This window comes from Xiphias gladius, chromosome 10 (genome assembly GCF_016859285.1).
Source record: "Xiphias gladius isolate SHS-SW01 ecotype Sanya breed wild chromosome 10, ASM1685928v1, whole genome shotgun sequence".
Classification (NCBI taxonomy): Eukaryota; Metazoa; Chordata; class Actinopteri; order Istiophoriformes; family Xiphiidae; genus Xiphias; species Xiphias gladius.
This window is the reverse complement of record NC_053409.1, coordinates 17,369,913-17,441,843: the sequence shown is the minus strand read 5'-3', so window position 1 is coordinate 17,441,843 and position 71,931 is coordinate 17,369,913. Positions and strand designations below refer to the sequence as shown.

The 71,931-nt window shown below is 41.5% G+C and overlaps 2 protein-coding genes across 6 annotated transcripts; both read left to right on the top strand.

Moving 5' to 3' along the window:
- Nucleotides 1-2,865: 2,865 nt before the first annotated feature.
- ddhd1a (DDHD domain containing 1a) lies at nt 2,866-25,938 on the top strand. 2 transcript variants are annotated; one of them, XM_040137734.1, is made up of 14 exons: nt 2,866-4,160; nt 5,798-5,974; nt 10,616-10,717; nt 13,925-14,053; nt 15,475-15,622; nt 18,091-18,200; nt 19,050-19,156; nt 19,244-19,506; nt 20,224-20,299; nt 20,618-20,767; nt 21,008-21,072; nt 21,176-21,348; nt 22,088-22,285; nt 22,430-25,938. In XM_040137734.1, the coding sequence occupies exons 1-14, from the start codon at nt 3,365-3,367 to the stop codon at nt 22,612-22,614; spliced, it is 2,679 nt and encodes an 892-aa protein (XP_039993668.1). In that variant the 5' UTR covers nt 2,866-3,364; the 3' UTR covers nt 22,615-25,938. The 2 variants fall into 2 exon arrangements, with proteins under 2 accessions (XP_039993668.1, XP_039993667.1); XM_040137733.1 differs by lacking the exon at nt 10,616-10,717.
- A 2,658-nt stretch (nt 25,939-28,596) lies between these two features.
- On the top strand, nt 28,597-70,658 carry fermt2 (FERM domain containing kindlin 2). 4 transcript variants are annotated; one of them, XM_040136794.1, is made up of 17 exons: nt 28,597-28,942; nt 31,078-31,235; nt 45,055-45,288; nt 51,531-51,659; nt 54,574-54,606; nt 56,327-56,552; nt 56,745-56,847; nt 57,116-57,223; nt 59,806-59,940; nt 60,575-60,624; nt 61,216-61,340; nt 61,513-61,619; nt 61,707-61,925; nt 64,825-64,845; nt 66,329-66,453; nt 66,619-66,760; nt 68,139-70,658. In XM_040136794.1, exons 2-17 carry the CDS (start codon nt 31,079-31,081, stop codon nt 68,310-68,312), a joined length of 2,088 nt encoding a protein of 695 aa, XP_039992728.1. In that variant the 5' UTR covers nt 28,597-28,942; nt 31,078; the 3' UTR covers nt 68,313-70,658. The 4 variants fall into 4 exon arrangements, with proteins under 4 accessions (XP_039992728.1, XP_039992730.1, XP_039992729.1 ...); XM_040136796.1 differs by lacking the exon at nt 54,574-54,606; XM_040136795.1 differs by lacking the exon at nt 64,825-64,845.
- Nucleotides 70,659-71,931: the final 1,273 nt, after the last annotated feature.

The following is a 71,931-nucleotide window of genomic DNA, read 5'->3' as shown; positions in this document are numbered from 1 at the left end:
TAATCCTCAGAGACTTCCCAGATGTACATGTCCTGAACATAACACCATAATGTTTCCCAGAATACAGAGTAAGCACTTTGAGATTATTTGCTATTAATGAAAACAATTAGGGGCTCAGGCTTTTGGTAGCCTGCCAACTACTGTTTCAACATTTTTTCCTTCCTTGCAAGTGGAATTTGAACTCTCTAAATTGCTTCCCTTTAGTAACAACGCAGTAAACACCCTCCAATCCCCTCTCAACCATCTGCCCATGGTCAACATCACCTCAGTAACTGCTAGTGACATGTGCTGCAGATCGGCCTTGTAGTTTGTCCAACCACCCCACCTTGGCGAGGTTGTGCATCTCAGAGGGACCAAACAGGCCCAGTGAAGTCAATGGGCAGACTGTTACATTAATCATGAGTTTGGGTTTTTTTTTTAGTTTTTTTTTTTTAATTGGGAGATCCTCTGCCCTGACAAAATAGATGGCTGAGAGGAGTTGAAACAGAGGTAAAAAAAAAAAAAAAAAAAAAAAAAAAGAAAGAAATAGGAGGTAAGGAAGGCCATTGCTGTTGGAGCAGCAATGGCCCGCGCAGAGACATCAAGCACATTCCAAGAGTCGGCCCAATTACGGGCAGATGAGGGGCAGTTCTCTTTGTTTAAGAACAAAGCCAGAAGTGACACAACTGGTCTTTAAAGGGAGCTCTCATAGCCGTGGCTGAGGAGAGGGGGGCCCAATGGGTGGGGGAGGTGACCAGCTGGTTATAAATATCTATTTGGTCAGTTACTGGAAGGAAAATTTGCAGTTTGTTTGTCATCCACTCATCCAGGTGGTGGGCTTGGTGGTTGCAAAACATCAGGGCAGAGGGAGAGAGAGAGGGAGAGAGACAGAGAGAGAGAGAGAAAGGCCAACCTGTTTGAGTTTGACTGCCAGAAATGAGGAATTTGACTCATTCTTATATGAAAGCCACATGTCATCCTTTAGCGTAAACCTGCAGTGAGAGAAAGCTCTTGGCAAGATCTCCTTGCATATTTAACCCAGTAATTATTCTGGTCATACACATTAGATATTGCTGCAATGTGAATTGGTCTTGCACTCATAATTACACATTGTTAAAGAAAGTTTTAATGACTATCATCTGGAAAATAACAATATTGGAACGTTCGTGTTGAGTTGACCTGGATTGCAGAATATTCATATTTCACACAGAAATATATCGTTCATAATATTGGTTAAAGAATTAAGTTTAACATCTTGAAAATTCCTAGGTTTTGGCCACAGACTATTTTGTTCCACTATCAAACCTGTGAAATATAATTACAATGTTGTGTGCACTATGGATTCTGAATAACTATTAGGATAACTCAAATTATCCTGCTCTTAGTTTATTTTCTGAGTATCAAACACTCACCCCAATGGGCTACAAAAGTGCCTGTAAAAAGTGTCTTTGTTGATAATGAAAAGCGGCTGTGCACAGCTTGAAATCAGTCAGTCACAATGGTTTCCAAAGGTGACAAGTTTCAGGGTGGGCAAAAACTATCGAAACATCCACAGAAGCATCTCAAACCACTTGTGAAGAATAAATCACTTCTTAGATGTCCAATGTTCCAAACATGCATCATTTTGCCAAAATAGAGCTACATTGCTGCTTGCACATTGTAGTATTTCCCTAAAAAAAAAAAATTCATAGCTCCCTGGAAGCTCTGTCTCTGTGAAAGACAACATTTTTTTTACAACTACCTTTCAAGCCTATGGGGGGTGTGAATTTGATACTAAAATGACAGATTTTTGGTGGAGTAATACTTTAATAACGCACATTGTGCAAGTGGTTGTTGATGGCCAGAAGCATGCGGTATTGGACTACAGAGGGGCGGGACGAGTTTAAAGTTTAATTCCCACTCTGCAGTAAATTAGAACACAGCAGGGTAATGTCTGTTTATTCCAAATACAGCTGCCTGGGCCTCTCTCCTATCCCTCTCTTTCTCTCCCCGCAGACCACACCACGGCCCCAGGATCACCTGGACCAGCAGTACACATACAAATAGCGCTACACAAAACACACATTATGCAAACACATGCACTTGCATAAACAAACAAATGGGCGCATAGGTACATGCACGCATATGCACACAGATAGAAACACAAACTCACACTGTACTCATGCACTCACACACAAAGATGTAAACACACTGGTTAGCACTAGAACAGATACATTACAAATAGATTTTGGAGTTCAATGACACAGATGACTTGAGAGCTGAACTTAAACAGGGAGGCAAGTACTTTGTGGCTACTTGCTTCATTAGATTTTCATTATAGGGGGATGACTGTATCTATCTAGACTGTATGTCATTCTACTATCTGACTCTGTTAGTCTCAATTTATCAAGAATATTCTTATGGAAAACAGTCTATATGAAGACATTTTTTATTGAGACTGCCATGAAGGTGTTTGTTTTGCGCTAATTAAAACTTTGTGGCTGTGGCAAAGTTTGCAGTGATGTTGTACTGGACTGTCCCTGTTATTTTGTCCACCCGTGTGTCTAGAGACTTTGCAGTGGCCTGCAATAGGGTTTTTTTTTTAGAGAGTAAACTTCCTCTAGCCCTACCGAGCGTAGCAGGCCAGCTGGGATGCAGGCATTGGCTTTGAAGTGAGCAGGTCTTTGCTGCGCTCTAGCGGCAGGTCAAGTCCTTGCACGTTGGAGAGCCTTCAAACAAGGCGAATAGCCATTAATAGGCGTCTGTCTCCATCTAGGGCACAATAAGAAGAACGCATTTTAATGAACACGGGGGCTGGAGGTGTGGGTATGGAGGGACGCGTCGTCGCGTTCGCGTAATTTCTACGTGCGCGTTCACGAGCGGATCCTGTGATCTGAGCGTCAGCTGTCAAGCCATACACACGCACAGTACAGCATTGTCTCCATGCAAGGTTTGTTTGGACAACGGATGAATCCGAAATTCCACCGAGACTCGGAACAGTCAAAGTACGGTGACCGCAACATGACTCCTGTCAGGTCGGTCTGAGGCGACACGGCGAAGGGAAAGTGGTTCGACCAAAGGTTTATGTTAGTTAAAGGAGGAGAAGGGAGGTTGGACATGTTTTCCGGTTGTAACGTTTCAGCCTCGCTAGTAATACGCTAGGCACCCGAGTTCTCCGACCAGCTTCATTAGCTTAGCCGGCTAGCAAGCTAACGAGCTGATGTAGCAGCGGTACACTCAAGGAAATGCGGTGGGAGCTTGTCCGGGGGGCTTTGATTTTGTTGAAATTTTCATTTTAGCACTGGTTACTGTGAAATGCCGCGAGAGCTGTTGCGAAGTACTCAGAGCTTTGACAAGTTGAAGTGACAGACGAGGAGGTAACAGTGAGGTTGGATTGCTCAGAGTTATGAGCAGTTTCAACACTACAACCAAAACCTCCACTCTGAGCTCCTCTTTGAGCGCCGACAGTAAAGGCTCGCCGGTCAGCGTTAGCGCCACCAACAACAACAAGGAGTGGGATTTGGGAAGCGATGTGTTTTCGTGCTGTCACGAAATGAGACCCAAGGGCGACACGATGCAGGCAGGGATGTCCTCAGTCCAGTCGGGGCTGGGGGGACACCTGCCGCTCCTGCACGCCAGACACCACAGCGCCCAGGGCGGGTTGCTGTTGGACCTGAGTTCCCCGGGAACCTACCTCGACAGCAGCTCTCTGGAGTACAGCGACAACGACGGGAACAACGCCGGTCCGTTGTTCGAGAGGAGGAAGAGGTCGAGGTCCAACAGCTCCAGACACCGCTTCAACGAGGTGGTCACGGAGCTCGGACCTGAGGAGGTGCGGTGGTTCTACAAAGAGGACAAGAAAACTTGGAAACCCTTTGTCGGGCATGACTCGCTTAACATTGAGCTTATGTTTCGGAAATACTACGAGTTTAACCACGGAGCAGGAGGCTCCCGGGTCAGCGGCGGGGAGGAAGAGAGCAGTAATAGCTGTGTGGAGAGCAGAGGGCTGAACGGTGCAGTGCCGGTGGAGACGAGGACCAGCAGTGTGCACGGAGGCCGGGGGTCCCTGGACACATCCACCGTGTCCTCAGATGAGAGGGACCCTGACAACATTGAAATCATTGTTGAGCCTGTGTGTGTCCGGGGAGGGCTCTATGAGGTGGATATTAAAGAGAGGGAATGCTATCCTGTCTACTGGAAGCGTGAGTATCATTGAAATCATCTCCGATCAAAGTCTAGAAAATCATATTTTTGCTCTGCATCAGTCACAATTTCTGCAGCTCCTGCTGGCAGGTCCCAGCAGCATCACTAATTGAGTGCATGTCCATAGGCATTAACATCCGTTGTGTACATATACATCATTTATATATTACATATTCTTCAGTATAATGGCTGACAGAATTAATGACCCACAGCCACTCATAAGTCTGGTACTTACTCAGAGACTCATTGCAAGCGACATCCATCCCTACTCCCATAAAAGACACAGCAGACAATACAAGACAATAGCAGATTATTATTCATTCAGCATTGCTGAGTCCTGCGTAGTTGTATTGTATCTGTATTTATACTGGCAAAATAATTACTTAGCCTGGTCTTTTGGGAATGTCTAAACAACCCAGGAAGTCAGTCTATTGGGTTCAGCTGATCTTTACTAACTAATTCATGGATATTTCCAGGAAAAGGCACAGAAAAAACGAAGGCTGTCACTATAGAGCCTCACAAAACCTAAATTCGATGAAAGGGTTCATGGGTAGCTGGTTCCTTTTGAAGGTTAATGCCAAGGGACATTTAGAGAAGCAGTTATTTTCCTGAATGTTCACACTGTGGACGTAAATCCATTATATTATGTCAGTTCAGACCCTTGCTGTGCTGTTTCAGCTTTAGCCTGTAACTCTGTTAACACAGTGTCATGTTAGCATTTAAGACCCCAATGCACTGCATTTGAGATGGAAACAAATACATGAGATTATTTAAAAAGTAATCAAAAGTATGGTAGTTATGGTGAGAGAGGCCAGTTAATGCGAGATGAGCAGGGGAAGTGTTGTTTACGTTCTGTAATCCAAGAACTAAAACATCCAGACATGGTATTGTATTGGGAATAGCTTTCTTTTCTGATATGTAAATGTAGCAAACAAGGTAAAAAGGTCACTTTTCTTTTCATGGGAACATGAAACATCACGTTGTCCGAAGTTTACAGACTCAATTTCTCTAATCAGTTATGGACCACCTTAACGAATGAGTGACTAGAATCTACCATGAGCCTCTATCAGTGTGTCTTTCTTGAGTCTCTATCTTAGCCTTAGCATTGAGGTGGTCTTCTCTGTCTGTAAATAAAAGTATGCTGATGTATTTTTATATTTGTGCAGATGGGCCCTCTCACTCTGTTCAGAAAGGTCCCTGTATTTCTGCAAAGTATGCCAACATTCAGTTCGGCTTTTACACTCATATTCACCACCAGAGAATCAGTTAATAATGTCACTCAAGACTGTAATCAAAGCTGGCCTCGCTTCATAAACCACTGAGACTTGGCCTTTCTGGAATTACCAGACCTGTTGAGTACAATGGAGATAAGCTGACATCAACCAAAACACATACCAGAGAGGAGTCACTTCCTAGAAAGTGACTGTGGTAACACGGTTACTTTGGAGGATGTCCACGTAAAATGTACAGAGCAATTCAATATGAAAATGTACCTTATTTATCATTGCATTTCACCCCAACCAAAAAAAGTCAAGGTTCCTGGATTCAGAAGACTGGCCCAAAAATGTCTGTCCTTACAATTAAGTTATTGTTTTGTAAATGAGACTAAATCTCTGCTATTTTTACTATCTTGCAGAACAAGACCATATATCTGTGATGAGAGGCCAGTGGTTTATTGACGGTACCTGGCTCCCGTTAGAGGAAGAGGAGAGTGACCTCATCGAGCAGGAGCACCTGAACCATTTCCGGGGGCAACAGATGCAGGACACGTTAGAGACGGATTTGGTGGTCAGGACCGTCGATAGCAAAGATGGTGAGAGAGTGGCAAGGGCATGGGTAGAAGAATAAAGATAAAATATTATAATTTAAGTGCAGCAGAATATTCTAAATCTAGAAAGCTACAAACTATATCAGAGCTTTTAAACAACACGGCACTGAAGCATCCATTCTAGTAACTAAGGTTTGAATTAGTAAAAGCAGCTGTCATTGTCATAGAGTCAGTGTGGTTTGGGGTTGAAACGAATGGCCAAAACATTTCATTGCAAACCAGTAACATAAAAATTGTACACTTCTTTACTGTTGGATTCACTGACTGTGCCGAATTTTTATTCCAAGCAGGCAGCATCTTGTAAAATAAGACGTACATCGTAGGTAAACTCCATTAAAAAGAAAAGTCATCATCTTCGCAGTAAAGCCAAGAGAAAAGTATTGTGAGTCATAAATGGTGAAATATGTGACAGCCCTGACATTAATGGAGCAGGTGCCTCCATGTGTGTAGATTTTGTCATGTCATCCTCCCAACGTAAAGCAGGTGCAGCTCATTCTGGCCTTCTTCATGCTGGCAAGTCCCTCTTGCAGGGCTGGCTCAGGCGAAATGGAGCAGGCCTTAGCTGTGAAAAGTAATAAGAAAGAGGTTCTTTGTATCAGCAGTCTCCTTAAGGCAGCCAGATCTACACTACCTTCTATGGTGATGAAAGTGTGGGTGTTCGAATGTGGCAGATAAATAGAGAGAAGCAGAGAAAATGATGCAGCAACTGTTAAAAAGCGCGAGTAAATGTTTAGTCGAAGAGGGACTGAGCAAATATGTGAGAAACAGAAAGATGCATCAAAACATCACCAAAGTAATCTGAAACACAAATACTAAATCGATAAATGGCAGCTTAATTATAATATATAATTATATCAAATTAACCTTAGTTCCTGTAATACTGATTGGTTGTATTTAATTAATAAAAATTTCTTAATGACTAACTTAAACAAAGACTCAGTCAGACCGTGAACATGTTATTAATGTATACTGCAAATCTAGCTAGCTTGTGCACCGTTTTTTTTTTTTTTTTTTTTTGCTTGCCTCGTGTCTTTAGTACACAGCACTATAGCGGACATGTCAGGACACTGACACTGCCCCCTTCTCAGAATAAATGAAGCCCTGGAAATAAAACGATCAACATAGCAGAGGAAAGTCACTTGCATCATCAACCTTTGGGTCATGTATTCACTTGCTACTACCTCTTCCCTCAAACTGCTTCACAGAAGTGTTGAGAGAAAACTGGAAAGTCACTCCTGTTCGAACAAGCAGTAGTGTACATGTACACATGGACACTAAAACATTTGTAAATGCACACGGGCATATAAACAGTCACAGAGGCCAGAGGGATCATAGTCAGATAATGTGCAAGGTGTGTGAAATATTGTGGAGGGGCACACAGATTGGTTTTGATACACTTGGAGACCCCTCCAATGAACACCACATAGATCATATCAATTTAGCTGATCTACGGTAAATGTTGCAGTTTATTTCTATCACTATATTATGCAGCAACTGTACCATTTAATGTAACTCACAGAAGTGAGAACACTCAGAATGTTTTTAGATCCTTCCTGCTGCCTTTGTTTTCCACTCCTATATTTAGCAGAATGGTGAAATAAAGTGAGTGATAGATCCTGTTAATTCACCTTGATTGGGCCATTGTTACAGGGAGCCTTTAGTAGAGTATTTTTTTCTTGGAATTAATAAACCTGAAGCCCTCGAAGCAATAAGAAGGCCACCTTGAACCGCATTACAATTGATAAATGGATCATGAAGTGAGCCAGCCAGGCTCTGACATTACTGCCGCACATACATTTTCTCTGCTATCTCTTACTCTCTCCTTCGCCTTATCTCCTCTCTCTTTTTTTTACCCTTCTCCTTGTGCCTCAGTAGCTAGCTGAGACTTAAGGTTAGTGAAGCAGAAGACATACAATCAGCATACCAGTGTGCTATGCAGGCGTTACATCACAATGTGGGCAGGACTACTGCTAGGTACAAAAAGTGCATGAATGTCCTCTTCTCTCTTGATACAAATGTACTTTTCTGCTTATTCTTCATGCATCGCAAGTCAGTCAGTCACGTAGGAAAGTTGACAGTGGTCATAGATGCTGAGCATCTGGCATCAGGGGGGAAGCCAGGGCTCTTATTTCAGCTATTGAAGCCATAAATGGCCACGAGGGCATAACAGTTAATGGATTTCATTAATTGTCTTTTAATGTATTGAATGCCCAAGTATGATCAGTGGAATTTTTTTCCTGGTGTAATGGTGCCAGTGTTATTTTCAGTCTGGCTGAGGAAAATGTTATTTCTAATTTTTCAAAGGTCTGAATATGAAATAGAAGAAAAAAAAAGAGAGAATCAGAAAAAAAGATTTAATTGGGAGAGGATCCTATCCATTCACTTGAAGCTTTTCCAATTTGTGTCTATGTGGGTACTGAAGAGTAATCCTATGGTGGAAACTATAGGGTGTATCTCAGTCTGTTAGGCTTCTCAGATGTCAAGGAAAGATAAAGCCAGAACGCAGTATGCTGGGCACGGGTTCATCTGTCAGCAGAGCACTTTTGTATTTTTGAGATAGGCAAGACTCAAAAGTTTGTCTACACTTCGTATTCAGCTAAATATTTATTTAACCAGCAAATGAGACCGGGAACACACTGTATAACTAATGAAAGATGACATATGCTTAAAAGAACCAGACTTTAATTTCACAACTAATAACTAGCTCTTGGGATTTTAAATGCTTTAATTATTTATCCATTGTCTTGCTTGGTAGAGGTGCCCATGTTTAGCTGTCAGTTAGATTTGGACAGTACTTGTGCTCAAGATATCAAATATGTTTGAAATCGTCACGTGGCAAGAGGAAAAAAGTCTATGAGATGGTCTAAGCCTACTGCTAATTGTAACAACAGTAGATAATCTTGTTTGGTCTGATCTGGAAATGATTGTTGGTTGTTAGGTTGTGCCTTCAGGTGAAAAGTCACGTGTGTCCTCAACCCTAAGGACTATCATACACTATAATCTACTACACAAATAAAGGTTATTTGTTCCTTATGATGAGGATTCTGTGCATAGTGAATATGCACAGTTATTTGTTAACACCTATTTATGGATGGATCCATCAGTGCTGTAATGCCAAAATGGACATCACTGATGGCTTTTACAGGAAATAAACATCCTATGCACTCAGCAGGTCTCTCCTCCTCAGCCTTTCACCTCTGCTGAGGGAGACACTGCTGACATTTGCCAGTCTGACTCACATAATGAACGATGTTGTCAGATCTGAGACTCGAGGACTTCGCTGATTTGATATACAAATTCTGAGGAGACCATTTTAAATATCAGACCAAGCTACCCACTTGACTGATTCAACCACATATCACATTAAAAATCCTGTTTTCACCACTCATGTCACTAAAGGCTTTTTTTATAACTCAAAGAAAATGTTATTCAGTCATACTAGGCAATTGGTATATGGTTAATTCAGTCTTTATATAAAAGTAATTTGTGTCCGTGGAAAAAGTCTTTACCAGGCATTGTTTCACTTTTAGACCAATACTAACAGTTCTGACTCCAACTGCAATAACATTAAAGCACAACTACAGGAACATCGTTAGCACTTGCGTTATCTATTTTTATGAGAAATAGTAAAAAAATAACAATAAAACACTGCCGGGTACATCGTAACTTGGCTCAGGTAACAATTTGCAGTATTCTTTTTACTTATTTCCACAAAATTCTACAATGCAGCCATTGTTCTCGCTATAGACATGTGATACGCCGTGTGATGAGGCACACGGCGTATCATTTTCTCATTTGTGCAGCTCCAACTGAAAGAAGTATTATGGAATAATTTCACAGATGCTCATACAGATGCTCTCTGTATGATTGTAGTCAGTATGTTTCCTTCTCTGAGCAGGATTCAGAATCAGTTCCCTAAAACGATTCTAATATGCAAAGTAAAAAGTATTCATTAACCCAAATCGAAGCATAAATGCTGCTAGATGCTGTAAGAGGTGTGTAAAGTCAGTTTTTTTTTTCTTACAAAATGTCTTGAAATGTTCAATAACTTTGTACTCCTTACAATACAGTTCTACTTTTTTAATATTTTCTTCATAATTTAGTCATGTATTGTTTGGAAAACCGTTGTTGTCCCCCAAAGGATATTTGTTCACCCTATCATATTTAAGTATTGACAAACAACATGTTCTCCAACAATGCTGTCTTACAAGAAACTTAAAGGAGTATAACACATACACAAAGGTTAAAGATTTTAAAGAAATAATGGTTAATTTTATGACATGTTTAGTTTTCACAGTAGACAGTAGATTTCTGTAATAAATGCAATGCAGGGTCTACCTCAGTCATCTTGGGCGTATGTCAAGAAGCGCTGCATTTTGGGCTGTAGACTTACTAATCCCCAAGCCTATTGCTATTTAGGCATTGTTTCAGTTTGTTTTCATGATATCTACCTGCAGCCACCGGGCCCTGTCAGTAACCAGTACAGGTTCTGTATCCAGGGCCTTGAAGTGGTAACCTGATAGCAGCGCTACTTGATAGATTGGCCTGTTCAAGAGTGATGACAGTGGTAGCTTGTGTGACTGATGCCAGGGTAATGGCCATTACTCACTCTCTGTTGGTTGTTAGTTCTCTCCCACCTGCCCCCTTTCTACCTCCCTTTTCTGTTCAAATGGAGTGGATATCAGACGAGTGCTAAAACCACATGTCACAAGCGCAAACGCTGTCAAGGTACTGTAAAATACTAAGTTTTTGTTCTTTGTTTTTTTTTTTCTTATTTATTTATTTGATTTATGCTGTATTAGATCTGCTAGCCTGTACCCTCTCCTTGTAGAATCTAGGTCTCTTTGGAGCTAGATTTTCCTTTTTTTTTTTTAAATCTCCTTTGAAATCTAATACTTAGAGCTAGATCTAGGCTCAGTTAGAAATTGTTGTGTTAAAATGGATTTAGGCTGCTCTCCCAGTTCTCAATTGCAGCCCTAACTGGGCCTAGTTGCTAGAACTTCTCCCTTTGTGCTGTGACCCAGAGTTTGGTACTACTGCTGTAGCTGTTTTGGCTTTTTTAGGAAACCTGTCAATCTGTCTCTCATCTCCTTGCTTGGACAGTGAGTAGACAACATAGTTCAGTCAAATACTAGGACAAGGCCTATTAAACCAGTGGATCTGGAATGAAAAAGCTGGTCCTCAAAAAAGCCACCCTTTCTATCTCTCCAACCCTGTCTCCCGCTTCCTCTCTCAATGCTTTCTTTCTCTCATCCCTTCTGGCAGTATGACCATCATTAATGAACCACCAACACTAGCTCCCGCACTAAGGGCAATGAAAAAGCACGCTCTGTTGAGTGCCAAGCACAAGTGATGAGCTGAACAGAGGAGCCATTGTGGCCATGTACTATAGTACCCAAACACGTTGTCTAGAGTCAGCCTCTTAGAGGTCTATCACTGTCCTAGTTCTGGGTGCATTGACCCTCATCAAAAATGCTGAACGGAGAGGTCCTGGGGTCTGTGTCCTCATCTCATAGTAAATCCAAGTCGCCATTGACCTAAAGCATTGATGACCAAGGTAGACTTCAACAGAGAACTTTGATTTTCCTGCATAACATACCCCCTGGGTTGAGAGTATTACAGTACTGCAAGTAGTACACATTTTACTAACATTACATTAACATTGCACTAGTATTTTGTCTTGTCCTTCCCTACAATAGATGGGAAATTCTTTGGAGGGGAATCTAGCTGATATGTTGCTGTATCATAGAATGCCATAGCCAAGAAAATAGCTGTAACTGGTATCTTTCCTAAAAAGAAAAATTGTCATAGCCCCAGACCATTATCATAGCACTTGTGATTAATTTTAGGAGTCCTTCCTTTACATCTCTTTCACTTGTCCTTTCTCTGTTCCGTGCTTCCTGCATCTTTCCCAAACTCTCCTACACACAATTTCCCTGTTTCTCTTGTACTTCAACACCTTACCCAGCCCTTTCCCACTCTTCGTCATATTCTGTGCCCCTCATCACTTACTGTTTAACCCTCTCTCTCAGCCCATGTCCATCACTAGTTCTCCATGGCTGTTAAAGAGCTAGCTCCGTAAACTCTATCCTTTCCTGGTTGACTGCCAGCTCCGCCGTACACTTTGATCCCCTCCTCCTTCCCTTCCTTTCACAATGCGTTGCCCTTCATTGTACAACAGGAATTGTCCTCGTACAACCCCTAACCACCATTCCACCTTACTGGCTACATTTTCCCTTTGAAGTTCTCAAACTAACATTCGATATTAATAAAGCCAGCTAACTGGAGAAGTTCAACATACTCTAGCTGGTCTCTAAAACCTCCTGTTCTACAGTGGACCTGGCTACCAGTAAAACTCAACAGTCTGAAGTGGCCTTCCTCGTATAGTAGTTGTAGGGTTCATCTCATACGCCAGCCTACTTTTCTTCTGTGTCTTCACCTGTGAGTGCATGAGGTAGATGAGAACAGGAGGCCACTTTAAACTGTTTAAGATGAAGCCAAACTGGATGGTGAAAGGTGCTCTTAGAAGGGTTGAATGTTCTCCTTCACTGCTGCTGTCATAGAATGGTTTAGTGATATTCTGTGTGGTGGTAGCATATGTTTCCTTTGCTGCTGAGTGGTTTCATTTGAGGATCTGCAAAGATAAATAGAAACATTTGAGAGAAGAAAATATTAATGCTACCGAATCTCTCACCTCGGGTTTCTCAGGACATGAGCTCTATTCTTTTATCTGGCTGGGAAAAACAAGGTTATGCCCTTTGTTATTCCAAATTTGACTTCTGTCTTTGAGTCCAACACTTCTGTACCTTTTCTTCTTTTTCCAGGCCCTGCTTGTCCTTCTCCTTGTAGAGGCAGTCATTCATTCTAGCACTGTTTGCACTCAGAGTGAGCAAGTCTCAGTAAAGGTGCAATAATTGCTTGGCCTCATATTACCCACCTGTCATGCTTGTCCAATGAAGAAATTAGCTACCATGCTACATAGGTCCAGCTTAACTTCATCATGTGACACACAAACATAGGCTCTTAGGCTCTCAGTGTTCTTCTTGAAACGCCATAGTGATAACAAAAATAATTCTCTTTCTATATACCCGTACCATTTCAATTTAATTTTTTGTAGGGCAATATTGTTTCAAGCTAGCAAAAAAGTCATTTGCGTTTCTCCAAGTGCTTTACCACGTTCTTAAGGGCTTTAATCCCCAGATTGGTTCAGAGCAGTACGAAGAGCCATGATTGTGCACTGGACCTATGCCAAAGTCTTCTCCCAATCTCCTTCAGATGAACTTGACTGCGCAGGACATCTAAAGGACACGCAGCAGGGACATAAATAACTCTCTCAAGTCACACAGTTTCATTTATCATGCATTGCAAGTCATCCAGTTTCATTTATCATGCAATACACTTTGACAACCTAGAGAAAAACTTAACCAGAAGCGACATTGTACATGTTATTTACATGTTATTACGTCGCAAACACATAAATATATTAAAAATAAATGTATATCTCCAGTCTACTCAGGAGGATGATACACAGGCAAGACGGACAAGCAAGAGCTGAGATATGCGGTCATGGTGTGTGATAGTTTGATGTGTTTTTCTTTTCACCTGCAGATCAATGCTCCAGTCTGCATTTGATTGAGCTGTTCAAATAGATTGATCCTAGAGTTCTACTTTTTGTAGACTTCTGCTTTTTTTGTACTGCATTTAAGATGATCATAACTTGGTGTAATTCTTGTGATGTATAAAAAATCTTTCTCCCTCTTTACTCTCCATAAAAATTGTAATCACAACACTTTGTATTGGTGAACCTTTTTCCTTCACCCGTTTCCCTGATTTTCCTTTCTCTTTGCCCAATACCCCACACCATCTGCCAATGCCCTCCTATTTTTCCTCTGTCCATTCATTCACTCACTCCTCTCTCCCTGACCCCTCTTACAGCCATCCACAGTCTAAAGCTGAGTCGGACCCATGTGGATTGGCACAGCGTGGATGAGGTCTACCTCTACAGCGATGCCACCACTTCCAAAATTGCGCGCACCGTCACTCAGAAACTGGGCTTCTCCAAAGGTTTGTAATCACCTGCTGTCATCATCTTTCCAGATGATAAGGTGGAAAAACAGTTTCCCAATCATACTGTACATGTGTATGTTTGTATTTTTGTCAACACAGAACAGTATATGGCTTAAATGATCTGCTATATTTTAATTTATATCAAACTGTTTTATTCTCACTACTGCATCACTCTAACTATAACTACAGGCATAGGGGCTGTGAAACTAGCGATTGTACGATTAATATACTAAATTGATGTCCATAAACCACAAAAGAAGATTTTTTTTTTTTTTACACCATGGTTACGTCACACGCTTTAGCCATGCTAACGACAGGACTATAGGGATGACAGTGTTGTTCACGTGGTCCACCTCTTTGGCCCAAATTGGAAAACTTCGACAACTATTGGATTGATCGCCATAACAATTTGTATAGACATTCATGGTTCCCAGACATTGTATCCTAATGACTTTAATGGCCCCCTAACTTTTCCCTGGGATTGACATTAGAATTTGTCTCAAGCCCCACTTCAGACTCTCAAATATAGACAGTTTATCACGTTTGCTAAAGCTCTGGTTATCAATTGTGTGAAAAACATTTATACAAAAAATTGAATTGCTTCCCTTTCACTAGGTCGACGCCTCTACCAAATTCTCTGTCCACCACACATAAATGACATCCTTATTACTGCACTTGCAGTGCACAATCATTTGCTAATATTAACAGCCATTTGCTAACAGTTATTTAAATGTGGCTGGGTACAGTTCAGTCTCTTAAATGGATTAGCCAACAGTGTCCATCTGGTTTTTTCAGAGGCTAGGTTTGATCAAATGGCGTAACTGAAAAGATGGCAACTGCAGCTTAACACAGTGTCTGATGTTTGATCTATATGGATGACTCTAATCTGATCTAAGAGTCTCCCAGCTCTACTGTACATTTTCATCTCCTGCTCGCAGATTATAAGAGGAGGAGCTGGCATTGATTATCTCAATCTCTGACACACAAATTCTTAGGGTTGGGAAATCTCCTTAGTGCTATCCAGACAGCAGCAAATTCCACTGGCTCCTGTCACCTTGCTGCACAGCACATGACTGGACTAGACTATAGATTCTAAATAAGGACACACACTGAGCCCTCTGGGCACATTACAAATGCTGCCAAATTGTCTCGGGCCACAGTCACAGTAGGACACTGTGTCTCACCTACTGGCCTCCTTAGACTCAGAAGTGCATGTTACTTAAGAACAACAACATCACTTACGTATTTGTAGCCTTCGAGTGAACAGACTGGCATGTGTTGATGTAGCAGTGCTGTACAGAAAATATTTTAAAAATGTTTTGTTTTGTTTTGTTTTCTTTTTTTACTATACAAAAATGACAAGTAAACAGCTAGCTACAATAAATAATGATCCAACCATGTCCTCTCTCCTCTTTCAGCCTCCAGCAGTGGTACACGGCTCCACAGGGGTTATGTTGAGGAGGCCTCACCTGAGGACAGACCCCCTCAGACTACACACATTGTCTTTGTGGTCCATGGAATTGGACAGAAGATGGACCAGGGACGCATAATTAAAAACACTGGAATGTGAGTTGCAGAATTTATAAGATGATTTAATTGAGGAATTGCACGTTGTCTTTTTGTCAGTAAGACCACAGCATTTTCACTGTTATTTCATTAGAATCTGTCATGACTGAAAAGGCCATCTGACACCTTTCTACCTTTTTTTTTATTTGCACATCATCTATAAACAATCTAACTTAATTCAAGTACATGGTGAGAAAAAATCTTTCTGAGATGGGATGTTTGAATTGCCATGAATATTATTTGCTCTCTGTACCTTTTTTCTTCTTTTTCAGACACCATCTGTCTCTCACACTTCTCATTATGTCATTCTGTTTCTTCCCTCTTTTTACTTTCTCTATCTGTTACAACAAAGGCACAAAAGCGAGATAATATCTTGTTCCTTTGAATGGCTATGAATTGTATTATAGCATTTTCTGTGTGTTCAGTTCAACTGGTGAGAGATTTGTCTATTTATGGAATGCACAACTAAAAGAAAAATGTAGGCACTGCTCATTACTGTACATACTTACTATTACATATAGCTGTTTTTTAAGCATTTGTATACAATGCTGAACACAGTGTATATAAGTCACATTTTACTGCATTACTAAACTAAATCAGGAATGTCACTCTGTTTTTCCCTCTGATTTGTTCATCTAAAGCCACCCATAGTTACAGCAATAGAAGTTATTTCAAGCACTTCTACTGATAACTCTGCACCTGAAGCCTTTGTATTTTGTTCTCCTCCCCTCGTCTCTCCATCTTTCTCAGTCACCGTCTTCTCTTGCTGTTCTCTTCCTTTTTTCAACAACAAGGAAATGCACTGTAACACAAGCAAATACAGAAACTGTACAATATGCATGCAATGCAGCAAACTCAGCTGCAACATAACAAAAATACAGCAGGAAACATCAGAGACTAAACACACCCTAATACTGGGTAAAAATCTAGATGAAAAGTCTATCGCCACACAGCTTGGATCCATGCTATCCCAGTGTTAAAAATTAAATAAACTAACAAGTTATACCAACATCATCAATCCACATTTCAAGCTTGCATTTCCAGCTGTGCCAAATGCAACAATTGGATTCTTAGAGCAATCTAAACAAAATCCCATTTACTTCCATTTTATTTGGGTGGTGGCTCAACTTTCAGAGATGGATATCTCTGAACTTTGGCACATAAAACTAAAACTACTACTGTGTTCTGATACTGCCAGCCAACACTTTAATCAGTGTGCTTCTACTTCTTTTTGTCTTTCAAAGGCTCAAGGTTTTAATGAGGAACTCTGTCAATAGTAGATATCCATGTACAGTTCACAGATTTTGAGGAAGTTAGAATGAAACCACACCAGTGGCAACACTGTATCGGCCTTGGTCCATGACCCTTACAGTAACTACTGCAAGCAGTAGTACAGAATGTGCGAACCAGTGCCATGTGTGTCTCTGTGTCACAAAGTTAGCGTCGGGCCACTGCCTGCGGCTTAGGCCAGCTAAGCAGGTAAAGTAGACCAAGTCAAGCTGCAGAGCACTTTAAGCCTCACTCCCAGCTCCCTGTGGATTACAGCATACACATTTTCCTCAGCCAAGAGGAAAGATCAGTCTGACATGTCTAGCCAGTTTCTTGTTTTGTTTTTTATTATGAACCTTAAATATTTTCAGCTTTGTTCGTTTTTTTTTTCATCATCAGCAGTGAAAGAGGAAATAGTGCGGGTTGGGGTATTTTTACGCTCTAAAACAAAATCAGGGAGAGTTTCTTTAAAATGTATTTAGCTAAACCTAGAAATGTCAAAGATCACTTCCCAGTTAATGCCAATCTAAAAGCTAGGCGAGCCCTGTGGCTGCAGCACAGAACGCTCTACAATGCAGCGCTCAACCCTCTGACCATTTAAGTTCCCCTGCAGACACACTAGATAGTCCTGTAAAAACCTACGTTAGATGCCCCTTTCAGAGACCAGTCATCTAAAAGCCTCTTTGAGCCTCCATTTACCCATGTCAACACCCTACCTCACCCTCTCTCTTTGTGTATATAGTGTATCCTGCGAGCTAATGCTGCCCCATAAAGGACAAGCAGCAGTGCAGCCTGTATGTGTGAGTGTCTGTGTGTGCGTGTGCACGCGCGTGTGTGCGCGCGCATGCTGCATGAGGGAAGCTGATGCATCAGTGAGCAGAAAAATGGACGTCATTCTTCTCTTCCCGCGAGTCATTGAAGTCCGTGAGAGAACACGTGTAAACACAGACTCCCTAGTCAGTCTGTAGCAGGGCCAGATTAACGTAGAGACTGTTACTCATCCACTTAGAACCTCTCATTATAATACACTGCTGCCTAAACATGACGACATTGTTTCTAAATAACACACTTTTACTTCATTTTCTGTCTGAATGTTTTGGCATATGAGCAAACATATACCCAAATACACTCCAAAATAATAAAATATTCAACGTCGTCCTAATCTGCTGTATATTCTTTGTTGTCATGCTGCTTTTCAGGCTGAGGGAGGGTGTAAGGAAGATGGAGGAGAAGCACTTTTCAGAGAACAATGAGGAGCATGTGGAGTTCCTGCCTGTCGAGTGGCGCTCCAAACTCGCACTGGATGGAGGTTAGCGTGTGTTTTACAGAGTGAGCGTGCATGTGACCACATGCATGTGCTCTTTCCTCTTTGTTTGTTTGGCTGGCTCTTTTTAGTGTGAACAGTTAAGACAGTTTCAGGTGTTTTGTTGTTCTTGTTTCAGTCTTTCTGTCCTAGTGAGGAACGCTAATGAAGCAGAGCTGTTGTCATCCATTAATCTGCTGTTAACATATCTAGCCTTGAGCTGAAATGATTCGTCGTTGAATCAGTTAGTTGATCAACAGAAAATTGTCAACAGTTTTGATAACTGATTAATTATTTCAGTCATCTGTTTAAGAGAAAACACCAAACTTTCTCTGGTTCCTGCTTCTTAGAAGTCTGTTTTTTTTTGGCTTTTTTCTTTTTTTATATCAGTTTAAATTAATAATATTTAAATTTCAACTCTGGGTGTGACAAGCAACTAAAATATGTCACCTTCGGCTCCTTGGGCTCTGGGAACTTGTGATGGTTATTTTTCTCTTTTTCTGACGTTATGGAAATGTATAATTGATTAATCTGAAAATATCAGACAAATTCATCAAAAATGGAAATAACGATTTTAACAGTGGGTGTCAGTAACCTTGTGACCATTTCCAACCATGGTTACAGTGCAGCTAGACGTAGGCCAAGATGTGTAAGTAACTGAACAAGTACATTTCAGTTACAGGGGCTGTGGCATCGTTGAAGCACATTAGCTCACCAACTCTACACTGACTAGATAAAAAGGATTTTTAAAAAGTTTGAGAAAAGTTGACTATAATATGAATACAGGCACCACCATATGGCATTAAATCTCTCTAATATATTTGGAACTGTGATATCGGTTGTATGTTTCTGTAGATACAGTAGACTCAATCACACCAGACAAAGTGAGAGGACTGAGAGATCTCCTCAACAGCAGTGCTATGGACATCATGTACTACAACAGCCCCCTTTACAGGGACGAGGTGAGAGTCACACACTTTCAGAAACTCTTAGATGTCTCCGTCGCACACTGCTCCTCCATTAAACTTCTCCGCCTCCGGTCTCTCCAGATTACCAAGGGCCTAACACAGGAGCTAAACAGACTGTACACACTTTTCTGCTCCCGCAATCCTGAGTTTGAGGAGAGGGGAGGAAAAGTGTCCATAGTCTCTCACTCCCTGGGCTGCGTCATCACCTATGACATCATGACAGGGTGGGATCCTGTGCGCTTCTGCCTTCAGGAGCATCAAGCTGTGGAAGAGGAGCTGGACCTGCGCTGGATGTCCTATGAAGAGAGGCACCTTTTAGACCAGCTACGGCTCACGAGGAATAGGTAGGACTTGCTAATGTAGGTCTCAGGGACTGTATGTATAATTGTATGTCCCTACGTAGGATCTGCAAGACATTTTTTGGGAAAGCCTAGGAGAGTCTCCTCAAAAATCTCAGGGAGGCTTGAGAAATAACTTTTGTTATCTTTTGATAATGTAGGTTCGCTTAGCAGCAGGCAACAAAACAATGAACTAGCTGAAAGTTTAAACTGGACTTAATTATGTCAGTTTTTCTAATTAACCCGAAGCTCTCTCGATAGGAACAAACAGCCCATGCTGCTCATATGTTTTCAATTATTCTTTCCTATAAATTCAACATCAAACTTAACATTTGTCCGTTTTTTGGCGCATGTAATAGACCGTGTACAGACAGCAGTGTATTGTGATGACCCATGATCAAATGGAAGAAAAAAGGCTTTTAATATACATCCTCTGCACCACCCATCTCCCTGGGAGTGCAATATCATAAAGTGTGTGCATCTTTACCTTAGTGTAACAAGAAGCCACTTGAAAAAAGGTTTTTGATCTGAGAGGTACTTAGATTGAAAAACTGGCTTAAGGTGATAAGTGAGAGTGTGTGTGTTTTTAGATAACGGGAGGTAATAAAAATGCATATGGAATATTTAAGGGGGAGAATATTACAATCAATTGTCAACCTAGGGTTTTAGAGAAGTTAATTTCTTTTTGTGCTTAATGGGTACTGTGCTTTTTGCTTTTAACAGGTTAAAAGAACTGGAGAATCAACTCCTCACACTGGAGGCCTCTAAACCCTCAGCACCCCCAGCTCTCAAATTTAAGGTAAGATGCTCAGTTATGCAAACGTACCGTACGTCTACCATTACATTATGACATTACTCTAAATAGATAAATAATAGTGATTTCAGCGCTTTTGTTGCAAGGATATCTTAAAAAAAGACTACACAACTCAGATCAATGGCCCTCCACCAAATGCCATGACTTAACTTTCTGTAAACTTTGCCTTCCTCATGTGAATATTTATCAAAGTATGTAATTATTTAGTGGTGTATGTTGTTTTCATGTGTTCAGGATAGACATGATTACACCCCTTATTTTGGACATTTGGGAACTATCAATTTTGCACCTTTTGTCTTAAAGGTGGAGAACTTTTTCTGCATGGGTTCTCCTCTGTCTGTGTTCTTGGCCCTGAGAGGCATCCGCCCCGGTACCAGCTGCCACCAGGACCACATCCTGCCCACCTCCATCTGCAGCAGGCTCTTTAATGTCTTCCATCCCACAGACCCTGTGGTCAGTCTCCCTGTTGCCCCAGCCTATACATATGCTCTCTCACCCAGGGTTATGACAGCATGTGGAGATTTCCTTTTCTTATTTTAGTCTCTTTAGTTTTTCTTAATTCTTTTTGACTTAGCCCGCGCACAGTTAGGGTATTTATTAGAAGGAATTTGTTATAAGTATTTTGACTTAATTGAAAATAGTTAAGTAATTTTCTCAACTATAAGCTAACTGAGGTTATGTTGCGCCCTGCAGGCCTACAGACTGGAGCCCCTCATCCTCAAACATTACAGCAATATCACACCTGTTCAGATACATTGGTAAGAGCTTAAATCTTACATCTTATAACACTTCATGTTACGCACAAAGAATGTTTTTAGAGTATGGATGTTCTGAATAGTTAGGGTTTGTTTTCTTGATCAGGTGTAGCGCCACGAACCCCACACCCTACAATGAGATCCGGCCAACCTTCCTCAACCCAGTCAAAGACCCAGCATCTGACACTGAGAGCATCCCCAGTCCGAGCACTTCTCCTGTTCTCCCCCGCAGGCACTATGGAGAGTCCATAACCAGTCTGGGCAAGGCCAGCATACTGGGTACAACACAACTATCACTTTTCTAATTCTGGTCCTAACTTAGCTGTAACGATGTACATGACTGGAGCAGTCTTTTACACTCTTTGAAAAGATTTTAAAGCTACCTCATGGTGAAGAGTACAGTACCGAATGCTGTTTAGCTCTCTAAATCTGTTTTCTGTAAATGATTGATATGATGATTACTGATATTATATACCAGCCTAGAAAAGCTGCAAAATTGTTGGATAAAACCAAACTAAGTTATATTTAACTGCTTGCAATTGTGTGACAATAGAATACTATAGTGAAAAGTGTCTGGGGTGGAGAAGAAAGGTATAAATATTCTCGTTTTAATACATACAGTTTTTCTACATTTTCTTTTAAAACTGGCACAGGGGAATGATATGCACTCTGAACGCAACAAGAGGCCCAGAGAAAGAGCAGAGCAAATCAGATTTGACTCTGGAGATACTCATTATCCCATAGGTAAAATCCATTCTCTCCTGTTAGGTTCATATTTGAAGTAATGTGAGATGCTCAATTTGATTATTGTTCCATGTCAACAGTGCCATCATGTGGAGAGATGGGGAATGGGCTCATACACTTTGCTTCCCTTATACTTTGAAATAAAGTGATTTAAGGATAATGAAAAACAGAAAGAAAAAGCATTACTACCATTTTTTTGTCTTGCTCTGAACCACATCCCACCCAGCATGTCTTTTTTTTCTCTCTCTCCCCCTTCCACAATGCCTTAATCTAGGAGCGGCGAGCATAGGCAAAGGTATCGGAGGCATCCTCTTCTCGCGTTTCTCCCGCTCCAACAGCCAACCTTCAGTGTCTTTAGGACTTGAGGGGGCAGCAAATGCTGAGGAAGAGGAGCAGAAGCGGGCGGAAAGCCAGTCAGCATACGGCCTCTCCACCATGACTCAGCCCACCTCACCCACTACTGACACATCATGTAAGTTCACTTACCCCTCCACCCTAAATGATCATGAATAAAGTCTCCTTAGAGAAGTTAGGTCTTAATTTTTACATTTAAAGTGCATTGGGTGGGTAGTTATAAACTGACGTGTGTATGTTCTACTCTGTTTCTGTCTAACAGTGGAGCTGGAGCGGCGCATTGACTTCGAACTCCGAGAGGGTCTGGTGGAGAGTCGCTATTGGTCAGCAGTTACCTCACACACGGGCTACTGGTGCTCACATGACATAGCACTCTTCCTGTTGACCTTCATATACAAGCAGAAGACACCCTCTGACCCGGCAGAAGACACTCCGGAGCCAGACTGAGACAGCGCACTCATTACGACACACGCACTTGAATGATGTCTTATAACCCTGAAAGGGTGTGTCATCTTCTTGACAAGACACAAAAGTAGACATCATTCATTTATTTCTCATGCACACGAACTGATTAAATACACTAACGCTCTTTCCGTAATATCCCTGTGATCCAGCTTTTTTAACACTTGAAAATCATTACTGACAGACTGACATCAATCCAAGATGTGTATTTTTCTCTCTTTTTGTTTAGTTTGTACATGGTTGTGCACCCTAAGGGTGACAGTGTTGGACCAGGAACCCCTAAGGAGGTGCACCCTTTGCCAGTATGACAAAAAGTTACTTAAAAACTTGGAATAAGAGTCTAATAAGTTTGATGCATAGGAGTTTGTTTTACCCAGTGGAAGAGAGTTCTAACTTTGTCTCAGAGTCTTTGACCTTAAGCAGCAGCTGCAGCCTCTTGGTAAAGTGTCCATATGTTTGCTGTTAATTCACACGTCTATCCAGGCTCCCTCCCAGTGACTCAGTCTGGAGCCTTGTGACACACTTGCCTGACTCTCCTTTACTGAGGCTTTCGGTTCTGTGATCTTTCTAAGTTCGTCTCTGACATGAAGGAGAGAGAGATATAATTGTCAAAAGCAGTATTATTATCTTTAATATAAAACCTTTAGCTACTGCATCTCAAAAACTTAATGTTAACCCTCTAAATGCAATGCCTTTCAAAATTAGCCAAACAATGTTATACCTGAAAAATATTTCTATTTAGTTTTTGTGAACAAAAACTGAGGGCATTATTCCTTTAACAATGTTTTTGGAAGTATCTGTGTATACTACAACAGAATTTGCTTTGATGTTTAGTTTTCAGTAACTAAACAGCAACAATTTCGTAAAGTTTAAGTATTACGGATAAAATGTCTGTTACAGCAGTTACAACTTCCCTACAGGACATCATTAGTTTCCATGTGACATAAATGCACAGAGGTTTACAGACACATATGTCTTTTATCATGTTACTCATATCTACATTCTTAAACAAGGCGCGGGCATGTAAAGTTATTTTCGTACGGATTAAGAATGCAGATCGCAGTCTGAAAAATTTCTTGACGATGTCATTTACTAAACAAGAGGCCTCACTCAAAACAATCACACTCATTCAAACTCATTTCCCTCCTCCTCTATTAAGGATGAGGTATAGAGAGAATTTTCTGTGCTCATAACTTTATATTGTTATCCAGATGAAATAAGTGGTACTGGATGTATTTTTTTCTTTGAAAAAAAAAAAAAAGGAAGAAAGAGAGAAATATTTTTCATGGTGATTTTCAGGCTTTTGTGGGTATAAACCTGGATCTCATCTTGGGAAAATGGGATTCAAACTTGTGGCCAAATAACAGTTGCGCGTCTAGCTTGTTAGCTGCTCGGCTTTCGTAATAGTATGGTTAACTTACATTCCATGAAAATGTAATTGGCCTAGTCTGCTTTTTTTATTTTGTGGTTTTTGTGATACAATGCACACAAAAGTTAATTGCATGTTGTTCGCCTTTTATGTGAATTGGTAAAAGTAATTCACACTTTCCCCTTTTGAGCAATGGATATGTCAGGCACTCTTTTTATTTGTCTAAAAGATGGGCTTCTTTAGGCTTGAAAACCTGTGTGTTTTCCAGTCACTACACATGCGATTGCTTAATTGACACTACTTGCAAATTTACTCCCAAAAAGAAAAAATATGGACAACTAGAGACAGCAAATCATGTTTTTCGTTTTCCAAAAATGACTTTTGCTGGTTATCATGACTTATATTCTTTCTACTGTGGTCCTTTTAAAAACACACCCAGTAGTAATTATGCAGAAATTAGAAATCTTACTCACTTTGCATGGTGTCATATTAATAGTAAATGGATGTTGGAACAAGAAGACATTGCAGACAGTGCCAACACACATCTAAGAAACTGCTTTGTGGTCTTTCTTGAATAGAAAACCACTTATGATTGATTGTCTATGGATGTCTTACGAAATCATTTATCAGATGAGTGCAATGGATGAAAAAATGGAACTACCCTCAGATTATTGTTAATGGAGTTACAAAGTACATATTTGATTACTGTCAGTGTCAAATTTCCTTCGGGTTCTACTTGTTATAGTGTCATAGTTATCGAAAAGCTCATTTGAATTTGCTATGGTGCAAGCTGCTGATTTTCTGTTCCACACAATCAAGGGCTGCTATTGACTGGTCCATCGCTGAACTGAATCAATTAATGGGTGTTAAATGTCTGTGTTATGTGTGCGAAGGCCTACTGACTGAAACCAGGCTGCCTTTCAGATAACCAGATAGGTGACTGGGAAGTAATACGGAAGCAGGCACAAATAAGGGAGAGTGATATGTAAGTATTTCTACATTTGACCTAGTGGATCTTGGAACATTCACCGGCTATGAATTGCACAGAAATGATTTAGAAAACAGCCCATTGTTGATTTTTATTTATTCATTTTTTCATTTGTTACATTACAGCAATAGAAGGCATGTGTAACATGTTACGTGGACAGCGGGAATGCTAGTTACCCTGGAAACCTTAGACACGTATTCCAAAATACAAAAACAGTTCCGACGTTGCCTCACACTGTGTGGATTCAGACACAGCAAACACATCTTGTAGGAGTGTGGACAGACGCATGTAACAATAACAACAATGTTCCTGGCAGAGTTTGTGATCTGGCAGAGAGTTCCCAAATTGTATGTGAAATTTGCATATTTTCCATTAGAGCAATTCTTGATTCATGGACAGATTTTCAACTGTTATCACTCATGCATGCTAAAAAAAAAAAAAAAAAACAAAACAAAAAAAAAACATCTAAACTGGAGAGCATTTAAGAGATTTTTTTTCAAGCTATATTGTACTTTTGACTGCACGAGCATCTAACGCACAGCATTTTGAATGATGACAGGTTTTTTTCTTGTTTTTTGTTAAAGGCACCACGACTCATCAGGGAAATGTCTATACTGTACATTTTATGTAGGTTCAACACTCTTGTTGACACCAATTTGAAGCCATTATTAAGTCAGAGGATCAAGTGCTGTCACAGGTGTGTCGCCAGTCTTTAAAATGTTCAGATGTTAATAAAGAAGGGCCTGCAGCCATATATAATCAGACATTGGGTGAGAAAGCAAAATGCACATTGAAACTTATTGTGGGAGTTTTGACTGAAAAATGTGTTAAACTTGTGTCAGGTACCACTGTTGCTCTAACTTTGAATGGATGTCTGGCAAAAGTGTTTTTTTGTCTGTCCCTAGAGCTGTGCAATAACCCATGCCTGTAATGGATTCTAACTGCCATCCAAAGCACTGTATTTATTTCCTTTTATTAAAGCTTTTTCTTTTTTGGATACAGTGACTGCTTCTTCTAACTCTGTTATATCTCAGAGATAATAGGAGGGGAAAAATATTGAATATTGTTGTGTAGGAGGAGGTTGAAATCATCAGTGGAAGGTGGTCCCATCGCTCATTTCCCGACTGATTTTTGGAGGACAACAGAACTATTTGTTCCCGCAAAACTCAGATCAGATTCTTTCCGAGGCACCCCCGCATGTGAATAACAAAGCGGACTTACAGATCGTAAATAGGCCTCATTGTGATCCACAAGCAGTCATGGCTTCCACATGAGTTACCAAGGTTTTTTAATGCAGTTTAACAACATCTGCGAAGGCAAGGCTCACAGATGGGACCGGTTAGCACAGAGGTTTTTCTCATAAATAATGGATTAGTAGCTGCTGTTCTGTGTTTGGCCAGAAGAGGTCAGTCATCTATTGGTAAAACTGGAACAAAGACTCCTATTGACCATCTGTTGTCCAGTGCCCTCTCTCTTATCCTATTTCAAATTATTGCCCTCAACTAACTGAGCTATTTTGACAGTTGTTAAATGCTCTCATTTGTAGCTGTGTGGCTCGGTCAATTATGTTTTATAGGTTGATAAGATACGATGTTAAATTGGCATAAGACGCGTGAGAAGTTGTGGCTGAGTACCAATATCGCACAAACCAACAAACCGAATGCTGAGAAAGTGAAACTGCAGACAGTGTAAACCTCTTAAAGACCTCACCTCACATCCTCGGCCTCTCTGCCTCCTCGCTCTCCCCTTCACCTCCTCCCTCCTCATCCACATCACCAGCTGCCAAGCCAGCTCTGCATCTGACTCTCCTTGCTCTGCATCTGATCGACTCAAATGTTTACTCTGCAATTAAAAACACAGCCTATAAAAGGCAATGGGTCGGCTGCCAGACACTGACAAGGGGGTCAGAGCTGTAGGGAGAGGGGTTATAAATCGCTTTGATGCCGACCGTAGTCTAAGGGCCCAGATTCCTGAGCTGGAAGATTGGAGCTGAGCGAGTTCACCGGGGGACCGAGCCAGAAACGCTGATGATTCATGTGTCTTTATTGCAGACCAGTTGGAGAGTGTGTGTCGGAGTATGCATTGTGCTGCTGCTTTGGAACGAAAGAAAACACCATCCTTTCTCTCTCCTTTATTCCCCCCCAAACATGTTATTTGTGTCAACATTTGATTGAATGTACGTATAAAATGCTATCTTTCATGTAAAGCAGCGAAGATGTGAGCAACAACTTGCAGACACTATTGTCTTCAGTTTTTTTCTGTGATCCCCATGCGTGCAGTCCTCACAGAAACTGATGATCTGTCAGCATAGACTTTTTCTTTTTCCTTACAGGGTTATACTGGGAAACTTCTGCAGTTAGTTCTAGATGTCTGAAGTCTATCAGTAAGTCAAAGTAAACTGTTCTGTAATTTAATGAGTTTCTGATACAGTGTAATGACTGAGCTTGTGTGGGAGTTAAATATAGTTTGTACATGCAGGAGAAAATTAAAATGTGAGTTTCATATTAAGTTTCCACAAAAGTGAAGTAACAAAATATTTTAATTATATATAGAGAGACTTCACGTTGTCTTTCACATTCTATCTTGTGAGAAGTTGTATTTTTATTCCATCATATGTGAGGGGTACGTACTTGTGCTCCAGATTATGATTTTGTATCAGATAAAATTGGGAAATGTAATTGATTTCTCCGCCTGAAAACCCCAAAGAGTGTGTGAAGTAGTCTGACGTACCTCCAACTGGACCAGCAACAACACTGCAGTAAAATTCTGTTTGAATATATGTGCTGTGTCAGGGAGAAAAGTAAGCCCCGGTCTTCCACTGGGGCATTACAGGGGGATTTGGGAGAAACTTTTCCTGTAAAAGTGACAAAACCAAAGCCTTGTTATTTTGTGCTGCTACTCACGGGACTAAAGACCCAAAGGTCCCTGAATGCTGCTGCAAGGCTCGGCAGTATTATTGCCATAAAAGGAGGCTTGAGATTTTAACTGCATGTCTGTTACGCCTGTCACAAACTGCCGGGTTTTGTACCATGCAGGGTTGCAGTTTAACAAAACCTGTACCCATTTATAATCTGTGTTATTATTTTCATTGTTATTTTACTAAGCCTAAAGTCATTTTGACACTAAACATCACATGGATACCTACATGAATTGCTCTTCTCGAGTTAGATAGCCAGATAGTTTTTAAAATTACGTCAGAGGGAAATATTGTAGTTTGTATTACCTGTCTGCAGCTGTTTTCACTAGTTATGCTCCGGAATAAGTTATAATATTAGATCAAATGATAAAATATTATGTGTTTGTGTTGTTTAATCCTCTAAACAGTTCATGAGGCAGTTAGAAGAATGAATATAAAGTAGAAATAAATAGAAACAAAATAAAATCACACAAACACCTAATTATTCTTTTTGTCTTTAATGAATTACAGATGTGGAATATTTGTGGCCCACAGTTTCAAAACGTGCTAAAGCTGAATATGAGATCAGATCACTTGTCTAACAGTGATGAAAATCTCGATTTTGTATTCCTGCAAATGTCCCCTATGATGCACGTAACAGGTCAAAAGGGAGAAGTCGCCCACAAATGACAGACTCAGATATCCTGCGAAATCCCCGTCCGTGTGCGTGTGTGTGCGTGTGTGTGTGATGACAGGGGGGCCAGTGGGCGACCAAAGAGGCTCCCAGTATGAAAGGAAAAGTAGGATTGGAGAAGTGACGTTATCTGCTGCTGGAAAGAGGGAGGGAGAAAGAGGGACAGAGGGCTGGACTCCATTAAGCCGAAGCCTGCAGGAAAACTGTTTGGGATACTTCACTTCTTCGGCGAGTTCTTCGGGGATTTCTCTCTGTTTTTAATCATCCCAAAGGACTTTATACATGATTTAAAGAGGGGGGGACTTGTTCCGTACCGTGTAGTCGACTGTTTTAGTGGGGTGTTTTTTTTTTTCCGTCTTTGTGAAGGTGAGTACACAGATTTAAATGTTCGTCCCTCAAAGCTTTGCTCGCTTCGCCGCTATGAAATATGAAAACGTTTATCTCCTTGGAGCTGTTTTTTTCTTTTTTTTCTTTGTTGTTGTTGTTGTTGTTGTCGTCGTCGCTGTCGCCGTCGTCGTCGTCGTCCCGCTCCCGCTCCATGTAACACCCGCTAGCAACGGTTCGCGATTTCCAGGGGCTCGTTTCCCCTTCAGACACACACTTTTCGGCGAGGTTACTCCGTCAATAACCGACCGAGTGTGTGCAATGCAGCCGGTGAGCTGTACGGGGCCCCGCTTACATAAGTAACCCCCCCTCCCCACTTCAGTCTATTTGTAAGAGTGGCCCTTACCGTTACTTTTTAACAGGTGAACCGGCGCGTTTGCGGGGAGACGGGCTCCCGGAGGTCCTGCCCCGAACTTGTCGCCGCGGGCCTAGAGCCTTTGTTCCGCCGCGTTTATTGGTCGGGCGGCTGTTTCTGATCGCCGGGCTACCGGACGCCCTCGGATCGACAGGGGTGACCGATAAGCCGTGGGGTAACTTTCTGCCGGAGACCTCACACGACAAGAGCGCGTCCAAAATTGGTGGGCAAACGGTGGTGTGTTTTCGTTCCCCGTCGTCCCTTCCCGAACCATTCTCGAAGGTCAGATGTTCAGTAACGAGCTGCGTTACCTTATCTCTCGCCTCTTCGGTATTGCCGCAACAGTCTGCCAGTGTTGGAACAAGTACCTCTTACTTTTGCTACCTCAGCAGGATGAGAAGTAGCGAATTCAGAGGGGAAAAAATACGCCATTATAAACACTTGGTTCTTCATTTCAGATTGTACTGAAGTATATTTAAAAAATATATAAGTAAACAGAAGGAAAAGTACTCACAATGAAGGATGAACCTTCTCAGGATTGGAAAGTATCAATAACATACTCAGTCATGATATATGCAATATTGTTATACAACGATATATCAATTGGAAATCAAATGAAAATGGTTTGTGGATACAACAACCAGTTGGACATGTCTGGTGTTGTCCATCCTGTGTACTGAATCCCTGACAAATCAAGAAACTCCCATCACATTGGTGCAAAAATCCCACTAAGTTTCCAATATTGCCTACAATGACTTGCAACCTTTCCTGCAGTGACCCGCTGCACCTGGTAATCTTAAAGGGCCGCTCCAGAGACATAATGTCGTGGTTCCATAAAGGACTTGCGAGAGACAGATTAAAAAAAATTTGAAGAAGAGTTCAGAAAAGTTGGGATCCTTCATTTTGTGCCTCGTAAATGCCCATGTCTTTCAAACTCCACACCTTCGGCGTGTGACGCAGGCTTTCTAACATAAATATGTAGTCCAAGCCGAGATAACCCTTACAGGATCACGATAACACCATCAGGGTTACTTTTTCAGACTTTGGGAAGTTCTTCCAGAGCAGAGGAAGATATTATACAACTTATCTCCAGCTGAGTAGATTCCACCATGATTACTCAACTGTCTTTGATGTATGAAATTGCTCTAGTGCCCCTTTTTAAATGGGATAGCTTCCACAGTATAGCATAAAGGTATGGGAAATCTCTGACGGTAGTCAAATATATTTCTGTTGTCATATAGTTCACCTCTAGACCCTGTCATGGTGTTTGGGAGCATTGATGCTTCTACGTATAAGCACTATTTTAATGACATTGCACATCAAGATGGTGCCCAGAGCAATTCCAGTTTATACCACCGGTTTGTTTAATCTAAAGCAGTGCATCAATTTATGAACCAGTCTTTGAATGTAAACTCTCAATCTGCAAAGTAACTAACAACTACAGCTCTCAGATACTGTAAAGGCAGTGGATCGTAAAAAGTACAATTGCTGGGGTAGAGGGATACATTTAGAAATTAAGAACAGCATTTAAGTACATGTACTGAGTTACTCTCCACCCGTGCAAAGTGCACATGCCTAGAGATATTCAGCCTAGTATCTGTTTGAAATATCTACAGTACAGTTCTTTTTGAAGAAGGCCTTGCACGCATGGGCTTTGCACAACATTTATTCCTTTCCAGAGGGTCAGAAGGTTTCTTTTCACCCCAGTGTGAAAGAAGCTTAACTGGACATTTTCCCTCCTGACTCTGGGTCTGTTTGGCAGGATGGCGCTGGATGGGATCCGGATGCCCGATGGCTGCTACGCCGACGGGACGTGGGAACTGAAGATGCATGTCACTGACCTCCACAGGGACGTGTCTCTGAGGGTCACTGGGGAAATCCACATCGGCGGAGTCATGCTCAAGCTCGTGGAGAAACTAGGTATGCATGCATGCATGCTGCTGTCACACAGGGGCCAGAGCAGTTTATGGCAGCTTTTCAGAGCTGCTTATCTAAAGTGTAGTATGCAGGTTTGAACATAGATGATCATGAGTCTGCAGATATAATGTGCATTTCATTTGTGATAGAGTGATAATGGTTCTGGTTGGCAGTCACGATAGGTCTTTCCTTTGACCTCTGACCCTGCAACCATCCTACAATAGCAGAATTTTTGTGCGTGTCAATGGCTGACTTGTGTAATCTGTTCATATTTCTTGTGCAATAAATACCTCTCTTTTTTTCAAAATAGTAGCCATTCTGAGAAGTGAGATTCCACTAAGAAAACAGCACTCTTCTATGCAAAAGTACAAACTGTTTCTGAATTCTGGCCAAAGTTAAGAAGAGACATTTTCCAGTTTTGTCATGGCTGGGAACTCAAAAGCATGCATTTTGCCAGAGACACAGAGAGAAAATGTATGAAACCAGAGGTGGGGGATCTGTTTAATGACAAGTGATGTTATTCTCCTAGGAGAAGCAAGGGAAACTCTTTGTTTGCCACTTTTGTAACTGTGCAGAATATTTAACGAGATTAAATGTTGAATGTTGTTACCCCCGCCAAGGAGGTTATATTTTCACCCATGTGTGTTTGTTGGTTTTTCTGACAGCAAGATTGCACAAACCGTACTGAACCAATTTGCACCGAACTGGGTGGAGGGATGGGGCATGGTCCAGGGAAAAACCCATTAAATTTTGGGGCAGATCCGGATCAGTTGTTACGTTGTTTGACATTGGCCTTGGCTGAGGTACGCGCTCTACTGACCACCATTCTAGTTGTTCTTGATATTTGTCGCTTGGAACCAGCTCAAACAGAGGTAAATGCTCCTCTTTGTTACCCTGCAGTGTACATGGGCCAGTAACCCAAGGTATAAAGAAACCATAGACAGTGCCCCCCCCCCCCGCACTGTATCGTGCACTGTTCTGAAACTGCACTTATGCACTTGACAAGTTTGGGTGCAACTAAGCATAAGAGTCCTCTGTTCCAGTCACTTGAACACTGTCCTGTTTCATGCAGGCTGGAGAAAGGTCATTGGTGGTGGCAGTGCGATTTGGGAGTGACAGTGTGTTGTGTGTCGATGGTGCTTGAATGCTCAGCATTCCTGCAGCGCTCCAAGGTTTTATTCCGTGCCCATGGTCCCGTTTTTAGCTCTCCTGTTAGAGCTCCACATAATTGAGGTCTTTGTTCTCTGTAGTCGTCTGTGCTGAGCAGCATCTATGCTAGGCCAGGGCAGTGTGGCTGCAGTGAGTGGGACGACGTGAATTCATTGGTCCTCCCACCCCAACTCCACTCAAGGCCTGGCCTTAATCCATTGTTTGAGTGGTGTTTGTGCTTTTGGTTAAGGTCTGGTTGAAGGGTATGACTTTACTTAACATGCACAAGCAGTGAGGGGACACTATTTGTTACGTTGGTTGGCTTGTCATCACAATCAGATACATAATGGATAACCGTGTAGTAACTTTATAAGAGCTTTTTATCGTTAAAGAAATCAAAATCGGCCACAAGTTACTGAAATTGTATAAATTGTATTACAGTTACATCAATTCCTGTTGGGGACGTGCAGCCCTCATTTATGTGTGATGGGAGTTGACTGTTTCCTTTGTTTTCAGCATTTTCTGGTTTTCCTTTTCTTACGGATGCAGCCATTTTGCTGATGACTTTCCCTTTTTCAACTTCTCAGGATTCTGGTGGTTTCAGTTCTACACATCGAGAGTTGGGAAAAATTTTGATTTGTTGGCCATGGGTTGTTGTGGGCTGTTTTTGCGCCTGAGTAGAATAATAGGACGGTGTGCACGGTTGTTTGTGCCGCTGTCTTATCAAACAATTTATGTAATTCCAGCCTTGATTACTACTTTTAAACATATTTAAGTCTGCATTATCATACTCCTACCACCATTACTGCAGTTAATTTGGCATTACGAAGTAGGATTGAAGGTAATAGACCCGCTTGCTGGGAAGCAGAACTCTTGCAGTGACATTAAACTGCTCTGTGAATGTTTGAGAATGTATTTGTGCCTCTTGACTGGTTTCATAAAGTGAGTGTGGGGATATTTAATTTGACTGCCATCTCCCTCCTGCCCTGAGTCAACAGGTTGTTTTTGCCTTGTAATCATTAACAAACCCACAGCGTGGGTTTTCCACATGGCCACGTACTGCAGGAGACTGTATACTTTTCGAGTGCTTGAAACAGGCAGTCTGGATGTGCTTTCGACGGTCCAAAAGAAATAACTTCCAAAAGAAAAAACATGGTTTTTCAATGGAAACCTTAAAAAAAACAAAACAAAAAAAACCCCCACCACACTATGTATTAATGTGTTAGTGTATAATCTTTGCTTTGAGAGAAAACAAGTTACATTATGGGATAAATGTGACATCCTAATATGGGAACAACCTTTGGGACTTTCTTTTGTCGGTAACCTGCTTCTGTACCTCCCAGCTCTCACTGGTGACAGTGCGGCACAGTCCTCACTGAACACCTCTTAAGTGCTGTCACACAACCACTGTTGGATTGGCTAATTGCTCGGATGTGGTGGTTATACATAGATACCGTACATGTGCAAATGCACACACACACACACACACACACACACATATTCATGGTGCTGTGGGCAGGGACACATAGATACCACTGAGTTTTGGCAAGCAGTGTGCAACGCTCGCAACGAGAGGACATCCTTGTGTAATGACAGATCTCTCTCTTTCCTTCCCCCCTCTCTTTCTGTCTCTGTAGCTTACTCTTCAAAATGAAGGACCTCTTGTGTTCAGTAATTGCTTTCCACAAGGCTGACAGTGCCATTTTTTTCTATCATAAACATTTGTTGCTGCACACTGTTTTTTGTTTTTTTTTCCATGAAAATTTGTCTCTGTATATAGTAGCTATCAGAGGCAGTATGTGTTTGTTTGAAAATGTGTTGACGTCAGCTGTCCTCCGCACGATGGCCAGGGTTCTCATTAGTAGTATTTGTGCATGTGTCTCCACACGTGATCATGGTTGTGTGGGTCGGTGGGCGTGTCTCGTCCACATGTATCCTGCTTCCATCAGTCAACTCTTCCTGTGTGCTGCAGGTCTTCCGCCCACACTGCAGGCTCAGATGGCCTTCGATAATGGATTAAATAGACAAATGCCAGGAAGGCACTTAGCTATTGATCACAGCAGCAAATGATGCTTTCATTTTCCCTGCAACCCTCCAGGAGAGTAGTTATTTAAAGCCAGGTGATTGACCACCCTTCGGTCCCCCACTCCTGTAATCCTTTCATCCCTCTGTTGCTTTCTATCATTGCTGCTTTCTCTGACTTTGTTGATCTTTTCCAGAAGTGCTGCTCCCCTCTCTAAAAGCAAACATTCTTCCATTTAGGGGGGGACAGCAAATATATCACAAACAACATTAGCTGGCGGGAGTTTTATTGGATTTTAAAGGGATTGTTCCCAAGTTACTTAGCTTTTAGGACTATGGCTTACAGTAAGTGCTTGGTCTATCTATGTTTCACACAAATACATTGCTACTTTGCACGTGCTAATGGCGGAAAAAAGTGTTTTTAGCGTAGTCTGGGCTATATGTCAAGGGCTCAGACCGTTAAACCTATGGATAAGAATGATGAAATTTAGCTAATTGTGAAAACCGCAGAAGAGACAAGTCTTGGAATGAATAGCGTATGTTAGCAAATGTAAATGATCGGTGAGAATGATGTTGCACTTACACTCCTGGAGGTACCCTGGTATTAATGTCTCTGCTTAGCCTCACGAAGACAGCTGAGGGTAAAGGGAGTAGATGGAGAAGGAAAATGGGAGGGAAACTGCGAGGGGGGAGGGAGGTGTGTGGAGCCTGAGCTTTTTCCTCTTCTTCTCTGTGTCCCTCTTTTCGCTGTGACGTTAGCCACGCTGCTAGAATTCCATAAAAGTCTTCGATGAAGCAGGAAATGACTTCCAGGGTTTGGCATGTTATTCTCTGGTCACTGCCGTCATTGCTGGATTCTCTCCTGCCTGCTTCATCCACCTCGCCCATCTCTCTTTGTCAAACCTCCCCTTTTCCTTTCTGCCTCGTTCTCTCTCTTTTCACCCCATTTTCTTACTCATCCTCATCTAAATATATTTTGTGGAAACTATTTTTATGATTTTTTTTTTTTTTCTCACTTCTTTGAGGTATTGGCAGCCACGTCTTGGTATTTGAAACCATCCACTACTCCAGCCACGTAGCAAGGCCTTACAATCAATAGGAAGCATTAAAGTACACCTTGTTCACTTCTCATGGTTTCTGACCCAGATTCGTGCACGCTGACTCTTCATTGTTCCATAAATAGAACTTGAGAAAACTAATTGGTCTAGTGTGACTTTGATAGTTCATGTGGTTGTTTCCAGTGAGGGGCCTGCAGTTTTTGGCTACAGTACCACCAGCCAGCCACAGAGAACTTTCCCTGCATGTCAGAGAAAATGTGTGTTTTGTATTTGAGATGACCTACATATTCACTTGCCAAGTAATCTGGTGAATGTCATCATCCCATATTCGTTTCAATTTTGTAACAAGTCATGTAGGAAATGTATTTGTAGTTAACCTTAACTTTTATCTTTTATTCCCCCCCCTTCGGAAGCACCTCTAACAAAACTCTTTGAACAAAACATTAGCAGGCAAACGCTACTTATTGTTATAATGTTGAATTGGAATTGACTTAGAAGTGACTTCAATGTTTCCTGTGAGCAACTTCGGTTTTCCAGATAGTGCTCCACTTTGCCAACCGTTTGAATTCTGTGTCCTTTTTGAGATGCCAAGATGCTGTCTGCTGGAGGTTGTGGTGACCAGAGGGAGATGGCTTCGTTTTGACAATGGAGTGCAGATTTCTTTAGGAAACAGACGCGACTTAACACAGGATGCCGAACTTCCTCTGGGCTTTTTTTATGCGCCTTCTCCCTTCTGCCTTCCTTTCATTCCTGCCTTCCTGCTCTCAGTGTTTATGGCATTTTTTGAGTATGATTCTGGTGGGCTGAGGGGAAATATCGGTTATCAGACCCTGCAGAGAAGGAGATGAAGAGCTGAGATGTCATATCTTTCCTTATGATGTGAGAGACGTGAACAGCTCTCTCGCATCTTTAACTTCAATATCACACATCAGGAGAGTGGTACATTTCTTTGATAGGTGGCTGTGACCACTTTCCCTCTACTCATATCATCTTGCCATGATACACAGTTGAGATACATAACCAAGTGTAATGAGACTCATTGATTGGGACTTTGGAGCCATCCTAAAGGCCTGGCATTATGAAGTGTGAAATGGCCTGTGGGATCATCCTGCTCTCTAATCTCTCTGAGAGGAAGTAGTTAGCCTAAGTAGCGGTCCTGCCCAGGCCAGAGCTTTCCTGTTTCACTAGCAAGATGCTGCAGTGATTGTGCTGTTCTGTGCTCAGATCTGAGCAATGTGATCATACATTGACCCCTAGCTTATATATTTACAGACATACTCATTGTTTCCCACATACAGAGTGAGTTAATTTTGGCATCCAACCCAAGTAGATCTGTTGTAGATCTTTTTTTTTTTTTTTTTCCCTTTTCAATATTGTAATTGGCAAAACTGTGGATTGGATAAAAAAGAGTGGGACTCTTAGTTGAATAATTGAATAGCTGAATGAAAGAAAACAAGTTATTGGAAGGCATGAACATAGATTTGCAAAATTGTAATGTATATATTTTTTACCACTTTTGGACATTTTATAGCCTAAACAGTCAATCAAGAAAATAATCAGCAGTTAATCTAATGAAAATAATTATTAGCTGCAGCCCTATCTAGCATATAGATGAGATAAAGTACCATATGTCCAGACGTTGACATATGGGTTATCCCTATTTTTGTTTAGGTTTTTTTTCTGATCATGAAGCTCTATTAGAGCATGTAAAGGAGAAGGTGTGAGGTAAAGAAACTACCTGTGGTAGTGAATTGTTTGCAGTGCTACTGAGTTAATTACTTACACATTATACAAGGAAGAGTTTCTGTTTAAACTGAACTAAACTTGACTTTGACAGCTGTTGGTTTTCATACACTCCTTTGATGAAGGGTCATGTGGGAACAGTATCAGCTGCTTAATGCTTCAAATATCAAGTTACATTATTCTGAACAGGGTAGTTGACTCTAGAAATTTCTTCCCCTTTACAAATTTATATTTGAAAAGCATGATCAAATTTTCAAATATGAAATATTTTTGTTTTACAAGGTTTCATTCTTTGTCTACTGTCATGGAAGATCACTGTGCTTGTTAAGGACAATTTAATTACCTATGTTTGGCATTTTAAACATGCAGTGGAACCAACTTTTATTGCTCCTTTGGGAATCTGAAGCTTGTTGCTTTCAGTCCCTCTTGTCTTCCTGTAGTGGCAGGCAGTGCAGTGGATCCAGAGGAAGGAAAAGTTAGACACCACACACCTGTGTGTCAATGGAGTAAACTGATCTGGAGTTTTTGTTTAGGTTTTCAGCCCACATTTCATTCATTTAAACCTGTCCCCGCCTCGCAGCCCCCCATCCTCTGTACTCCCCCTTTTTACAGAGCAAAGCCGCAAGAGAGGTGTTTGTTCTTATAGGGGCTTTATTAGGGTCTTCTTTTCATTTTCTCATTTGCACCTTTGCGGGTTCATTTGTCTGAAAAATGTCTCAATAAAAAAAATAATGAAAATTTCAGCAGTTCTGTAGATTGTCCAAAAATTTAACCTGGAAGCAATCACGCTTAGCAGCCTCAAGTATTCGGAAGTGTCGGTTTAACATGCTAGTTCTGCTAATGGAAAGTTCTGCTAGAGAAATGCAGCTAGGCACTGTGGAGCAACTGAGCTTCCTATTGAACTCTAGGATGCATCACTGGGATTGCTTATCACAGTCCCAGGGGGATGTCTGACAGGATAGATAGAAGGACAGATGAATATTGTCTATCTGCTCCATTGATCTTAGACCCATAGAGTTTGTAATGTCATTATTCCACCGGGGTCCCTTAACACTTAATTGTATAGAGCTGTGTCAGGGTAGAGTGGGAGTATCCCCACTGTTTTGCTGTGTTTGGATTATGACATAAATGGATACAAACTATGTGTCTCTAAGGAGCTTTCCTCTAATAGCCCCCCTGGCCTCTCCTAATGCATCGAAGCAGCACTGTTGCACTCTCTTCTTGCTCTAACAGGCTGGATGCTCCTAAATTTCCTTTTAAGATTTCTGATTCACTACACTCAGTGGAAAAGTGTCCATTTTCCTTCACTGATGCAGAGTCTGTCCGCCTCCACAACTTCACCTGTAGTCCTCTATATAATGACCCAACTCTCCTGTCTACCTCAGCCCTACCAAAACAGTTTCATCTCATCCTCTGGAGCTCTCAGCTGAGCTAAGATGTGAACCTTGATGCACCAAAGATTTGGCCTGAAGCCTGAGTCTTACCAGCGCTTGACAGGGCTTATCCTGAATCATACCCCAAGCAAATCCTGTATTCTTTAGGCTATAGATGAATGAGCATGTTTTAGGGGTGGGTTCTCTCTGACTTTCTCTCTCTCTCTCTTTCTTTTTCTCTTTCTGTGTGTGTGTGTGTGTGTGTGTGTGTGTGTGTGTGTGTGTGTGTGTGTGTGTGTGTGTGTGTGTGTGTGTTGTGTAATCAGACAGGATCTCACTGTCTGAAAAATTAAAACTATAAATGATCTGGTTTTAGGCTGTCTAGAATGTCTGTGTGTGGGGAAACAATGGAAGTACAATCAATAAAATCAATAACACATCACAAGGTCCCCTGACTCCTTCCACTTACATGAACCGCAACCGTGATGAACCTTTGTTTCCTATTTCTGCAGCCTAAAAGGCTTTAATGGCAGCATGGTTCTGTTTGTCTAAAGGCTTTGTCATGTGAAGTTTGACTGCTTGAAATGTTCTGGGTTTTGCCTGTTAGTAGAATCTGAGTCTAAAGGCAATGTGTCTTGCATATGTAATGCATGTGGTAAATGGCCGGTTTCAATTTGATTGACTGTTGGCAGGAAGCGGAGCTGTTGTTTTAATAACAGACTGAAATAAGATCAGCCCACCTTGTTCAACTCAGCCAGTAAATAGAAAGCTCTTAAGTTTAAATGGTGTTGGTTAGTGAATCCCCGAGGGACTCAGCTGGAATAGATCAACACATTAGTCAATGATTTCACCTTTTGATGGTGTTGGAGTCAGGCCACATGAAGTGTTGTCAGTATCACACACTCTTAGTTTTATATTGATAGATGTAACAGATGCATTGCAAGTATGACTTCTGGGTTAGGTTATTATCTGTTGATCATTTGGCACAAGTTCAGAGAACACGTTTGTCTTCTCTTCAGATGCCTCTTCTGTCCCCGACGTGTATGAATGTTTTGACCACAAGCCAAGAGTTGTTCAATGTATTGTACGTAGTAATTCACTGTATCACTTCAATCTTCCACTGTAAACCTGGTGTGACACTCTATCTCATGTCTGCTACACAGATATCATCATCACCTGTCTCCACGAACCATGTTGGGTATCTGATGTTGATACTATCTAGCATGACTGCACGAGCAAGTGAGTGCGTAAAGGCCATTTGCAGTTACAGATCTAATTTAAGGACAGTGCAGAACACTTGGTTCCTGTATCTTTGCTTGTCAATACCGACCTTCACCCTGCATCAGACGTGGAATATATTTAGAAAGAGAAGGGCTTTCATGTTGTAGAGGGGGATAAACTGTGTGTGTTTGTGTGTGTGTGAGAGAGAGAGAGGGAGAGAATAAGAATGGCAAATCTGCTCTGTGTCTTTGTTGTGTATGAAAACAAGTTGTCACCTTGCACCACTGCCCCTGTGGCGTCAGTCAGCAGTCACCAAGGAAACAGCAAGGCCAGCCTCACCCAGCTGTAATGTTTTTATCAGCTGATGGTGGAAAATGACAAAGCCTTGCACTGCATGGCCATGGTTATCACTGACAGCAACAGATGGCTCTGACGCCTTATGAAAAACATTGTTAGAAAAAAGGGCTCACTGTGCAAACATGGTGAAATACAGTCATAACCTATGTGTCCTCTCTTAAATCACTTCCATCAGTGATGCTAGAGATGAGCCTGGATTGTGCTTTAGGCATCAGCTGACTGTCACAGCTTTGCTGGTTAAATCCTAGTAAGGAAATAATATCAGTAACTGAGAGCACATGGAAAAGCAAATATTTTTTCCTTCTATTGCAAAAGCTCCGTGTCACATTTTGGCATGACTGCTGCATTTCCAGTTCTCTGAATTTTGCTAGGTATGAACTTTTTTTTTTTTTCAGTCAGCATCAATAATTGGCATTTTAAATGATCAGCAAATCAACACGCAAATCATTGCAACTTGTATTATAACTTATCTTTCCACTTTCCATCTCTCTATTCCATTTCTCTATTTGTCATTAAACTCAAATCTGTTTTGATTTTTATTGATATGACTAAATCTAAGTATAATATTGTTCAGCGACAGATCAAAAAATAAAATTCAAAATAGAAGAAATAGCTTTTTGATGGAAAAATAGCCAGGTAATACTTACAAAACGATAAACCTAAAATGATGATAGGTGGGAGTGTCACAACAGGTACCAAATCTGTGTGTGCGTGTGTTTGTGTTCAAACGTGTGTTAGTAGCAGGTAGATGCATACTCAGATGCTGAAATCTCTACTTCTTGTATCTGTTCACCTAGGAATAAGTAGGAATAAGTTTTTCATTTTTATGGAGGAGATAAAAATTAGTAGATGCTAGTTAAACATCTAGTACTTTGTGCATGTAGACTTTTTTTTGATTCCCTCCTCTGGCTTGCTCTGGCTCACTCTCATATTATCGTTTCCCCAGTTAGAGCTCCTCCTTGTCCTCCTCTTCCCTCCTTTTCGTGTCCTTTCCCTCATTCCTTCTTTCTCATCCTCTCCTCCGTCATCCCAAATCCTCCCCCTCCCAGACAGGCCTCCATAAACATAGCTGTCACCTAATGTAAACACCACAGATACTCTGACTAGAAAGACAGGGATGGAAAGAGTAAATAAGAGTGACGGGGAGGAGAGGGAAGGAGGGACAGTTCAGTTCCCTTTATTATTCCAATTAAAGCCCTGCAAACTGGGTATTTTGGTGCCAACAATAAAACATTTTTAGTCCAGCTTTAATGTTTGGCCTTAGCTTTTTTCTTTAATTGCTTCTTAGAATATTGCCGTATTAATCCATGTGTTTTGTAAGCAGTATTTCTATTTGTGGTATCTGGTGCACAAAGCAGAGGAAGTGGTCTTGGTCGAGAGCTGTGGCGGTGATGGTGGTGAATGAAAAGAACTCAGTTTGACAGAATTTATGGATTAATTTAGCTTGTTAAAGCACACACACGCACAAACACACAGAACTAAAGTAGTTAATGGATGGAAAGAACACCCTGCCTCTGACAAATCCCCAAACCTGCACACACAACACACACAACACACACAATCTCCGTATCATCTTTCACCTCCTGCAGAGGTCATAAAACATGGTTTTCCCATTCTGTTTCCCCTGTCCTTGTCTTTTAGCCCCTCCTTGCACCCCCCCCACACACACACACACACACACACGCACACATCACTCCACTAAGGGCCGTGGGTCCATATTTAATGCAACCAATTACTTAGGCCCCCACTCCTCTGGCTGCTGCATTACGTCAGCCTTGGCAAGCTGTATTTTTAGCTGGGAGATGCCATTGGCCCCCTGTCCACCCTTCTCTGTGGATTGAGTTACCACCTTGTCGCTGAAAGAACCCAGTGGACGTCTACCCGAGCTGCCTTCGTCCAATCACAACACACAGAACCACTGTCTAATGACACAAGCAAGCAGAAGGAAAGACTATGTCCAGTAAGGTTTTGGTGGTGGGCAATGACAAGGAAACAGTGGCGCAGAGGCCACTGACTGAGACAAGCCAAGACGTGCATTCATGCCTTGCCACAGACTGTATGGTGGCCATGCATGCTGAGTATGATGACGGCGCTATAGATCGTGGTCTGTGGTGAAGGCTTGAGTGCCAAACGTTAATGCTAGCTGTTTAGCATTGCTCCCAGACACCAGAAATTACAAGTTTGGAAGAGGAAAAACTGTGAGCAGAGTTATGAAAATATATTCAGGTCTATTTTCAATTTTTCCTCTCGGTACTCCCTCTCATTATTTCAGCCTTTAATAGCTGCCGTACACTTAAGGGAGCAGTTCCTCTGATGGTAATAATGAAGTTGTGTTCTGCACAGCTGAGGCATGAGAACAGAGCGATGACAGCTAGACCCCATGCTGCTAAAGTAACTCACACGGGGTCTCAGAAAGAAAGCTTGGAATGCTTTCACTCAAGTACCAAGTGTTTGCCTGTCGGAGTAAACAGTATAAACCCCAACAGCTTGACAAACAACCTCTCCCCAATTCAATTCACATAGTCCTAGGCCTTCATAGTCACATCTGCATTGAAATGCTGGCTGGCCACTCTTATTCTCAAACTTTCCTCCCCATCTTAATCACCAATGTAATCTCTTCCCTATCCCAGTGTGCTCTACAGCAGTCTTGTTTCCTGGTTCAAAAACAGCCAATCGGTTGTTTCACTTACTCACCCTCTAATCCCATTCATTGAGCTTTTAGACGGGATCAGCAGGAGAGTGTCAACAATGCATATGAATGCCCCTATGTAAAGTTAAGGTCAGGGAAAACAATACCAGTGCATAGAAACAAAAGGCCACTCAAGGTTTAGGTTACCATGGCACCAAGCGGTTTGATTGACAGAGAGAGGAGATCACCATAGGGTAACATTCAAGGTCACTCCCCTGTTTTTTAACATTGTTACCATCCTCCTTTCGGAGTGAGCAGAAGCAATGTGCATCGGTCAGTGTTGGATTGTGATGTAAAAACAAAACCACTGCTGTAACTGCTGTTTACTCACTATGTATCAGAAAGTAATTGTAGTCCATTTTGGCCTCTGTTTGTCTATTAATAGCGGTGTCCTTCCTCATGTGGTGAGTCTAAATAATGTGTTGATGGCACATTTGGCTAATGTGCTACCAGCCTTGAATACAAAGTAGATGTGTTTCCTTAATGGGGGTCAGAAGGCAGCTCTTGCCTTTTTTTTAACCACAGGAATGATCAGCATAATTTGCAATAAATACAGTTATTCCTGGGCCTAAAGCTTATCTATTTGACTTTTTATTTACCCATCAGTATGGTACTGCTGAAATTAATATGTCAGTCGATCGAAAGAAACTTAGGCATCAACAAGTCTGATAATCGAGTGATTATTATTTATATGGTTTACTCGTAAGTAAAAATACCAAAGATTTGCTGGTTTCAGCATCTCAAATGTGAGGTTTTACTGCTGTTCTGTCGTTCAAAGGATTGTAAATGAAATATTTTCAGATTGTGGACTGTCAGTCTGACAAAATAAGAAATTTCATAAGGTCCCCCTGAGCTCTCAACTCTTGTGCTGGGCCCAGCACGAGTATGCCCACAACAGTATGTACACTTGAATTCTTGTCATCTGGCTGACAAGCTTTTGGGGATATATAACATTGGGCTATGACAATACATGGCAACATTTTCAGGGTATTTCAGGGTATATGCCTTTAATCGAACCAATTTTACAGTTGAATCAGTTCAGATCGAATGCTTTGATTTAAGGATGACTGGGCAGACTCAACGTCTGTGTTTGGACACTGACTCAGTGAGAGAGAGAGAGACAGAGCCAGAGTGAGAAAGACGATAGGCTGGAGAAGTAATGAAGGGGTATGTGGGTGGAGGAAATGAGACACTGCTCTGGGAAGTGCCTTCCTGGACTATTGCTAGAGTAATGACATCACTATTCATGGGGGACTTCTGGAAGTATGATAAGCTAAAAACAATAGGCCTGGTCACTCCATCTCAACTATCATACTCTGCTAAATATATTTTCTATTTAAACGTGAGGCAACTTATGCACGAAATCGGGTACATGTGCACAGCCAAGAACTCTGTTCTTGAGCCAGCTGGCCTGCCGTTCATCTTGACTTGTAGCTTAACATACTTGGCTATTTTCTGAATGTATGCTATAAGAGGGATAAAGAACGACGACTGGATGCAGAGATACTCTCGCGCTTTGAAGTGACTCGCAGCTCAAACACAACGTCAGCCCACCACAATGCTGTTCATACAGAAACCAGAGCTAGATGATCTGCAAAACAGCTGCTTTGAGTTCCCTTAAATCCCTGCGGTTTTCACCTTCTCCTTGAAGTCAGACACACACACCATGAGACCACAGGTCCGTCCCCATTGTGCCGAGCCCCTGCAGAGTGAAAGCCTGGGAGCTATTTGGGGTTTTGGGTGGCTTGTGTCTGCATTAGAGGGATCACAGTGTGACTTTGGAACAAAGAGGAAGGAATGAACCAGATATCCCCACAGTGTCATACAAACAGCCACGTCTTTCACGCACTCAGTTGTCTCCTCCCTCTCACTTTGACTTCACCGCCCCTGTGCAAACCTTTTCTGGACTCCCCCTTCACCCTAAATGTGACCCCCTGCCCTGGAGGGACAAATTTGGTGAGCTTAGGCCAGTACAGTGAGAAGGATACAGACTGAGCACACTGGTTACACTTTTCCTTTGCCAACAAAATCTTCAACTTGTAGATACAAGTGATACAGATGGTCACTAATAAGGTTGTGCAATTTATCAAAGAGAATGACTGTACAAAAGAAAAAAAAAAGACTATGTAATGTTTTGATGTGTTTGCATTTGCCATGTCTGCAGTTCTTACTAAAAGTCATCCACGCTACTCTATTCTTTCCCTCCATAGATGTGAAGAAAGACTGGTCAGACCATGCTTTGTGGTGGGAGAAGAAGAAGACATGGCTGTTGAAAACCCACTGGACGTTGGACAAGTACGGCATCCAAGCTGACGCCAGGCTGCTCTTCACGCCACAGCACAAGCTGCTGCGCCTCCAGCTGCCCAACATGAAGCACATGAAGGTCAAGGTCAACTTCTCGGACCGCGTCTTCAAGGCTGTGTCCGACATCTGCAAAACTTTCAGTAAGTGGTGCGGAGGACTCGTTTACAGGACAGCAGGCAGAGCAGCGTTCACATTTCTAGTGGTGATGTGGAAAACAGTCATGAAGCAAATGTGAGATGAGATGTGACTGATTGGCAGTGAGTTATAGGAATAGAACTCCTTTTGAGTTTAGATGGTGATACCAGGCCTACTGAAGGTGCCCACCCTGCTAAACCAAAAACTTCCCCAGGTAATACTATTTTGGGAAAGGTACTGGAAAAGTTCTGAATCAAACTTAGCTAATCATCTCCTTCCTCTCACTTTGTCTTTATTCCCAGCAATTTGTTGTGTTTATTAAACGCACTCTGGCCTTTGCGTACCGTAGTCACATCTCCTGAGTAGTAGCTTGGGACTCGTGTCCTTGGGGCCTGGGCTCCATCGGTCTTAGAGTAATGTTTAGTAAACAGAGATTATCAATCTGTCCCAGGCTTGTAGCAAAGGCACACACTAAAGGACAAATTCATGTACACGTAAAGAACTCATAGTCTTGCTAACTGTCTGGCTCACCTACCATCTCTTCTACTAATATCAGTTCCAAATTTAACTGTGTCCTATGGTGTAAGTAATACCCAAGGGTCACAGACAGACACTATCGACATCTTCCATCATTGGCACCACACTGTCCCGTTAGAGACGCGTCAGGGGTCACACACTAGACCCCGGTGACCCTGACCTGCTAACACCCACTTTTCCTAGGCTCAGAGCTCGCCACTTGCTCCTGACTCATAGTCCCTGTCTGCAGTGGGGTTGGCAGGTTTGAAGAACCCCCACCCATGCAAATCCTTCCATCAGGCAGGGTCATAGCACACCTGTTGTTACTTTGTCACTGGACTGTGTACAGCAGGCAGGATGAGGGGCTGCAGTGGCAGCTCTCCTGTTTTTATTGGCTTCTACAGGTAGCACTCGACCTTGTTTTTAATTTGGCAGGAATGGAGCATTTTATTTTTTATTTTTTAAGACTAAGGGGTTCCTCGTGAATGAACAAGAACAAATAGCACATTTAGCGTGTTGAGTGTAAATATACAAAGAGGCTTTTTTTTGAAAGCAGAGGCAGGGAGACGGTGGAGAAACAGGCCGGTAGCCTCTCTCTCAGCCAGGCCCGGTTTGGAATATGTCTGCTGCTTCTGCAATAAATCTATTTCGGCCGTGCAGAAATTCAGGATGTATTGCTTTTGCAAGATGTTGTACGGTGGCTGTAAAGGGCCCCTCAGTGTGAATTGCTTCTACTGTTGTATTTGAATCACTCTGTATTATAGCTTGTAAAAAGCAGAATTTACGGTAATGGACAGTGGGGAAGCTCTAAACTATAACTAAGGGCATGACAGCTGATTTATCAGACTTACAGCTGGTCTGGCCTGGAAGCATTTCATTTTTTGTTATCTGGGCAACTTTGAGGTTTACAATTTCCTGTGCATATTTTCTGCTAACTGCCTGTGAGCTCCACAGCATAGAGAATCAGATGGGACAGGAAGAGACAAGGTCTGTCCAACTGTCCTTCACTCTAGACAGCAGAAAGGGAGGGGCAGAGATACAGGAAAGACAGTGGAGATTTTTTCAATGATGAGCAGCTCACCATTGGCTCCAGTTCTTGATATCATACTAATTTATTTTGAGGGCGTCTTTTGCTTTGGCATGTCCAGTCAGTTGGTCACACAGAAGCTATTTCCTGTTCCAAAACAAGTTCAGAGTTGAGTCTACCAGTTTAGTATTTGGCTGTTTTTATTCCCACCCATTCCATAGTTTATTTTTCCTATTATGCTCTACAGTCTTAGAATGATATTATGTTGTCTCTACTGTTATTTTGTAATATTAACATACAGCATGTTTTTACCGCAAATTTTCTATTTTGTCTGCTTTTCAGCCTCTTTTGCACAACTCAAATTCTGACAGTGAGCGTCCCATACTGGAGCAAAGCATAGAAAACATAACACTCCAAAGCTAAAAGTATAAAACCAATTATCACCGCTGTACTTCTCCCACATCCATGGCAGCTGCGTCCTGACACAGACAAAGTCCATCTGGGCTGGCTGGGAAAGAAGAGGACTCAGCAAAAGGTCGATGTACTGTAATAGATGAAAATCACTCAGTTTCACTCCTGTTTTGACCTCTACTTCCATTTGGCAGCTCCTATTTCCTGTGCTGCATTGCTTACTTGATAGTGAAGTACAGGAATTGGGGATTTTCCATTTTTAGTTGCAAGATAACATTTTTGAACTCTGTCAACAATTCAGAGAATCCTCTGAACCCACATTTGTGAGCTTTTTGAAGTCTGAAGATCATCTCAAATATACATATTTGTTGTGTTATGGTGCCAGTTTACACTCAGTGGAAATTCTGTACGGTTTGAAACCAACAGTTATTTTGATTACTTATTAATCTTTTTTTTTTTTTTTTTTTTTGATGATAGTGGAATTAGTGAAAAATGTCTGTGACAATTATTGGGTACTGAAGCTGACATATTCAAATGGCGTGTTTTGTATGACCAACAGGTATAAACCCACAAAATTTCAGTTTACAGTGATATAACAGAGAACAGTAGCGGATACTCACATTTTGGAAGCCAGAATGTACAAATATTTGTCTTTTTTGCTTGATAAATTATTTAAATCATTCATAGATAATGAAAATTCTTTTTATCAAAAAACCAATTAATTACCTATTTTATCAGCGATAAAATGCCGTGTGAAATGCATAAAGTCAGGTCTGTAGTTGAGACAAAAATGAATGGTACTGAACTGGTTACTCTGGCTTTTGTGAAGAGTAATTTGCCCAGCGAAGACAGTGAAGACAAGACATGAGCTTGTCCCGCCTAGACAACATGGACTCACTTCCAGCCAAGGAGGGAGGCTGTTTTACTCTTCCTGTGAGCCACCACACAAAATGTACTTTTCACAACTGACTAACACATGACTGTGGTCCGGGGAGCCCGAGGTGGCGCAACCAGCCCGCTGCTCTCAGAAAAGCATCACTTCAGGATAACAAATGTCAGGCTGCTCCGCTTAAGCGCTGTGTGGGGTTTTTTTCCTGTTGTTGTTTTTTTTTTTTTTTCAGAGAAGTCGTCACTTCTCTGAAACATTACAATGAGTCAAATAAATGACCGGATGTAGATTACCTTCAGGACATAAATTGATTACCAGGCAGGAAAGGAAGGTGACTGATGTCAATATGGCGGGACATAGAGAACACAGGAGGATGAGTCTGAAGTAGGACGTTGAAAGCTGAGAAGCCATATTGCAGTGAAGTGATTGGTCGGGGCGCTTTGTCACCCAGAAACCTTTCTGAAATTGTGTGGGACTGTTGCCTCATCGTTTTGGTCCAGCAGATTTATGGCCCATCAGTGTGTGGTCTTCTTGACCGGCCTGAGTGTGCTGGCCACTGTTGTCATAACACAGGAGGAGTGCGGTGTGACCTCAGGTCCAACTCCTAAATTAAAGTGCATTATTATCCTTTATGAGCCTTTTTAGCTCCTTTTTTTGCCTCCTGTCTGATAAATCAAGAAAAAACCTCTTAACATTATTCCCAGGCCATTTTACATAAATTGGTATTGTTTGTACTTAAAGTTAGAGTGAAAAATAGTAAAAGTGATCTATCTGTGTGCCTCATGTTATTGTATTGAGTATTAGCATCATTTGACTCACTTCAGATGCCAAAAAACTAACTTCACTGCAATTCATTAGCTAAATTCTTAAAACATAATATGTCCACATTATGTACATCCTCATTATCCGTTTCCCAATGGACTTGCCCCTCGTTTCATTTGGTCTCCCCTGCTTGATTCATTGTTCGCCATCAGTCCAATGAGTACCTCTTCATAACAGTGAGAAATATACAAGGGGACAACAGAAGGTGAAATCACTCCTCTTTAATTTTTTTGTCCATGTAGGGTCTCCATCTGTTTGTACTGTAAACTTTAGTGCTGTAAAATTAGACTGTGACGGTGTTTGTGATTCTTCTGCGGCTGGCCTTACTCACGGCAGTGAATCATGTGTTCCAAGGAGGAGGTCTTGCGCGCCCAGCTGGCTCTCAGTCAACCCCTCTCCTCTGGCCCCAGGCCTGGTTACTGCCACACGTCTGCAGGATGGAAGATTGGGGTCTTATTGTCTAAAGTCTCATTCCTGCTAATGGAAATCATCCAAGGTTTTGTAAGCCCTCTGACCATCACTCACTCTTCCTCATCATCCTGAAAAGTATGCAGTGAGTGTAGGAGCAGTCTTCCCCACCAGGTCATGAGTCTTAAATTATCTCTATAAACATACAATTCAGCACTCAACTGAGTATGTCAGCAGAAATGGATTGTAATACTTGCCTGTCTGAAAAATACTAGTGGAGCGCTTTTTGTATTTTCCTCTTAGTCTGCTTTCATCCTCTTTATCGTTATATTTTTGATGGTATTTATAATTAAACAGACCTCATATGTGCTACACTTCCACACCCACCCATTTCCCACATGCTCAGACACATTAATACAGTAAAGGGGGCTAAGATATGGTGTTTACGGGAACATTTGTATTTTCGTTTTCTCCACTGATTATTGGACCCTAAACCTGTCACCGAAAATAGATTTTTACTACATTGAGTAACGGTTTAAAAAAGATTCTATGACCAAAATCTGTTGTTTGAGCCACACATTTGATCCTTAGAGGGTTATAATATTCGTCTATGTTACGAAGCAACAGTGCCACATTTATTATTTTGTACCAGAATGGTCTTGCTCAGTAGATGGCTAATATTCTCCCTATGGATAAGTTTCCATTGTTTACAATGAGGTCATAAGGATGAACAGTTAAAGAACCTTTGTAGTAAAATGCCGAATTCTTCTGCAATGCCTCCCCAGGAGTTCTACGTATGTACACAGTTTGACACACACTTTACTGTGTGTATTGGCCCTCTTGCACAGCTCAATGGGGCTAAAGCTCGGCAGCACGCCTGCAACTCACATGGCTGTATAAGGGCACAGGGATTGTGCTCCACCACTGCAGCAGAGTGAGAATGAGGGAGGAGGGAGACTGCGAGAGAGAGAGAGAGAGGGTGAGCTCCCATCTGGTAGTTCTTAAAACTCCTGGAATGCTTTTGCTTTAGTTACACAAAACCAAACAAGCCAAGACGTTCTCTCTTCCCTTATTCTCGTGCTTTCCCCAGTGCCCTCAGCAACCTCTTTAATCAGTCTGCAACACCTTTCCAATCCTTCATCTCTTCAAAATGAAGAGAGATTTATTTCAACAGATATGTAAAAATGAACAATTTTGCAATAGTTCTGAGCGAAAACCAAGAGAAAATAATGAAATGAGGCTCTCAAATATCAGCTCAGTTCTTAATTTATAAGGAATCCTTGGCAAAACCAAATCCAGCTGAGGATCCAGATGTGGTTGCTTCTAAACTAGCTCCATCTATTCTAGTCCTGACACATTCTGGCCATCTCACGCGCTAGATTAGAACCATCCCAAGCCCATCTTAAAACATCATGGCTGCTGCTGAGTGATGGTTCCCTGGCCTCTAAGCGCAAGGGAAGGAGGGAAAATAGGGGAGAGAAGCCGGGGGAGAGAGGCTGCTCTGTTTTAGACATTATATCCAGTGCGGTGTCTTACTGTCTGATGGGGATCTTGCACACAGCTCTTCTATTTACACACACACACAAACACAGGGTTAGGATGTGGTTGTTTATTTAATTTAAAATATCTGAGTATCTTTAGGGATTAGGTTTTTTTTTTTTTTTTTGTGGAAGTTGTGCTGTCCTACTACTAACAGCAACTGAATTCTGGTTTCATATATGTGAGAGGAGTAGTCGGAGGAAGGAGGGTAAGAGGGAGATAGAGGTTGTGTCTGCCCTGTTTGAGTTGGGGATTGGATACATTTAAAGCAAGATTTGTTGGGTCCCTGAGAAAAAGGATTTGTAGTTTTCCACCCCTCTTGTGTACAGCTGTTTACAATTCTGACCCATCTCCTACATCCATTTGCTTTCTCTTACTTCATATCCCTTTTTGCCTTTGACCTTTTTTTTCATTTTGAGTTGCCTCAGCGACAGTTATACCCTTACAGTAAAGATTCTGCACATTGTTTGTGTCCTATATGAGAAGTTGTGTGGTTTATATGAAGCCTGTAGTGTTTTTAGTAACACTGTGACATCAAACCTGCCCATCTTGGTGCCCGGATTGCCTTGGCTTTGTTGCTAGTCAAGGTTATGTTTATGTGACATCAAACTAACTTTCTGTCTCTCTCCCTCCAGATATCCGCCACCCAGAGGAGCTATCTCTACTGCGTAAGCCCCGTGATCCCAAGAAGAAGAAGAAAAAGTTGGAGGAGGTAGATGAGGACGATCTGGAGCTGGAGGGTCCACTGTTGACCCCTGGATCCGGTGAGTTGATGGACAGTAACTCCTTTTGTGGAAATGAAGCACGTATGGCTTCAAAGCACTTGTTACAGTGTTTTTCAGTGGAATTATTCACATTTAGTAGGATGGAAGCATATAATTTAGAGCTAATTTAGGAAAGTCTTCCCTGAAATAAAAATATGTAAAAAGTCAAAGTTCTGCACTTCACATGTTAAACTGATTAGCTGAAAAGAATAGGTTTATACAAACCTAAGTCAATGCATTCATTTTTTTTTTATGTTCAGATCTACTTTTAGGTAATTATGGTGCTTTAGGTTTTATTTTTGTATTTTATTTTGGAAAGTAATAATCTCACTTCCCTCAAGCAGCAGATTGAATAACAGGTTCCACTGGCTGCTCCGGAGCGTCTTCCGTTCTTTTTTGCGTCCGATTGCACTTGTGGTTCAAAAACCAGTAAGATAACTCCAGATTGCTGCACCCTGCTTCTGATGACCAAATATGAATGTGTGAGTTTGAGGCCTGCATGGGATCTACAGTCCCGGCTCCCAGTTCCTTGGCAGGGAGGACGAAGAATGGTTGAGATTCCACACATAGTTGGTCACGCTGCCATTTTAAACCCAAACCAGGATACACGACTGCAGCTATACTGGCCCTCCTCCCTCCTTCTGCTAGTGATGGGAGAGTTACAACCATGTGAGCATGGAGGAGCAGAACAAAACAGGCTATACCACTGTCACAGAGTTCACGTTAAGCAAAACTGCTAACACTATGAGACAGGGTGAATGGGACTCTTTGTGTGGTTTGAGTCTCTTCTGCTCAGGCCTTGAGTCTGTCTGCTTTCTCCTTAGACTCAGCTCAACGTGCATATATAAACACTCGTACGAGTGGAAAAAGGCCTGAGCAATTATTGTGAACTTGGTGAACCATCACGATTCCTGGAGTCAAGAAAAACTAATTCTGCTGACATGCAGATTTGGTTTGCAGTATATGCCCATCTATAGAAAAATGAGTGAAAATGGGAAAAAAAGAGAGAACTGTTTAAATTATAGTTCATTTTTATGAACATGGCACATGATAGTCACACCCAAAGTTGTATCATTACATTTCAAGGGTGTGCTACGTCGATGCCTCTGGTATACATACATTTTGTTCCCAGTCGGCAACTGTGGTCACATTATTAGGTGGTGCAGAAAAACAGAGTTTCAACAGGAATGTGCAGAATCTGTTTACTGTCACCACTCTCCCTGTATGTCTCACTTGTGTGTGAATGCGCGCGCACACACGCACACACACACACACACGCACACTTCCTGTCGTCCTCCCTATCAGATCACATGCTACAGTCGGAGAGTGTATTTCATGGCCAAGTTGTAAGGCGTTATTTTGTCCCTTGTGGGGAAGGGCTGGCCGCTGAGCTCAGGTCTCCTGATAGGAATCACAAGGCTTTGCAGAGAGGCCGCGAAGCAATCAGAGCCACAGCCCTCTGATGTGTGGCCAGATGCTACTGTATAGTCCACACCACCTTGGGGACAAAGCGAGGAGGGCTCACTGCAGCTCACCATGGTCTTAACTTTACTGTGAAAGAAGTTACTTTCAGAATTGCTCTTGTAGTATTAAGAGCTAAAGCATTTAGTTGATTAACAGTTTTTATAATTCCTTAATCGTTTCAATAATTTTCCAAGCTAAAAAATTTAAACATTCGTGAGATCCAGCTTCTCAGATGTGAATATTATCTGGTTTTCTCAGTCTCTATGATAGTAAACTAAATATCGTTGGAGCTTAGACCACTGGTCTGTCAAAACAAGATGTTAAGACATCGCCTTAGACTCTGGGAACTTGTGATAGGGACATGCAAAAAAAAAAAATGCCTAACATATTATAGACCAAATGCTTAATCAAGAAAATAATAAGTAGATTAATTGATGATGAAAAAAATCGTTAGTTTGCAACCTAAATTATATTTTCGACGAATTTTCTCCAAAGTACCTAAGCTTTAAAGGAAGGGCCTTTTCCCTTGCCTCGCCATTTTTTAAATAACTTGTTTATAACTGACAATGCTGGTAAAACAAATAAATAACAGAAAAAGAAATTCTGTATAATTACATTTTTTTCTCAGATACATACGGTATAGAGTATCTATACTGTACAGTGACGCTGAGCTCAGAAGCAGATGACATGGGTGGATCATGAACACTAAGGTCATAAGCTGTACATGACCAACTATGTCTACTTAAAGCCTGGCAATCTTTTTCCAAAACCTCAATCTCCATCTTTAAATCTCCCATTTAGGAAACTCCATGTCCCCTGTCTGTCTGCACACAATGTCAAGTGCCCCACAGAATTGGTCATTTTGGTAAAAAAAAAAAAAAAAAAAATCCATGTTACTAATCCTCAGCTGTTGTTGTGACTCAGACTGAGAACCATACTGCCGCCCATGATACCAGTCCCCCAGGCCCCTCTGGGCCCACCACAACTCGATGTCTGTTGTATCTAATTATCTTTCCTGTCAGCGTGGAGAATGACATACCTCAGACAGCAAGTACTGTATATTTCTGCTGCTGTTTATACATGCAGGGCTAGGTCCCGCTAACCAACACTTTGCCTGGGTTTTCAATCAGTCGTGCTGTGTTGGATGGCAATGAATGGGTAAATGGAAACGACAGAACCTCACTAGTCATGCCAGGGTGATCTCCCTCTGCAATGAGGGTAAACTGAATCATCCACCTCTGAGGTTAGAAGTTGGCAGTGCCCGTGGAAATGCCACGGATCTCCTCAATCTTGTATTTCTCTATTTTTGTCTCTTCTCCTCTGTTTCTTCCTCTCCTTGTAGAGTTTTGAGTATCTTAAATCTGTCCACTTGATGTTGTTTCCCATTCCACTTCTTCCCTCCACTCCTTTACTTTCTTTCTTTCTCTTACTCTTTCTCTTTTCATCCTAGCCTCTGAGATAATATACATCGGACCTGTCAAAGGTAAGCTTTCCTCTTCCTCTGTCCTTTACTCTTCAGCACTGCTTCCTCACCCTTGCCTCCCCCTTCCTCCCTACCCTCCACCCCCCCCACAGCTGGAGTGTTGAGGTCACATGACATCTGTAACCTTTGGGACTAGCAGCCATGTCACCTGACTGCTCCTCTAGAGGAAATCAGCTGATTTGAATGGTCACATGATGTAAAGGCTTTGTGTCTCATTAGAAATTACCTCAAAGCTCACTTTCCCTACAGCTCCTCCAGGCCTGCTCACTGTGCCTGCTGACTTTTTTTGCAGGATAGCTGAATACTTTTTGGTCCTTGAACGTGATGGTTAGTCAGATGGTCATAAATAAATCATTATTAGGTGCTTTTGTGTTTTTGCTATACATTGTATAGAAGTTCAGAAATCAGAACAGTGATAAAGCTTATTTGGCTATAATCCTACATACATACTGCAGCCAATAGCCCACACAGAACCTGCGTGTAAAAATCAAATTCACCAGAGACACTTTCATTAATTGTCAACCCTCTCATGGTTTACTTCTAGTCTTAACAGCCCTTGGTGGTCCAGCTCCTTCCATCTAAGCCTTCTACGTGTCCCCAGTGTGGGAGCATTAGGGAGTCAAGTCATGTTAACATTCTTTGTGCCTTTTTGCCTGCATTGGAGAGTCAGTGAACAGGATAGAGGAGGCCTAGTTGTGTTTTAAACGGGGTGTCAGCTTTTACCTTATACATGGTCTCTCTGGATATGTGGGACTCCTGTTGAGACCCTACAGGAGATGGGAGAACTCTCTCTGACCTGTTGAAGTTAGCATTACGGAGATACCCTGAAACAGTCACTGAATTAAACAACCCCCCCTCCCACCAAGGGATGGGTGGCCTTACCCTGCACCCTTTTCTCATGACCTCAGCTCGCAAACACAAACATACACGTGCACACTCACAAACCAAGCCCACTTCCTGATTTCGGAAGGGATTTAGTGGTTTAGCCAGTGTTGCTTCTTGACCTAGGCCCTACAGAGGGAGAGAGGGAATGGAGGGGTGTGGGGCCAAAAATACTCCACGAGGCCAGCTGACAGGAAATGCAGCTTCACTTTGGTGGCTTGCTTACGTTTGTAACCAAAATCCAAAATTGAAAAACAAAGGCATAAAAATATAATGATAAATCAATATTTAAAAAATATAGACAGTTTATTGAAGATTTTAATTTACCGTTATGTTTTGGATTTTTTTTCCCAACCTTACATTTATTTGTAATCCGTGCATCCTTCTTCCATATCTTTGTGCTCCCCCTCTCCTCTCTGTGGCAAGTTATGCAGTAGTTTGCTGTGTGCAGTGCATTCCTGCAGGTTTTTTGACTGTGAGTAAGTGGGTGACCCTGATCATGTAGTGCATCATCTGCATGCTGATCCACATCAATCCCGCCATCAGCAGGAGGACATTGTTGAAGCCACTCATCTGCAAAGTGTGGGCTGGTAGTCACATGGTGTTGCTGACCGCTAGCTGGCCTGGCTAGGCTGCAAGTGTGTGTGCTTTTTGAAAAGTGTTCACTTTTTTTCCCCTGATGCTGTTTTTGATTATCTGTTTGTAAATGTGCACTTAATTGGATTTTCTAGAGCAAAAACTATATAAAAATGAAATGACGTGATGATTTGATAAATACGTTGCGTTTCTCTTTGGACTTCTGTACTACAAGAAGTAACTGATGACTGTGTGTTTTCAGGGAGCATCTATTCCAGTCCAGGCCTGTACAGTAAGACTATGACCCCCACCTACGACTCCAGGGATGGCAGCCCACTGTCACCCACCTCCGCCTGGTTCGGGGACAGCCCCTTGTCGGAGGGCAATCCCAGCATCCTCGCTGTCAGCCAGCCAATCTCCTCACCAGACATCCTGGTGAAACTCTACAAGCCCCAGTCCCTGCTGGACAAAGCCAAAATCAACCAGGGGTGAGATGAACTTTGCTTAGTGGTTTGGTGGTTTGGTTAAACTGCTTGTAGTCAGAAATACTGTGGTGGATTGTAAAATATTTTAGAGCGGTATAGTTGATCAAAACAGTTACTTGAGGCTGTGTTTCTTCCAGATAGAGAATTTTTAAAAAGACATTATTTTTTAACTAGCCACATTCATTGTATTCACAGGTGGTTGGACTCATCCAGGTCTCTGATGGAGCAGGATGTAAAGGAGAATGAAGTGCTCCTGCTGAGGTTTAAATACCACAGTTTCTTTGATCTCAACCCTAAGGTACGTCCCACAGACAAAGCAGTACAACACCTTTACCCTGCAGTTAATTGGGGCATTTGTTGAGACAATGTTGTGACGGATTGCTCTGAATTGTCCTATTTGAAGGAAAGTATCAGAGTTGTGTAATAGTGATCAACGTACTGTATATTTTTGTGACAGCGCAATAAGCGTGTCATACAACCTTTTAACTAATGCTTCACCAGATCTAGTGATGCCCTGTGTGTATCAGACTGTGAGACAGCATTTGTTTGTTTGTACGTGTCCACAGTATGATGCCATCCGAGTGAACCAGCTCTATGAACAGGCCAAGTGGGCTATCCTGTTGGAGGAAATTGAGTGCACGGAGGAGGAAATGATGATGTTTGCTGCCCTGCAGGTAAGAGGACTCTGTGTGTTTGTGTCTGTGCCTGATCTTAATTTTCCTGTTTCAGCATTGTTTTGTCATGGTCTGAACTTCGAAGACTTGCATTCTTCTTTTCATTGGGCAATGGGCACATTTCCCTCTTAACCGCAAGCTAATAAATTGGATGGGCTTATAGCCCAGAGCTGAGCCATATGGCTGCCAGTTCTCCTTCAACGTGCATACTAAAACTTGGCTATTGTACATTGCTGCAGAATGGGTTAATGGGGGCATTATCACACAGATTCCCACTGGGCTTCTCAATTTGCTGTAATATTAATCAATTCACTTTATTCCTTACTCATAGTCAATGCAAAAAAGGGAGTCATTAGGTTTTTAAACAAAAAAAGATCCTTTTAAGAAATGATTAATAAAAATTAACTTTTAAAGACATCAGGTGTCACTTTGATTGCCTGGAAACAAAGCCCAGTGAGTCATCATGACAAAGAAATAAAAATATGATGTTGAAATATTATATTCTAATAAATGTTTTTGTTGATATATAGTTAAAATCCCAGCACTATATTCTTCCAACTATAAATTTCCCCAGTAATACCAAGGGATTTCAAGCATGTTTCAGGGATTTCAAGGCTATTCGCATCACGTGACCGAGTAATTTCTGCAAACCTCTGAGCACCTTGCTGCAGCCACTCATACAGAGCTGTTCTGGCCTGGACTTTAAAAACACTGGTGGCTTCAAACACACAACATCTCTTTCTCAGACAAGTTTAAAGGAAGATCAGAGGAAAGAGAAATGGCAAGAGTGGATTTAAAGGGGAACAGTGGAAGTGATATACAGATGTGAGCCCCTTTTGCCCCTGCAGGTTGCCCTCTCCAGTCTTGGGGTGGTGCTCCTGCTATTTCTGACCCTCATAAACTGTGGGTGCCAAGACCTGAGGACGCCACCCTGTTCTCACCCCCAGGGTAATTATAGAGCATCTTGGGCCACAGGACCCAGTGCCTCAGCCCAGACCACCCACCCCAGAAAGACACCATCTCATAGACCTGCTCTCATTCTTCTAAAAGCCCTTTTACACTCTAAGGTGTTAGGTGTGTTTCACCACGCTGGTTATAATTACACTTAACTGGTTTCTTGTTACTCTTCCTGAGAGAGATGTTAATCCGAGTTGGGTGTTTAGACTGGCAGCTACTCTGTCGTTACCTGTCTGTTTGCACTTTGATAGCTACTACTGTGTTTCAGCTGGGTAGTATGAGCTCAGTGTTTTGGCTAAGGTTTCACTGTTGAGATTGGATACACAGGGTCTAAATAAAGAGCAATGATTGTCCACTCCCAGTATGTTGCTGGCTTGTGCTAGTGTGCTATCACCTGGAAGTTTGTCTTTGGCAGTACACAGAAATAAGGTAATCAGGAGTCAAGAACAGTAATCGACCTCATAGTCATGCTGCCCAGGGGAAAGACTCTGGGCACACGTTGTACTTTGTACCACAGCAGATAAACATATGTGCTCAGCCACTCACACACACACACACACACACACACACACACACACACACACACACACACACACAAATCAGAAGACAAGCCCATTAGTGTTGCAAGTTTTAAAAGACTGTCAGACTGGAAGAGGCAGAGGAATGGAGTGCCATCGAGAGCCCTTTGTCCCACATTCTGTAACCTTAGCTGGCTAAAGCCGCAAATTTCTCTCTCAAACTCTGCGTCTGTATCTCTCACTCTCTCGACAGCTGTTCATTCATATATTGGTGGGGGGTTGGTGGTGGGTTGACATTATAAATACCATTTGTCAACAAGTTGTATTTAGTGTATGTGACTCACACTAAGAGGAAACCATGGTAAGGTTTTCAGTAATTGCCCCATCTTGATGAATTGTCTCCATTGTTACAAGAACGTACAGTTTTTATCAGATCCTATTGGCCCAGTTGCACACATGTTCCCAGTAAAAACAATTTTATAGGCTATTACAGTTCAAAGACGTGCTGAGAACACATTGTCCAAAAGTGTCTAAACAATTTCTCTCATTTAATCATCATTGCCAATTGCTTTAATCTCCCTTCATACTGAAACTAGTCTCTGCATCTTCAAATACGTCTTCCCATCACTGGTAAACTCAGTGGTGCATACTGGCACCAGCTGCTAACATAAATGCCAACAAGTCTTAAAGTATTTATACGGTAATTATCACAGACTAGTTCCTTTTATAATACAAATTTGTAGGGTTTATGCACCAGTAGCACACATAATGGGAAATCAGCAAAACTATTGACAAAGGTGTTGGAGTAACTAACAAATGCTAGCAAAGTCTATCTCCAACTCCCTCTCCCTTTACTTTGTAAAGTCAGTCTCTGAGACTGGTTGTTTTTCACCTGGAAGGCTTCAATGAATCTGGTGGATAAAATCATTCTGTAACTGGAAGATTGTAGGTTTTAACTGTGCTGTGAGGATAAGACTTTGAGATAGACTTTGCTCCAAGTAGCCTAAATAAAAACATCTTTAGAAACCCTGATTTCACACAGAAAATGAAGTGCTTAAATATTATTAAAAATGGGCCTAAATCGTTCATCTTTTTTACTTTCCTCAGTATCACATCAATAAGCTGTCAATCATGGCTTCAGACAACCACATGAATAACAGTGAGAAGGAAGTGGATGAGGTGGACGCAGCCCTGTCGGACCTGGAGATCACTTTGGAGGGAGGGAAGACGTCCAACACACTGGTACTGCTACATCATCACATTCACTGTGGGAAATACGTTTTGGTTATGGAATACATGCACTGGGCTTTTCCAAGTGTGGTTTTTTTTTTTTTTTTTTTTCTTCTCATAATTGGAATTTGTTTTCCCAGTTGTGAAGGCTTGGCATGTGCTTGGTCCTTTGTTTCTCTACTGTAGTCTGACGAGGTCTCCTTTCATAAATGGTATTAAATGGGAGCGGAAACCTACGTAGACCCAGTAGAAGGGAAATAACAATGAAACTCACTGGAAGTGCAAAATTTCACACTGTTAATTATGAGGACTGCATCTGACAAAGAACTGGGGGTGTGAGATATTGACACTTAAACAAACCCCACAAAGGCTGCATTTTATATAGTTAGGCTGGAAATATATATCTCTATTGTTAGATCAGCCCCACCTTGAAAAGTAAAGTTTATACAGCTTATCAGAGGAAACTGAGCTTTGAGATATTAACTAACAAGTGTTATCTTTAAAATGCTCTACTGAGTAATGACATTGAAAATGTACATAGTTGATGCTGAGGTCATTTTTTTGGTTTTGTTTAACCATGTTCTTATTCTTTAATATTATAATCTTGTGGGCTTGTACTGACAATGGGTTTTTCTCTTCCTCCTAGGGTGACATCACATCTATTCCTGAGCTAGCTGACTATGTCAAAGTCTTCAAGTGAGTCCACGTCCAAGAACTACCTGATCCCACATTCACTTTCAATGTTACCAAAAAACACCTTGTGTAACAACTGTGTATGAGTGCGTGCAAAGAATGCGTTTGTCGAAAAGATGTTGACTCTCTCAGATAACCAGGATATAACATTTTCTGGCTAATAAGAGAGCTGTTGTCTGTTTTGCATCAGTGTAATAGGCCAGCTTTTTTGCCAAAGGACATTTGCCCGCTGAGCTTGCAGTTTGTTTTCTTGGAGTGATTACAGTTGGACCAAGCATATTTTGAAACATATTCATTTTTGGCTTTAAGCCCTTGCTGACAGGCAGGTGGCCCCTGGGGTGGTTGTCTCATAAAATGTATAAAACATCAGGGGGGTATGATATCAAGAGGCATTTCCTCTTTAATGGTTTTCCATTAATGTTCTCATCTAATGCAGGTGAAGCCCCCCCCTGCACCCCCCACACACACACACAGATTACTTATGAGCTACCCTCCCCCACTCTTCCTCTTGACCACTAATAAAGAAAATGGGTTTTTTTTTTTTTTCCATCTGAAGCATGACATGTCTCCCTCTGCCTGTTATATATTTTCCAGACCCAAGAAACTGACGCTGAAGGGATATAAGCAGTACTGGTGCACGTTCAAAGATATCACAATTTCCTGTTACAAGAGTAAAGAGGAGGCACATGGGATGCCTGCTCACCAAATGAACCTTAGAGGTGCAGACACACATACATTTACATAGAAAACACACAAAAAAGTCATTTCTTACCCATGCGAGAATGTAATGCCTTATTTTTCTGCTGCAAGTATGTTATCTTTGGTGAATCTAAAGAATAGGTCTGACCTTTGACCTCTTTTCCACTCTGCAATGTGGCTTCACATGTGAAGGTTGTGAGGTAACTCCAGATGTTAACATTTCGGGCCAGAAATTCAACATCAAGTTGCTAATCCCTGTGGCTGATGGTATGAATGAGATCTGGCTTCGGTGTGACACGGTAAGACTGAAGTTATTGCACCATTTACTACACATTTTTTGTGCTTTGACAGGTTTGAAATGATCAGAGTTTGACTTTCTTCTCCAGGAGAAACAATATGCCCATTGGATGGCTGCATGTCGCTTGGCCTCCAAAGGGAAAACCATGGCCGACAGCTCTTACAACCTGGAGGTCCAGAACATTCTGTCCTTCCTCAAGATGCAGCACATGAACCCTGACCCTCAGTTCATTGAGCCGATCACCACCGATATCAACCCAGAATGCCTGGTGTCCCCGCGCTATCTGAAGAAGTACAAGAACAAGCAGGTAAGCCATGCCGGCTGTGTTTCTGTACAGAGCTTTGACGCACAACCTCTGAATGTACTGCAAGGTCTGTTTACAGTAATGTGGAAGGAAAAGTGTGTAGCTGGAAAGACACAGAAAGAAGAAGGTGACTATCTGGCTTAATGTGTGGGATGTTTACTGGTTTGATGAGTTGGTTGTGGAGTTAGATGGAGCAGCATTTGATGCTTCCCAGATGGGCTCCTCCTGGCATAAGGGTTGTCTTGCATCGGAATGTAGCCTGCCTCTACTCCCCCTCCTTTACTTTTCGTCCTCCTCCGTCTGTTCGTTCTCCCCACCTCCCTCTGTCCGAGGGGAAACCAGGACAGCAGACATCCAAACCACCCAACATGCTTACAGTAGCGCTGCTCGTGTCAGACTGCAACAGATGCCTTACCTCGGCTCTAGGTCTTTCAGACACGCAGCCTGCAGGTACTCATCCTAAATGGTGGTAAAAGAGGCAATAAATCTGAATTTATTTGTCTGAACACAACATTATGGGAGTGGCCACAGCTGAGTGATAGTAGCAAACATCTTAATAACTAGGTGTAACATTCAAACAATAAGAATGAATTAACTTTCTTGTAAGTGTTAGGAATATTCTACAGTGGCCAGTGGATTTGCATGTAAGCAATAGGCTGGTGTGTGCATACTGGAACAGCTGAGTACACGACCGCTATGCCTGTGTTAGTTGGAGATGAGTGAGGAAGGGGGATGGGAGGGGTTGCCAAACCATAGCTTACTCACTCAGTCTGGTTTTGCTGTAGTAAAAAAGTAGACTGTTGCTAGGGGGTTAGAGAGATGTCTGGAAGGATGTTGGTACAGTAAGTGATGACTCATAAATGGTCTGGGCCATAGCTTGAATTATAATGGATGTCTAGAAAGAGAGGAGGTACTGGAGGAGAAGGGATGCATCACCAAAATCAAGATGGGTGTTCTTCATATTAAGCTTTTGAAATTGAATGAAATACTATTGGAACAAAAATCAATGGCATGACTGATAGTACAAGAGAAAGAAGATTCATGTTCTGTCAGTGGGGTGTGAGCATTGCTTGTTGAATCTGCATGCTGTGGATGCTTCTGGTAGCGGACCACAGTACAAACCCGTGTTGTTCTTTGAAACTTGAAGCAGGAAAACGCGTGTATGACATGGTCTTACTGAACACATAGCACAGCCCAAAGTTACAATAATCCAGATTTACAGAAGTAGGAAATAAATTTCACTACTCTCTCTCCTTGTATGTCTCACTTTCTCTCTTTGTGGACTAGTCAGGAAATCCCTTGAACAAAACCGGAGTCAATAACATGAAACTGATTTACCATCTATAATATGAATTCCTCTTCCCCAATTGCCAAGATTGACCAATTCATTTTCAAGTAATGTTGCAAAGAGGTTCACGAAGCCAGGTCACATGATGCACAGTGACCCATTAAGACCGACCAACCTGTGGGTTTACCTTGTGTCAATCTGTTGGTCTGAAAGAGAGCAAAGTCCTGGTCCACTTCTTGGTTATATTTTGTCTGACTAGCCCTTGGTTCTCTGTATTTTGTACTATATTTTGCACAGAGAGTTACTTTCATTTTTTTTTCCTGAACAGCTGAAACATAATACATAGATTTCCTGAATATCTGCTCTAAAAGTGATTATTTTAGGAGCTCATCACTTTAATCAAAATGAAACAATAATAATTTTGGGAGCATTTGAGAACTGCAGGTCCAATGAACCATATGCATGTTATCAAAACCTCATGTGAGCTGTTGTTGCACACTAACAAAATAATAGTGGTCTTATCTTAGTTACAATGATTAGCTGATCATATGTCACAGTCCACTGTCCACTGACCCATTTCTTCTTCAATATGAACAAAAGACTCCAGTCTCATGTTTCTTTGGTTTTTTGTTTTTTTTTGTTTGTTTTTTTGGAAGAAAAATGAGAAGACAAACCCAAGGCATTATACATTGCCTTGAACAGGGGGCAGGACTTGGACTTTTTAAGAGAATAACCCCGGCAGGGTGTGTGTCTGTCTGTCTGGGGCTGTGGTTCTTTCTGGCCCATGTCCGGTCTCACTCGCAAACCCAGTCTGCTAGCGGGTGTCCCCAGGCAAAACACAAATGAGTAGTGGCATATGTACGGTATGTCTATGTGCCTTTGCGCTCACACAAATGTGTACTCATGTAGTGGGTGCAGGGCACCAGGAAATGAGCCATGCCTGGGAATGCTGCGCGGGAAAACTGTCTGGGAAAAGCCAGTTAGCTCTCAGTCAGCTGTGACCCCTCCCCATCTCCCTTAAACTGGACTTCCTGTGGCAAGATTTGTCTGAGGAGACTTCTGCTCTGCGGCTCCCGGCGGATACACACACACAGGAATTTTTAGATTATGTGGACTAAAGTGGTCTCTGGACAAATCTTTACATTTTCATAAGAGAAAACAAATGATAAAGGCACAATAATAAACTCCTGGAGCTTGAAGTCATGGCACTCCTACATTTTGGTGCTTCCAAGGTGTGCTGCCAGGTACGTATTGCCATCTTGTGGATGAAATAGGAATTGTAGAGAAGCAGTGTGATTTCTACGATTGCCCATTGTGAAAGCCCGTAAACAATAACCCGACATTATCTAGACCTGAAATGTATAAATTAAACACTGTCTGATTGCTGCTGTACTGTCCCTCTTGTGGCCAAACACTGCATGACCCTCAGACTCCAAACCCGCTCTTCCAACTTTGTTCCTTTTTATTACATTCATAGTCTCCTACTTTTTATTTTCTTCCCTCAACATTAATCTTACTTGCTTGTTCTCTTTTTCCAATATTTCTTTCTCTCTCCTTATATGCATCTCCTTCATTCCTCTGTGTCCTCCTCCCATCCCCACATCCCCTCTTCAGCCAGGCTATATCAGGGACTTGGTAAGTTGAGTTCTGTGTCCACTGGGTGCCTTCAAAACCTTAGATAAGTGCATGATTGTCTCAACTCTGAACACGTCACCTAATTATAAGTAGCTGTACGACATAGTCATAGTCATAGTGGCCGATAGTCACAGTAGAATAGATAGCGTTCTTCTTGATAGTTTCTGTAGGTTTTCTGTACGCTCTCTCATGTTTTCAGGGGGCCATAACTCTTATTGATACAACCATGGGGCATCATTATCTGCGTTTGTATTTTTGTTTACATTACTGGTAGCGACAAGCAGTGATGGTACACAAAAAACGCAGTGAAATATATATTCAGCTCCATATACTCAACATCACCGCCGACCATTTTTTTTTCAAACCAAACCATGCGTTCTTAGATTGATGGGCAATGTGTTTTTGAACGTTTTTTTCTTTTCTTTTTTTTTACCCTTTAGACAGATAATGATTTCAATTCATATCTGTATAATATGAAAAGCAAAGACTAGAAACTTGCTGAAGCAAAGTGATCCATCCCAGTGAATCTAATTAATTTTTTTTAGTAATTTTATTGTAATGGGACTGCCAAAGAGGGACTGCCGAATCACTTACGCGTTGATGCTTTTAAGTGCTTATGAAAAGCTGCAGCAAGTCTTAAATGTTTTCACAAGAGTGTTGCTTCTAAGCAGAAACAAAATGACCAACTTCATTGATTCATTTCTGACATCCGTATTTCTTTTTGTCTCACCTTTGATTTTCCAATGTAATAGCTCATGAATACAATGTTAATCAGTAGCTGACTGCAGCATGTTGGAGACTGGCAAAATGTGGTTCACCGTGATGGATTGCTCATTTCAGGACATTTTTATGTCTCTTTAAGTTGATTTTCATACTGAACTCACATGAACTGAAATCAGTGCTGGTCTAGAGGGTAGGCAACGCGCATCCATAACTCTTGAACATGCTTTAAAAAGAAGTCAGCAGTAAGTATATAGAAAGCGATGGAAGAATCTTCAACTGAACCAGTTGAGTCACGCTGGATGTGTGTGTTACACTGCTCTACCAGTTGAATTAGTTGATAAAATGTTGGGCTCCAACCCTAAAAAGGATTTAAGGACAGTAGGAGAATACACACATGCATGCAAAACTCATACAGCCTGATTGCTTCCCTTGGCTTTTTAACCTTAGTCTGGCTCCCCAGGGTGCTCGTAGGTTAATATATGTGTGTCTGTCTATTTTCTAGCTGTGTGAAGTTGACTTACTGTGACAGCTCTCTGTTTATTGGCTGACACTATGTGTGCTGATGGCTTTATGGAGTTAGCCACAGCTTGTTTATGCATTGGGTGTGTGTGTGTGTGTGTTGATCTTGGTGCATTGGGTGGTTTAAGTGTGGTGATGGGATACATTTGTTTACTCTGGGGAGTGTGATTTTAATGACTCAAAAGATGGGACTGTACTGAAGTGTTATGCGTCTAAATGTTTATGACTGTGTATTCGTCAGATTTCAGCTCGGATCCTTGAGGCCCACCAGAATGTGGCCCAGATGAGTCTCATCGAGGCCAAGATGCGCTTCATCCAGGCTTGGCAGTCCCTGCCTGAGTTTGGAATCACTCATTTCCTCGCCAAGTAAGTTTAGTCACAGCTGGCTAAAGTTCAATAAATTGCTGATGTGTCATTATACTTTTGTCTCCATCTCCCACACTCCCAGTTTTATGTGCTGACAGTGGCTCATTTGGTCATTTGATCTACACACTTTCATTTCACAGTGGATTCTACTCTTCTTCTCTGCAGGTTCCAGGGTGGAAAGCGGGAGGAGCTGATCGGCATCACCTATAACCGTTTGATCCGAATGGATGCCAGCACCGGAGATGCCATTAAGACCTGGCGCTTTAGCAACATGAAACAGTGGAATGTCAACTGGGAGATCAAGATGGTAGGGAACATATAGAAAATGATAACTTGATCTATTAGTTTTCCCTTAAATATTATGGTGTTTTTTTTATGTTGGAAGTTAATGTTTTTTCTAGAGTTGAAACAATTAGTCAGCTCACAGGAAACTTCCCCAATTTACAGGTTTTGTTTAGTACTACCGCATATGTTAAAAAAAATGGTGTAAAACCTTTCGTGGCCCCACGAAAACCTTTCGTGGAAGCTGCACAAAGTCTGATGAATTGCCTTAAGTTATGTCATTTGAGTCAGCATCTGTTGCAGCTGAAGACTACAAGTTTGAAAATGGAAAAATCTTGGGGTCCGGAGTTAGAAAAAAAAGGAGCTTTTCTTCAGACCTCTGAAGCCCACTCCACATCTCAGCTTGAGGCTAGCAGCCCGAAGGCTTCATTAGCCACTACTAGCATAACACGCCCAAATCTCCAACCAAACTGTCGGCAGTTAAGTTGCATTGTGGGTAATGTAGGAACCAGGTTTTAACAAGGTGGAAGAATGAGTGGAATAAGACTATCATTGATTTAGATCCTTTTTGTTTTTAACTGTCCATTGTGGGTCCAACAATGTTACAGTGGGATGGAAGTAGTGGAGTACTCAAAAATCATAAATCAGCAACATTTTTAGCAATGGATTCATCATTTAACTAATTTTTGATGTAAAAAACAAAAACATGCTAGTTCCAGCTTATCAGATGTAAATATTTGCCGGTTTTCTTAGTCTTCTTTAATAGTAGATTGAATATCTTTGGGTTTTGGACTGCTGATTGAAGAAAACATGACATTTGACTTTTTCAAATGTCATGTTTGTTGTGACTTGAGAATTTTGAAGGTCATTTTTCCTGACATTTCACAGACCAAATGGCCAATCGATTATAACAATAATTATTTGATTTATTGACAAAGAAAAACATCATTAGTTGCAGCCCTAGTTGATTTAGGCTCTTAAAGCGAAAACCAAATACATCTGGAAGCTGCACAGTAATTATTCTGATTTATTTTCAATAACAAAAGTATTGCTTAAGGGAGGTTTTTAGGACAGAAAAATCCATCTAGAAGGAAAGTTTATAAAACTCTTTGTGATGTACATAAAATTTCTGTGTCCAGTTTGTTGTTTGAGTGTATATTTCTTCTTTCTATGGATAACTAGCCTAGAAGGGTTATAATAGATGTGACTTTTTATACACTCTATGACGTCCGGCACCTGTGCTCTGGGCACTATAAACAGTAATTCAGGCAAATATTGGGCAACAGTACCAAACTAATTTGCATTGATGTGCATCATATCATCAGCCGTACGAGACATAATTATATTTAGCCATTTATTATCAGAGCATGGTTGACGGGATGTGCTCTTCTCTGTGCGCTCAGGTGACGGTGGAATTTGCAGACGAGTCCAAGCTGTCTTTCATCTGTGCCGAGGTGGACTGTAAGGTGGTCCACGAGTTCATCGGTGGCTACATCTTCCTGTCCACGCGTGCGAAGGACCAGAACGAGTCTCTAGATGAGGAGATGTTCTATAAGCTGACCAGCGGCTGGGTCTGAGCTGCCCCAAACAAGCAGGGGTCAACGATTGTAGGTCAGGGGGCCAGGAGGGGAGTGCTGGGGGTGGGGGGTGGAACCACATTGTATGGGCTTATTTTATTCTACTATTTTTCAGTCTTTTTTAATTGTTTGGAGCTGTGCTGAAGAGTCCAGAACAGCACAACTGTTGCCACGCTGATTCCGTTTTTATTGTTATAGTTGCTTTGCGTTAACGCTGACAAGGTCATATGTTACAACACTAATTTGTGGTGAATGCAGTCCAGATGAACTCTGAATTTAAACTCCTGTAGGTTGAGCAGAAGCCTTACACAAACCTGAACCGGGATTTTTGTCTGTTCTCCTACGACCACCTGCCTCCTCTCCTCCTGGACTGATGGCCATCAACTTACGTCCATGACTACCCTTTAAAACCAATCAAACACCAGATTTAATCCCAAAGATCCCTTTTTTTCCTCTTCACTCGTTGTCTTGCCGTCTTCTTCTCTCTCTTCTAGAACTGGACTAAAGGAGCTGACATCAAACTGTGATATAATGCCACAGATACCCACAGTTATATCTAATTATTTATCCTAAAAGATGGACTTCATCAAAGAGTCCAATCAGAAGGGATTCTGTAAACAGCAGTGTGCATCCTACCCACTCTATGAAGGGTTTAATCTCCTTGAAGTCTCATGTAAGCACTTCTACAGTATAAAGTCCTGTTTATGAATAAGCTGTTTTTAATTTTGCTTTTGCTTATGATCTGTTGTCTTTGTTTTAGAGATGGAGGGTCTGCTCTCTCCTTTGAATTCTCATTGTATTAGCTGACAGGTGTGACATTGAGAGCTTGAGATTTTGTTTTGTATTTAATAGACTGCTAATAGTGAGCATGTCTGAAAACACACTACAGTTCAGTGCAAGGGGATGAGTGTCCTGTTTGTTTCCAACTGACCAAAATGTCCTTGCTGCAAAAATGTTCATCTTAAAAAGTCATTTAGTCTAGTGTTGGGGCTATTTAGTGTATCTTAAAAACAAGTTTTAAAAACTTTGGTGGGGATGTTGAACTAAGGTAGATTACTAATGTCACAAGGTATCACAAGTGCATGGGTATTTGAAGTGTCTCATCCCATCCGCAGTTTTTATGGTTGTTTTTGAAAATATATAAAGATTCAACAAGAAGCTAAATTCTTTTTCGAACTGTCCATTATCTTTTCCAAACTTAAAGCAGTCTCTAGACAAGGTTTTTTTTTCATCTTCTGACCTGGAAGTGCGCATTTAGAAATGATGTGCCAAAGTGCATTAACATTTTGCCAAATGTGTGTGTTTTTGGCTGTTGTTCTGACCACAGGTATAAGTAGCAAAATCCCAACAGCATGCTTTGACTTGCATCCAGATTTGAAACCCCTGACATCTCATTGCTTAGTGCATGTACACTACAGAACACGAGGGATCACTTCTCCCTTGTACCACTTTTTAGTTTATTGCCATTCTCTTTCTCACACCGCATAGTATTATTAGTATTATAATTATTATTATTATCATTTTTATCATTACACACCAGCAAAAGGTCACAGAGTTTGAAGAATGAATATGCAAACTTTTTTTTTTTTCTTCTGTCCTCAGTATGAAGGATCAGTAAATAAAGTATTATTTTTTGTAACTAATGTAAAAACACAAACGTTTTATAGAATTGTACAGTTTTTTTTTTCTGCTTTTTGGGGTATTGGAAGTTTTTCCTTTCAGAAAAAAAGGGGGGAAGCCATCTGTCAACATGTGTAGTATTCAGAATTGTGCCTGCTTATGTTGTGGTCTAACTGAGTTTTCAGATGAAGATATATATGAATATATATGAAGATAACACTAGTCTCAAACTCCAGGTTTGATTAAGATGTTTGTCGAGTACATATTATAATTTTTTTTTCTAAAATACAGATACGTACGCCTTTTAAATGTGTTCTTTTTTTTCTCACATTACTGCTTAATTTTATTGATTTTTCTGCTTTCTCTTCTGCCACTTGTGGCTGACCAAGTAGCCTTGAGTGGCCTTGAGTTGCATTTTTAGCTCATTCTTTAGACTGACAGTAATACTTCATATGCATTTTTGCTGCAAATTGAATTTGCTCCGCGCCTTTTTAAAATACTTCACTTAATTGTCTGGTTTTGTCACAACTGAAGTGTGCCATTTAATTGTGTCTATATGAAGGAGACCCACATTTTTAGACCCTGGAGTTTGAGAGAAAGCCAAGCCTAGTCTGTTTTTTTTGGTTTTTTTTCTTTGTTTTTTTTTTCTGATGTTGTTTTTGTTTGCCTCCAGTGTCAGGAGCAGCAGTGCATGTCCTGCTGCTCTGTTTTCTGACTGTAAAAAATGCATTTATTTTAAAAAATAAAGTAATTTTTATTTAAACTTCGTGTAATCTGTACCTTGATTCTAAGTCATTTGCCACAAGGCAGAATGCAATGTCAACCAGGTCAAGGTGTATTTACAATAGAAGTACTCCAGGGGTGACTTTGTAGTGTTGAGCACCTTTTAACCCTCTGCTGAGAGGCTTCATTAGGTCTACTGATATAAAGGCACACTACATTTTCTAGTATTTTCTAGACATTTATACTGCTTGCAGATTTTAAAAAAATCATCACAAGATCCACTTGGTTAATCCAAAAGCCACATCTCGGATTTGAATCTGCTTTCAGCCATCCACTGACTCGTCAATGACGAGGAGTCAGTCTGTTGATCTTATGACCAGTGTTTGGTCTCGTCCTCACAGACAGCTGATGTCTGCTTCTTCTGTTCATTTAGTCTTTTGTTCATAGGGTGTACCAGCAGACATCTTAAGGTGTTATATGGTTTGTGGTCAGGACTGACTGCTTCTGACTGGAAAACTTGGGCTAGTTTTTCTTGCAGCCCAGTGAAATTAGGGTATTACCACTGGTGGTCCCTAAATATTATATATGCAGTGTTTGCTTTAAATTGGGCTGGTATTTTTACCCACTCTTTATACCTACTGGCCATGGATGCCCCTCAGACATGCTACACCTCCATTTTTCCGTCCTCCTCTTCATTGACAAGAAGAGGAGGACTTCATTGACTCTGTGTAGGAGGGTCCTTGCAGCTGATCCTTTATGTTGTCCAGCTGTTCTTCCATCAGCCTTAACACAAACATCTAGGAACGTCTAGGAACAGCTGCTTACCATTGTCTTCCTGTTGTCTCCTGAACATGATATGTGGGTTGATGTTATTAATGTTGGATCAAGGTGCTGATACTGGACCAGTGCAGTTTATTGAAAGTGTCAATGACCTTTTGTGCAAGATTGTAATAAAAGATGGATCAAGATAATATAATGAGAATTAAACCGCAGTGCTTTAGAGATAAATTATAACATACTTTACAGTAATAGAGAACAAAGATTGCCTAGTTAAACGTTCGTAAATATCAGGCTGAAAGGTTTGTCTCGAGAATATGTTTAAAAATGTCAGATTAAAAATCTTGCTTTGTCAAGTACCGTAACATGCATATCCACAGTCACACTACACCTACACTGTACATACACCATGTGCACTGGTTATGTTTTTCCATCAGAGGGCAGTGTACAACAATCTGTACTCCCCAGCTTTCCCCACTAGCCTCATCCTCACTGCGTC

What these genes read in the sequence shown, in the direction of transcription:
- ddhd1a (XM_040137734.1), top strand. Translation starts at nt 3,365, where the DNA reads ATGAGCAGTTTCAACACTACAACCAAAACCTCCACTCTGAGCTCCTCT. An exon ending in CTATCCTGTCTACTGGAAGC is followed by an intron (nt 4,161 to 5,797) that starts GTGAGTATCATT and finishes ACTATCTTGCAG; the next exon opens with AACAAGACCATATATCTGTG. An exon ending in ACACCTGTTCAGATACATTG is followed by an intron (nt 21,073 to 21,175) that starts GTAAGAGCTTAA and finishes TTTCTTGATCAG; the next exon opens with GTGTAGCGCCACGAACCCCA.
- fermt2 (XM_040136794.1), top strand. Translation starts at nt 31,079, where the DNA reads ATGGCGCTGGATGGGATCCGGATGCCCGATGGCTGCTACGCCGACGGG. An exon ending in ACTGTTGACCCCTGGATCCG is followed by an intron (nt 51,660 to 54,573) that starts GTGAGTTGATGG and finishes TTTTCATCCTAG; the next exon opens with CCTCTGAGATAATATACATC. An exon ending in ATACATCGGACCTGTCAAAG is followed by an intron (nt 54,607 to 56,326) that starts GTAAGCTTTCCT and finishes GTGTGTTTTCAG; the next exon opens with GGAGCATCTATTCCAGTCCA.